The 70,115-nt window shown below is 35.9% G+C and overlaps 9 protein-coding genes and 1 pseudogene across 17 annotated transcripts in view; 7 read left to right on the forward strand and 3 right to left on the reverse strand.

Annotated features, from left to right (window-relative positions):
• Window positions 1–1,963: 1,963 nt before the first annotated feature.
• LOC142542577 (uncharacterized) lies at window positions 1,964–6,390 on the forward strand. 2 transcript variants are annotated; one of them, XM_075649288.1, is made up of 4 exons: window positions 1,966–2,986; window positions 3,079–3,369; window positions 3,867–5,861; window positions 5,934–6,390. In XM_075649288.1, the coding sequence occupies exons 1-4, from the start codon at window positions 2,089–2,091 to the stop codon at window positions 6,278–6,280; spliced, it is 3,531 nt and encodes a 1,176-aa protein (XP_075505403.1). In that variant the 5' UTR covers window positions 1,966–2,088; the 3' UTR covers window positions 6,281–6,390. The 2 variants fall into 2 exon arrangements, with proteins under 2 accessions (XP_075505402.1, XP_075505403.1); XM_075649287.1 differs by having other exon boundaries at window positions 1,964–2,986; window positions 3,867–6,390.
• A 1,122-nt stretch (window positions 6,391–7,512) lies between these two features.
• LOC142542578 (trihelix transcription factor ENAP1-like) lies at window positions 7,513–10,880 on the forward strand. Of its 2 annotated transcripts, XR_012819556.1 has the most exons (3): window positions 7,513–8,632; window positions 10,436–10,769; window positions 10,833–10,880. XR_012819556.1 is itself a non-coding variant. In XM_075649289.1 (2 exons), exons 1-2 carry the CDS (start codon window positions 7,750–7,752, stop codon window positions 10,447–10,449), a joined length of 897 nt encoding a protein of 298 aa, XP_075505404.1. In that variant the 5' UTR covers window positions 7,513–7,749; the 3' UTR covers window positions 10,450–10,880. The 2 variants fall into 2 exon arrangements, 1 of the variants encoding a protein (XP_075505404.1); XM_075649289.1 differs by having other exon boundaries at window positions 10,436–10,880.
• Window positions 10,881–12,154: 1,274 nt separating this feature from the next.
• LOC142541347 (protein SCAR1-like) lies at window positions 12,155–18,798 on the forward strand (annotated as a pseudogene).
• Window positions 18,799–18,937: 139 nt separating this feature from the next.
• On the reverse strand, window positions 18,938–20,108 carry LOC142542579 (heavy metal-associated isoprenylated plant protein 28-like). The gene is made up of 3 exons (XM_075649290.1): window positions 19,996–20,108; window positions 19,699–19,774; window positions 18,938–19,431 (listed from the first exon to the last, which is right to left on the reverse strand). The coding sequence occupies exons 1-3, from the start codon at window positions 19,999–20,001 to the stop codon at window positions 19,016–19,018; spliced, it is 498 nt and encodes a 165-aa protein (XP_075505405.1). The 5' UTR covers window positions 20,002–20,108; the 3' UTR covers window positions 18,938–19,015.
• A 3,756-nt stretch (window positions 20,109–23,864) lies between these two features.
• On the forward strand, window positions 23,865–27,886 carry LOC142542580 (UBP1-associated protein 2C-like). Of its 4 annotated transcripts, XM_075649295.1 has the most exons (3): window positions 23,866–24,909; window positions 24,949–25,166; window positions 25,818–26,095. In XM_075649295.1, the coding sequence occupies exons 1-2, from the start codon at window positions 23,954–23,956 to the stop codon at window positions 25,163–25,165; spliced, it is 1,173 nt and encodes a 390-aa protein (XP_075505410.1). In that variant the 5' UTR covers window positions 23,866–23,953; the 3' UTR covers window position 25,166; window positions 25,818–26,095. The 4 variants fall into 4 exon arrangements, with proteins under 4 accessions (XP_075505409.1, XP_075505408.1, XP_075505410.1 ...); XM_075649294.1 differs by lacking the exon at window positions 25,818–26,095 and adding an exon at window positions 27,227–27,886 and having other exon boundaries at window positions 23,865–25,166; XM_075649293.1 differs by lacking the exon at window positions 25,818–26,095 and adding an exon at window positions 27,232–27,883 and having other exon boundaries at window positions 23,865–25,166.
• A 2,123-nt stretch (window positions 27,887–30,009) lies between these two features.
• On the forward strand, window positions 30,010–32,073 carry LOC142542582 (protein trichome birefringence-like 38). The gene is given in 6 exon segments (XM_075649297.1): window positions 30,010–30,378; window positions 30,559–30,730; window positions 30,987–31,162; window positions 31,321–31,479; window positions 31,682–31,706; window positions 31,708–32,073. Coding segments are annotated over 6 exon segments (1,104 nt in total). The 5' UTR covers window positions 30,010–30,073; the 3' UTR covers window positions 31,975–32,073.
• On the reverse strand, window positions 31,875–36,028 carry LOC142542581 (protein INCREASED PETAL GROWTH ANISOTROPY 1-like). Its single transcript, XM_075649296.1, has 6 exons — window positions 34,499–36,028; window positions 34,011–34,142; window positions 33,727–33,908; window positions 33,529–33,640; window positions 32,757–32,891; window positions 31,875–32,634 (listed from the first exon to the last, which is right to left on the reverse strand). The coding sequence occupies exons 1-6, from the start codon at window positions 35,795–35,797 to the stop codon at window positions 32,503–32,505; spliced, it is 1,992 nt and encodes a 663-aa protein (XP_075505411.1). The 5' UTR covers window positions 35,798–36,028; the 3' UTR covers window positions 31,875–32,502.
• Window positions 36,029–61,301: 25,273 nt separating this feature from the next.
• Window positions 61,302–63,366, forward strand: LOC142542587 (GDSL esterase/lipase At5g45920-like). Its single transcript, XM_075649305.1, has 5 exons — window positions 61,302–61,454; window positions 61,534–61,755; window positions 62,561–62,628; window positions 62,718–62,882; window positions 63,096–63,366. Exons 1-5 carry the CDS (start codon window positions 61,356–61,358, stop codon window positions 63,316–63,318), a joined length of 777 nt encoding a protein of 258 aa, XP_075505420.1. The 5' UTR covers window positions 61,302–61,355; the 3' UTR covers window positions 63,319–63,366.
• Window positions 63,367–64,658: 1,292 nt separating this feature from the next.
• Window positions 64,659–68,112, forward strand: LOC142542584 (protein IQ-DOMAIN 9-like). Of its 2 annotated transcripts, none has more exons than XM_075649300.1 (6): window positions 64,659–65,009; window positions 65,598–65,713; window positions 65,884–66,042; window positions 66,379–66,606; window positions 66,708–66,821; window positions 67,453–68,112. In XM_075649300.1, exons 2-6 carry the CDS (start codon window positions 65,639–65,641, stop codon window positions 67,801–67,803), a joined length of 927 nt encoding a protein of 308 aa, XP_075505415.1. In that variant the 5' UTR covers window positions 64,659–65,009; window positions 65,598–65,638; the 3' UTR covers window positions 67,804–68,112. The 2 variants fall into 2 exon arrangements, with proteins under 2 accessions (XP_075505415.1, XP_075505414.1); XM_075649299.1 differs by having other exon boundaries at window positions 64,661–65,009; window positions 65,608–65,713.
• Window positions 68,113–68,941: 829 nt separating this feature from the next.
• The window catches only part of LOC142542586 (uncharacterized), a 2,100-nt gene continuing 926 nt past the window's right edge, over window positions 68,942–70,115 (reverse strand). For all 3 annotated transcript variants that reach the window (XM_075649302.1, XM_075649301.1, XM_075649303.1), the window contains exons 2-5: window positions 70,100–70,115; window positions 69,870–69,949; window positions 69,733–69,791; window positions 68,942–69,401 (exon numbers count right to left, since the gene is read on the reverse strand). The exon at window positions 70,100–70,115 is cut by the window's right edge. In XM_075649302.1, coding sequence (XP_075505417.1) covers window positions 69,097–69,401; window positions 69,733–69,791; window positions 69,870–69,949; window positions 70,100–70,115 — 460 coding nt within the window. In that variant the 3' untranslated portion in view covers window positions 68,942–69,096. The remainder of the gene's footprint in view (window positions 69,402–69,732; window positions 69,792–69,869; window positions 69,950–70,099) is intronic.

Here is a 70,115-nt window from a genome sequence, read left to right on the forward strand (position 1 = left end):
CTTATTTTAAAAATAATTTTTTTGTTTGACTTTTTTATATCTATGAATTCTATCTTTATTTTTTGGATTTCTCTTTATTTGATTTTGTTTATATTAATTAGTCAATTTAAAATAAATCAAATGAATATGAAATACACATACACTATTATTCAAAATTTTATAGTTCTCCAATTTTTTAAGTCGATCTTCTGTAAGATGGTCTCATATGCACATATATACCTAAGACATGTCGACTTTTTTCTGAGGACATCCCCGAAGAGCGGGGGATTTCGTGACATTTCGGATTGAATATTTGTATCTGAAATCCCTCGAATTGATTTACCATTTTCATAGATAACGGGGAGGGCTTGCGCGCGAGTCGAATGACGTAGGTGCACAAGAGTACTTCGCGCCACAACCATCTCCTCTCAGGGATATATATCCTTGAAATGGGCCAATTCGGTCTATTTTCGGAGTGAAAAATAATTATTTTTATAATTCGGGTCGGGTATAAGACATGTTTCACAAAATTGACACGTGAAACAGCCTCAAAGGAGTTTTTGTGCCAATTTTTATTTTTAACTTGAGTAAATTAACATCCATTAATAACAAAAATAATAAGCGAATAATAAATTTGAAAACTCTAATAAAATTGTTAGAATATATATATATATATATGTGTATATATATATATATATATATCATTGTCTTTATTAAATAATATTAATAAATACATATCTTTTTATTGTTTATTTTCAGGTATTAATGAATTTTACAATAATTGAAGAAAAATGAAATTTGCAGATAATTTTTTTTATATATAAAAAGCTATATCTTTAATGGAATTTAAAATAATCGACACAATGTCAGCAGTTTAACGCACAAGAACTTCACATGAATTCAATCATCCAAGTACTACCCTCACTCATGCATGTTTAACTCAAAAAAATGAATGACATTGAAATATTTATATTTTAATTCGAACTTTTATTGATCTTCAGGTCAAAAGTCATATTTATTACCCAAGATACGATTTTTATTTCTTATAATTGTGATATAGCGTACAAAGCCCTATACTAAGCTAATAATGAATATAATGAGGATTGCACCGACATGGGTGTCAATGTGCCATATTTAAAACTTTATGCATGAAAAGCACATATAATTGTTTGGTGTCATAAGAGAACACTTCAAAAAGAATCAAAATTAGTTTAAATTGATTTTGTGTGTAATAATTACTCTTATATACATCAAATGGATAGAAAAAGAGATAAAAATTAATTCAAATCTTTTTTTATGTTAAACAAATTAATTTTAGATCCACAATTACTTAAAATAAATTATAAGATTTTTAAAATTTTCTTATGTTTTTTAAATATATTTTTTCTCGAAAAATAAATTTTTTAAAAATATTAAATTTGCCTGCCCTGTCAAATTTCAAATTTGTAGAACTTGCGACTACTTTTTTAGGACATGATTTATGTATAGAACTTTATAACTTCAAAATATATCATGATAAATTTAGAAATTATGGTTCTTGTAAAAAAAATATATTTGTTTTTTGTTTTATTATTTTGAATACTCATGGTCTAATTATATTATTTTTACAATTTTAAGGTTGTGATATTAAAATAGGAGGCACAGTAATAATAAGAATATGGTTTTGAATCGATCACATAATAATTTTTTTTATATTTAGAAATAATTTTGCAACATTATATATTTAAATGTATATTAAACCTAAAATAATTCAATTATATTAATATCGAAGAATTCAAACAAAAATAAATTATGAATTTTATCGATGTATCGTAGATTGAATTAATTGTTGAAAAATAAAAGATAATGAGAGTGTAGTGAGGATTGTTCTCTTTATAGCATTTTTGTATGTTCCATACGTGAGTATCTTCTAGTTATTCAAATATAAGATTCATATAAATAATTTTGATCCAATGTCAGCGCTTAAAAACACATTATGAAAGTGGTGGGCTGTTTTACAAGACCTCAACGACAAGCAATTGGCCTTAGGTGGGGAAGCAAAAGCTAAACAAGCAACAATTTAGTTGAAAAAGAAGAACTCGATAGTTTAACTGAGTAGGTCCATTAAAGATGGAAAGTACTTTTCTTGTTTTGCTTTCCATGTCCGCACACTTCTTTATTCTTTGCTCGGCCTTAGACATCAGTACTGATCAATCTGCTCTGCTTGCGCTCAAATCACAAGTTGAGCCCAGCCCTGATAATCTTTTGGCAAGAAATTGGTCCTCTAATACTCCTGTATGCAACTGGGTCGGAGTCACTTGTAACTCGCGTCACCAAAGAGTCGCGGCTTTAAATATTTCGAACATGGATCTTTCAGGCAAAGTCCCCCCACGACTGGGAAATCTTTCCTTTCTTGTTTCTCTGGATATAAGTGGCAATATGTTCAAAGGAGATATACCTGAGGAGATGACTATGCTGAAAAGACTCAGGTTTATTAGCTTTAGCTTTAATAGCTTCAGTGGGGAGATTCCATCATGGTTCGGCGAATTGCATAGTCTTCAACATCTACTTCTTGATAACAACAGTTTTACGGGGTCAATCCCTTCTTCTCTTTCCAACTTATCAAAGCTAGAGACCCTGAATCTGCAGTATAATCTGCTAGAAGGAATGATCCCCGCCAATATTGGCAATCTTTATAAGTTGAAGAGTCTAATTGTAAGAGGGAACCATCTTGCGGGATCCATACCAGCGACCTTCTTCAACATATCATCGCTGGAAAAAGTTGATTTCACGGAGAATAGCCTCTCGGGTAATCTTCCAGCAAACATGTGTCGACATCTCCATAATCTCACGTATTTTTCTGTGTATTCCAACCAGTTCGATGGTCAGATTCCATCAACTATAGACGAATGCTCGCAGCTTCAATATTTGATGCTTCAGTTCAACCAATTCACTGGACCAGTACCAAATCAGATAGGGAACTTAACTAGACTTGTGTACCTATATCTTGGAGACAACAATCTGAAAGGTACGTCCAATTTCAAAGTGAGCAACTGAATTATAGAAGTCTGGAAAAGTACACTTTGAAACATACTGACTAAATTTATGTTGTGTGTGCAGGTGAAATTCCAGAAGACATAGGCAACCTTCTTGAGTTAGAGTACTTGACCTTGGATGCAATTGGCCTCAGTGGTCCAATACCTTCTTTCATTTACAACATGTCTACTCTGCAATGGCTTTATCTTGGACAAAATAACCTAACAGGCAAAACACCGGTTGATGTATGCTCTAACCTTCCGGTATTACAAGGACTTTACCTTGGACAAAATCATTTGACTGGAAGCATTCCAAGGGAACTTGGCAACTGTTCTTCACTTGTGGAGTTATACATGGATGACAATAAATATACAGGTACCAAGAAAATATATGACTACTCTCTGATACATTAGGATTTGTCGTGAAAACTAATTTTAGTTATTTAAGTTTTCGGATTTTTGTATGGTGCTGTTATAGTTGGAAAGTGGAGACACAAATAGAATTGGTAATGAAACAGGCCAATAGTAAATCAGAAAAAAGATACTTAAGCCAATTTTTTGTCACAAAAAAATGCAGTCTAAAAGGTTAAACAAACGATGAAGATGTCAGCAGATGTTACCTAGGAGAATATTAATGGACTTCAAGAAGGTGGCCCTCGTCATTTTGAAAAAACAAACACTAAGGCCATTTTTTTTTTAAAAAAAAAAAACCTATATTAACGAGTGCGATTAATGCAGCAAAAGGACAAATAAAAACTATTGGCCAATTAGAAACACTTCAAATTCTCGTGAAAAATCTTGATTGTGCCTTATTTTGAAGTTCGTTTTTTGGTCAAAGCTCTTCCATAATTAAATGTATGCATTCTGTGGCAGGTGAAATACCATCAGAGATTGGCAAGCTTTGGAATCTGGAAATTCTAGTTCTAGGTACAAACTATTTAACAGGTCGTATTCCAGAGACAATCTTCAATATGTCTGCTTTGAGAACACTTTCATTCCGAGAAAATCATCTATACGGGAGTCTTCCACCAACCATGGGGAATGAGCTACCTAATCTTGGAGCAATTTTTCTTGGACAGAACAATCTCACCGGTTTCATACCAAGTTCAATTTCAAATGCTTCCGCTCTCACACGTTTAAGCTTGGTTGCTAACAAGTTTTCTGGCCCCATTCCTGGGTCGCTTGGGGAGTTGAGGTTTCTTGATTTTTTAAATCTAGGAGAAAATGACTTAACTACCGAGTCTTCAGAATTGAGTTTCATAACTTCTTTAGCAAACTGCCGGCTTCTAAGAATACTTTATATTCAGAATAACTCCTTCCATGGTAAACTTCCAGTTTCAATTGGTAATCTCTCTTCTAATCTTGAGACAATTGATGCGAGTAACTCTGATCTCAAGGGAAGCATTCCACAAGAAATTGGGAATATTAGTAATTTGGAATCTTTATATCTGGATAACAATGATTTAACAGGGTTCATTCCCATCACAATCAAAGGTATACTGAATTTACAAGCATTGAGCCTTATTGGTAATTCATTCAATGGAGTAATACCAGGTGGCATCTGTACTTTAACCCGACTAGGGGAGCTCACATTGAGCAAAAACAAGCTTCATGGTCCACTTCCAACGTGTTTAGGGAATGTTACTTCTTTGAGATATCTTAATCTTGATTCCAATGAACTAAATTCGAGCATATCTCCAAGTATAGGCGGGCTCAAGGATCTCCTGAAATTGAACCTGTTCTCAAATTTATTGAGTGGCCGGCTACCCCAGGAAATTGGTAAGTTGGAGAAAGTAATCTCAATCGACTTGTCATCAAATGAGTTATCAGGTGGTATTCCTAGCATAGTTGGCAAGCTGATAAACTTGATCAATCTGTCCATGGCACATAATCAATTGAATGAATCCATCCCTGGTTCAGTTGGCAAATTGTTGAGTTTGGAAAGATTGGATCTTTCTGGTAACAATCTCACAGGTATGATTCCGAAATCAATGGAGGCACTTCAGCATCTCTTGTATCTCAACCTCTCCTTTAACAGTTTAAGAGGAGAAATTCCTGACGGAGGGCCTTTTGCATATTTCAACTATCAATCCTTCATGTCAAATGATGCATTGTGTGGTGCGCCTCGGTTCCAGGTTCCAGAATGCCATATTAGCGATCGCCATAAACATAGGAAACTAAAGAAGTTCCTTGTTTTAGTCATAACACTGGTGGTTGTTTTAACAATTTCTGCCTTGACACTTTCCTTAATTCTTATAGAACGCCGAAGGAAAAATAAGGTTCCCAATAATATGGAATTGCTTCCTTCTGTAACAATTGACAGGGTCACATACCTTGAGCTTCAAAGAGCAACTAATGGATTTAGTGAAGATAACTTGCTAGGAACTGGTAGTTTCGGTTCTGTTTACAAAGGGGTTTTAACTGATGGCACAACCTTGGCTGTGAAGGTATTCAATTTACAGAAAGAAGGAGCATTCAAGAGTTTTGATACAGAATGTGAAGTGCTACGCAATGTTCGCCATCGTAACCTGACAAAAGTCCTTAGCAGCTGCACCAACACTGATTTTCGAGCTTTAGTACTCGAATTCATGCCTAATGGGAGTCTAGATAACTGTTTGTACTCTGATCATGAACCATTGGATCTTTTACAAAGATTAAACATAATGATAGATGTTGCATCTGCAATGGACTATCTCCACCACGGCTACTCAATTCCTATAATACATTGTGATTTGAAGCCCGGTAATATCCTCCTAGACGAGAACATGGTGGCACGCGTGAGTGACTTTGGGGTAGCAAAATTAATAGATGGAGATGATACCATGACCCACACTAGGACTCTGGCGACATATGGCTATATTGCACCAGGTGAATCTCCCTGCTTTCCAGTTCTTGTTTTTGATTCTTCGTACATTGATTCTTTGTGGTTGGTTTATGCAGAGTACGGATTGGAAGGACTAGTTTCAAGAAAATGTGATGCATACAGTTATGGCATTGTGTTGATGGAAACGTTCACAAGAATGAGGCCAAGTGATGATTTGTTCACAGAAGGATGGAGCCTCAGGGGTTGGATAAAAGACTCGTATCCTGACTCTATACATGAGGTGATAGATGCCAATCTACTCAAAAATGAGGAAGCAAACACCAACAAAATTGTTGAGTGTGTGTCGTTAATCATGAAATTGGCTTTGGACTGCTCTGAGGAATTACCTGGAGAGAGGACCAACATGAGAGAAGCTCAGGCAACTCTGCAGAAAATAAAAAACCACTTCTTTCCAAGGAACTAATTGTGATACCCCATCCATAAGAAAGAAATACGTTTAAAGTGATTTATAAAGGGATATAACGACTCTTGTAGCAACTTTGTACTAGTCATTTTTGTAATCAAATGTAATGAGTTTAGGCTCGGGATCAGGCATAACGGTATCAAATATACGATCATCAGCAAAAATGCAAAGAAATAAATGTTATACGAGATAAATTGCTATGTGCGTGAGAGCAAGCAACCTATTGAACATGTCGAAAAAAATATTACACGACTGGAGTCATCTCATGAACCTATGCAAGTCATCTTTATCTTCCTGACACTTGTGGATCGTGCTACATGATGTGAGTCATGTGCCTGGGGCTAGAGACGGAGTCTATCGTTTTTTAAAACGATAGAAAGTTATAAATTATTATATTTTTATCTCTCTCTAAAATTTGCTTTTGTTCTCTTAAATTTTTAATTTTTTTTCTTCGCCCGCCAATTCTGTTTTTCTGGCTCCGTCCTTGCTCGGGAGGTGACAATAATATTGATTAATGTGTTGTCATCACTTCAATCAGAGGCAGAGGAAATTTTTTATTTTATTTTTTATTCTCGATTATTTTATAACAAATAATTATATAAGATTAACTCACATTATGTTTGGATTGAGATATTTGATTTGTTTTTTAAATTTGTCACAATTATATTTCTGTCACAATTATTATTAAAAATATTTACTTTGATATTTATTAGATTTGAAATTCGCTTAAAATTAAACTTAAAAAAAATATACTTGACAACATAAAAATATAAAAGATTTCAAATTATCAATTCTAATGTTGAGCCAAAGAAATATGGTGAAATTAAATCCCTTAAAATCATTTATTCCGAATCCAACCTTGAATTTGTTTCCTAAAAAAATTGAAAAACTTATTCAGAAGGTTCATTATCAAATAATCACTTATTCACAAACTTCTGTCTACATCGAAATCTCCTGTAAAATAATTTTTTAATAAAAATATGAAATCCATGAATTAAAACACAACTTTAATTCTCTTAATGAAACTGTACCACTAGGATGATAATAGTGTTGAATTATATTCTAGATTATGATAGATAATAAAATCATTTTAATTATGTCAATCAGTGAGGGTAAATTTACAAAATAGGAAGAAATTTAAACCTTTGCTGCGATTTCAATTGGGGGATGTTACCTTACCCAAAACGCCTTCGATATATTTAGAAAATTTTGCAATTACAATATTGTAGAAACAATTCCAAGCTATTATTATTTTAAAAAGAATTATTAACTTTGTTTCCGTTATTATTCAGAATGTTAATCCTTAGACCTGAAGTTGAGTGTGTGCAAAGTCTGACGACCTTGTCGAGATCGCTCCACCGGCGAATCACGCGCCTTTCTCCATACGGCACCCCCTTCGCTGCACTTCCTTTTATTTCACCGACTTGTTCGTTCTTCACGCATAAATCACTACCTCAGGATCTAGATCTATGGGCGATTTGACGGAATCTTCGACTCTTCAAACGCCGCCGACGAGGCAACCACCTGTCCGTGAGGACTGTTGGACGGAAGAGGCTACTTGGACATTGGTTGAATCTTGGGGTCGCCGTTATGTAGAACTCAACCGCGGGAACCTACGTCAGAAGGACTGGCAGGAGGTGGCTGACGTCGTCAACGCGCATCACGGACACACGAAGAAGTCTCGCCGCACAGATGTTCAGTGCAAAAATCGGATCGATACTCTCAAGAAGAAGTACAAGATTGAGAAGACTAAGATCGCCGAATCTGACGGGGCTTTAACGTCGTCATGGCCATTCTTCCCTCGTATGGAGTATTTGATCGGATCTAATTCCAATAAGCATCAGAATAGTAAGTCTCTAGTGGAGATGGCTGAATCTACTCCTCTTTTATCTCTGCCGTCTCCACCCATGGCCGTGCCGTTGTCCTATCGTAGTTCTCCCTCATCCGCGATGATGACCCCAGTGACTTTGCCTCAGAAACGTCCGATGTCGTCGCTTTCGATGGACCAATCGTATTTCAAGAGGAACTTTTCTGCTATCGCGGCTGCTGCTGCGGCACCGGATGATGATGATGTAGAATCTGAAGGGGCTGAAGCTGATGGGAGCGAGAGTAGGGGCGTTGAGGCGGAAGAGGTGGGGGATGAGGGGATAGGAAGATTAGCCAAGGCGATTGAGAGGTTTGGGGAGATATACGAGAAGGTGGAGGGTATGAAGCAGAGGCAGATGGTTGAGTTGGAGAAGCAGAGGATGCAGTTTGCTAAAGATTTGGAGGTTCAGAGGATGCAATTGTTTATGGATACTCAAGTCCAGCTCGAGAAGATGAAACAAGCCAGAAGATCTGTATCTTCTGATGGTATGCCACACCACCTGATTTTCTTTTCATTAAACTAGCTTGTAATATGTATGGTCATGAAACATTAGTACGTTTGATTTGATTGTGTATTTTTTTTTATCATTATTATTTTCTAGTATGATGATAAAGATGAAGCTGATAGCCAAGATTGGTTTGTTTGCAATGAATTCTTTTGCTAATTGAGGTTTCTTGGATTAGAGAGTTGAAGTTCTTAGCATGAATATGTTTCTGAGGTTGGACGTTCTTTTATTTTGAGAACTGGCGATCTGGAATTCTGACAACTTTTGAAATCTTCTATGCTAAAACAATCACTTGGAGTCAAAAAAAAAAAAAAATAACTTGGAGTCTGATGTATATTGAGATTTTAGTGAATCTTTTTTTATTTCAGTTAAATAGTAAACGGTTGCATTGTTTTTTGGCTGGTATTTTCTGAGTTTTAAAAAGTTTGTCTTCGGTGGGATTTGGTTGGAGTGGTGTATGATGGCTGATGATGACAACTTGCCGGTAACTGTAAAATAAACGTCGTGTCATATGGCATCTTTGTGTTGCTACTTGTGTTTGTGCTTTCCAAGCTGAACTACATTACCTGGAAGATAACAATTTAAGGTCATCTACAGTCTTTTGCCTCTTTTATTGTGTTAGTTATTTGTATTTGTGCATTTATTTGTTGGCTAAAGTATATTACCTGGAGTTAACAATTTAAGGTTATTGACAATCTTTTGCTGTGTTAATTTTGTTAATGTTATCATGGCATGAGTGTTGATGCTGATTTATTGCAACTTTGTCTTGAAAATTGAGCGAAATTGTGTTATGTCAGACAAGACCTGGCAAACAAGATCTGTTATGGTCATTGACACACCTCGAGTTCACAAAAACTCTTGTGAGACGGTGTCATGGGTCAATTATGTGGTACAAATATTATATTCAGGTCACCCATGAAAAAATAATTTTTCTGCCAAAAGTATTACTTTTTATTGTAAATACACTAATACAGACATGTTTAACCGATCTCACGAATAAAAATCCGTGAAACCATTTCAAGAGACCTAATCCTTGGAGTTTGAACATGTCCTTCAATCTCTTTATATGATTAAATTTCCGTATTGTCCATTGACTTGGGTTACACCTGATTTTGCTAGTTATTGAAAGAATTGGCTACCTCTGGTATCTATATTTAATTACTCATATCATCCATTTTTTCTCATCATTTTATTTCTTGTTAGCTGCTTCCTTTGAAAGTTTTTATCCTCTTTCTTATTTGCAATGGTATTATAATGATTTAATTTAATATTGAGGGAGCACGTTCACTCTCAGAAAATAAATGTTTAACTGCAATATCCACCATCAGCTTGCAAAAAAATATCAGGTAACAACCTGCCCAAAAAATGGATTCTACGTATAGTTGAAAACGTAGCAGAATTTGGATGAACTAAGGCAGTTAGATGGCGAATTAGTGCTGACTAAGGTTCTTTTTGTATTATTTCTCATGAGCTAAAGATACCTTGCTTTGTTCCCCATTCTCACTTAGATTTTTCTTCTCTTGCTCTTGTAGCTTTTATTATGTTGTGGAGGCAAGCTGTTGTTTACTGTTCTTTTGGTTTAAGGTTGAATTTTTCAGTGTGTGGATGTAGTCTTTCTTCTAGTTTTTTTATGTTATTTAAGGTGTTTTAATCGAACATAGATGGACTGTGCAATCCTAATCCTCAATGAACAATATAGTGGGCATTCTCTGGCACCCATGTTTTTACTCTTGCCATTTTCTATTAATTCCCTTTATGTTTATATTTGCTGTTAATGCTGCAGATGTGTACAGCTAGCCATGAGGAAAGAACTTGATAGACATCCTTTGCGATCGTCGAGGCACCAGAGCTGTTTGCCCCTTTCACTTACTTTAACATAATACCTATTATCGTTAGAAGCCTTCATATTGGCCTCAAATTCATAAGATTTATTTTCTAAATGCAATCCCTTCCCACCTGTACAGCACGTCGTTAGTGTTCAAGAAACTCTTACCACAATAGAAGGATGTGTTTTTACCTTCATTTGAATATTTAGTGCAAACTAATCTCACCATGGTTCGGTGTTACCTCGTAAGGCCTTGTCTGATAATGTGCCGTTTGATTGGCCTTTTGTTGACGTGTTATTCTTTCAAAATTTTTTGCAGCCCCGTCTTATCTTGTTAAAAGAATGTTTTGGTAAGTTGTTAAACTCCCATGGTTGACCAACAATGGGTATTGATTTTATCTTAGTCTTGTATCTTTTAAATCTTAGAATCGTACTAATAATTTCTTGTCTATATCTGCATCCGAGGTTGTCTATTAAAATAAAATAATCAATGCATAATTTACACGCAACAATACTATAGCAGCTTGTGGTACCTAGTAATTTTCTTTCAACAAGCTGTGGAGTAGATGTTTCCTTTCATCTAAAATTGCAACCTACATCTATTAGTTACGCTAGCTGCAACAACCAACTCAAATTCTTTGCATGGCTTCAAAGCAGAATATCATGTTGTTTCTGTTTGATGAGATATTGGAGATGGGATTTAGATGTTAAAATTCATCATTGCATCTAAAGTACTTTCAAAAAAATTAAGATACAAAAATTAAAATTTTGAAGAAATCATAAGTTTTTATTTGATGATTTTGTGCGTGTCTTTTTTAAAATAAAAATTAGAAAATCAGCTCTCTTTTATTTGTTTCAAATGCATATATAGCTTGTGAAGTGACTATCGGTGGAGTAACACTTCATTCACACGAGCCGTCTAAACATGTATAAATCATGTTAGGAAATTCGAAGTTGAGGTAAAAAAGAATTATTTGTCTTTAAGAAAAATTTGTATAGCATATGATGCTCACGTGATATGACAATCATTTTTCAAAATATAATAACTTTCAATTTGTGATAGTAATGATACAAATCACGAGTTTCATAGCCAAAAAAATGAAGCAAACTCTATTTTGAGAAGAAAGAAGAAGACATAGTTCAATATGAATGCAAATACTCTTTTTTTATTTGATTATCTCAAAATTGAAATTATTTTGACATATAGTATGTTAATGCATTCAGACAGATCAATATTCATGTCATAAATCTCAAAAATATAACTAACACATTTTGATGATAAAGATCCACGAGAACGCGAAATTTTTGTCAAACAGCACTGTCAAACGACACTTTACAGATGCCTCTCTCACCACCTGGAAAATTTCAAGGCACAAAGAAGCGCTTAGAAGCCTCTTTTACGCAACAGAAGGCGCTTAAGAGTCTCTCTTGCGGCCTAGATTGTTTCGGGCCATACAACGCCTCTTCTAACACATGAAAAATTCCGTTTTGAGTTTTATATACCTTTTAATTCTTCCAACTTTAAATTTATTCGACGTAAAGCTATTTTCTATCTTTAAAAAATATTGTATATAATAATAATTTAATAATACGGATAATAATACGGATAATAATAATAATAATAATTCCCTCCAAAACGAGATAAAATCTAATTAATTGCGCGGTGACGAATCTACAAGTGGGATTCATATGCTGTCATTTCACAATGGTCCAAGGTTCGCGCCACAGAATCCCAGGCCCATTTATGTCCTTTCAACTTCAACTGTCACCGGACAAACCTCGAGCTCAAGCTGCTCCAATGGCTTCCGGGATTGTCTAGCATTGGCTTTTTCTCTCTCTCACTCACGCATAGATGGTAAAGTGCTTGTACACACTCACACACACATATATCTCTGTGTGTGTGTGTGTGTGTATCACTCTCTCGGCAGTTCAGCTACTGAAATCCTCCCCCTACCTAATTTTCTGGCTACTTATTTGTCGTCGTTAGTTCTTTTCATTATCAGCATTTCGTTCATTTCCAAGACAGTATAGATTTAGTCTATTAGACAGTCACTCGCAAAGATTTAGAGTAGATTGAGGTTGTTTTTGTCGTTTATCGAATGCGCGTGAATTGTACGTAAAACGATGCCGTTGGTGAGAGTTGAGGTGAAGCATTGTTATGAACTCGGAGTACAGGAGCTGTACAGGGAGGCGAACAAGGAAGACCTGAAGGAGATTCTTGATGGCGTCACGGTCGCTGGTCTCTCCGGCGTCTTACGTCAGCTCGGGGATCTCGCCGAGTATGTTATTCCTCAATTCTGTCTGTATGCCTCTTAAATTGCACTCTATTGTTGATGTTTGGAGATTTTAATGGTCGTAGAGTTGGGTTCATGATTTCTATTTCAATACGTTGCCTGGGGTTCGATTCTAGGTATTATAGCTTCTGTATAGTAGTGAGAAACACAACCAAATTGCTAATTTCGTACATTGAGAAATAATATATTGCTCTATAAAGCGGCATATGATTGTGCTGCAAAAATTGTATTCGAAATTGGAAATGAGTGTCGTGGGACTCTGGTAAAAAGACATCATACTTGCACCGCGTAATCTTCACGTATTGGGCTGAAAAGGATAAATTGTGACTCTATTATTTGTAAGTATTTTGGGTGAGGGCATAAGAGAAGATAAAATAAGTCTGTTGTGCTTCTTGATGATGTCACTATAAGGATCACATGTTACAGAGAAAAGGCTTTAATACGAATTGATGGATGTGACACTCGTTGGCTTAAGGTTTTGAGTTAAAGTTGGCTTTTTTTTCTTTTTTTTTCGACGATAGTTAAAGTTGGCTTTAAACATGCGTATTTAACTATTTTTTATGGTTCATACTGTTTTTGATCTTTAATTTTCAATTTTCATTCAATTGCATGAATGAAAGGGTCCTAAAATGTTATTTTTAATATATCTATGATAGTTAATCTGCAGAAGCCCCTGGTTCATTAAAAATAAATGTTCTCGAGTGATGCTGTTGTTTATTATCTTCATTTGTCGAAATTTTCATACCAGATTGTTAATTGAAATACAAACGCTGCATGTGGTAGATTTGCTGCAGAAGTTTTTCTTGGGTTGCAGGAAGAAGTGATGGTTATGTCTTCGAGAAGCCATAATTTGAGAGGCCGCATGAAACAAATTGAATCTGCACTTTCTCCACTGGAGAAGGTTGTTCTTGCACAGAGGAGCCACTTGCACTTTGCTTATATACAACTGGTATAATTGTGATCCTAACTTTATTTTTTTACACCCTTGTTGTTCAGATTGTATCAGTCACATCTCCTTTCACTTTGCCATTACTCACAGCCAGGTGCCTTTTGGTCTGTTTATTGAATTTTGAGGTGGATGGAGTGTTGGTCTTTATGGTATAATTTTTTTCGTATTTTGAGTCTTTATGAGAAAAATGTTTGCAGGTTCTAACTGGCAAGTTCATATCCAGTGTGACCAAAATCATTTTGTATACAGTGATATACCTCAATTTATCATGAACTCTTACGAAGACTGTCGTATCCCTCCCCTACTACAACTGCTTGACAGGTATTGGCAGCGCTTAAGATTATGATGATCTTTCTGCTCCTCCATTTGCATAATGATTTTTCTTTTTATAGGTTTGACCCTGGTGGCCCTGGATCATGCCTGAAAAGGTATTCAGATCCAAATTTATTCAAGAGAGAATCGGTGGCATCTGGCGAAACAAGCCACGATAAGAAACGTCTCAGAATTAAGGTATTATGTTAAAAAAGAGTTGAAGAATTCAACATTAAGACATACCAAAGAACACGCTTAAGCTGTTTGAAGAACACATGTTTCTGCTTCATGCCGCAGAACTGCTACCAAGGACACACTGTTTTAGATTTAGATAAATTTCTATGTATCAGCAAGCCCTACATACCCGTGCGTCTGAAATAACTCTAGTTAGAACTTGCTTTGGCTCACAAAATCTTAAGTATACGAGAAAGGTCTGAAGTTTATGATTCTGATTTCTATGAAATGATTAAAACTGATGTTTGCGTTCTGGCCTTTGGAGTGTGCTCCTTTTTTTCTTGGGTTTTCGGCTCAAGATACGTGCTATGCAATATTTTTTTCCCTTCCAACTTTCTTATCAGCCTATTGGACTGAGGTCGTGAAACTTCAACAGAAAAAAAAGTTGTGGGCCAGGAATGGAGAACTAGCTCAAGGGGCATCGCTTTCCCATCACAATGGCAGGTGCATGTCAACTGACATGTGAATTGGATTGTTTAATGCCAAAATTTACCCATTTTAGGTGGTGAGGACTAAACCTGTGAATTTTGAATTTTGCAGAAAGCAGGTCACTCAACTCAATGTTGGTAATACTACTACTCAAACAATGTCCGATTTGGATGACCAATCAAGTTTAGACCTGAGAAATGGGTCAACTTACAGTGAGAGTGATTTCCATCCAAGTCACTCTGTGCAAACAGAAGAACCAGGGTCACGAGAATCCATTTCTTCTCCCGTGAAGAGGCACTACGTTGATGATGAATTCTTAGACTACATTTTCCTCCAGGAAAAAAATACTGTTGCTTATGATTATATTCAGATCAATCCGTCACAAGACCAAGCAGGCTGTAGTTCACCTTCTATTACTTGGGACGAAAAGATAGAAGCACAAGAGCATGATTGTGACCTGACACAGAAATATTACCATGATAGAAATCAAGAATCGTTTTCCCCAAAGTATGTAGTAGAAACTCTTGGTGACACCTCTTTAAATTTTGAAACAGTTGGAAAAATGGATGGTCAGCCTTCTAGTGAAGCTCTGCCAGCGATGGAACCTGATGAGGTCCACCTTGATGAAGTTGAAAGTGAAACAGACTGTTTAATGGATGCAACAAACACCATTGAATTTGATAATCAAATAGAGTGCATGAAAAGACAAGAAATAGAACATTTTTCCAAGTTGGGGGGAAAAGAAGTAGACAATGAACTGGAGATAGGAAAATATGATTCAGAATGTCATTCATCCTATTCTGAATCCGATGGTCTGGTCAATAGTTCAATATACAATGATAGTAGTGGGCATAACCTCAGTTCAAAGTCTCCAAAATCCATCTCTGCACAATATTATTATAATAATCCAGTGGCTGTCAAAGATGTATTTGATTCCTCTTCTTCAGTGGAGAAGGTTTTATTGCCAGCTCAAAGGGCTGCAGAGTCGTTGAATCTAAGCAGTATGCCGGGTGTTGATTCTTTTGAGACTGTTAAAATTGATGGCATCGCAAATGAAGATTCTGTTGCAAGCACTTCACTTTGCTCTTTCAGGGATGACAACTCTGGTGTTCCAATGATCAATCGAACAGGCAGACCTGCGCGTCAGAAACCTCCAATAAAAATTTCAGATGTTACTTCTGTCATGTTTTGGACTAATGGTCGGTTGTTAGGACTCGAGCCTTCAAAACCGCCAGATCTCAATGTAAAAAATGGTATTCCCCAAGACGAAGAAATTCATATATCTAGTCTGCATTGTGGGGATAAAGATTCACAGGATCCAAATCAAATAGAGACGTTCAAAAATTTTGAAACAGGCCTTGATACTCAAAGCTTTATGTGTCAGGAACTTCGAGAAAGTGGCACACATTTTAGAAAACCATCTTGCAAAATCTCACCTGCTGATTTAGGAATCAAGCTTGGAATAACTAGCTATTCACAAACTCCTAATAATGCTAGTTCTATCAAAGCAATGGCAATGGCACCTGGAAGTTCTCTTCCTGCTAATTCAATGTTCCAAGCTGCCAAAAAGGGCGAAGAAAATAGCAGGAGCTCAGCTCGAATTGCTGACCTCGGCGATAGATTTCAAACTACTGGATCTAACATAATACTGTTTCATGGTAGAGAAGATAACTCCTGCCCTTCCGGCTACCGAAATTCTGGATTTTTGAAGCGGAACCATAATCAAAGTGTTGCATATAAAAAAATTTCTAGTCATGCTAAAAGTTTGTTTGGCTGTGAATCTTCTATATTGTCACCTTCTTCATCTCCTCCGCTTGGGCACCTAAAAATATCATTTCAGCCAATAGACGGTGTTGAGACTTCCAAGCTAAAACTAAAATTTCCCAACAGAAATATTAATCATGAAACCAGCCGAGATATCTTTTCTTCTTTTCAGCTGGTCCCAGAGATATCCATTATACAGCAAAACATTGGTTCAGACTCAGATGACACATTCTGTAGATCTTCTTCTTCTTCGACAGATGATCGTCTTAGTCATCAATCTGAGTCAAATTCCGTGCAGTGGGAGTCTGGCCAATTACATTGTGGCAAAGACCTTGGATTGTATGATGAGCTTCAGAGAATCTCCTTGACACGATCTGCTGCAACAGACCAGGGAAATGGTAGAAGCCATGAAGAGATCCAACATGGACTTCATTTTCCTTGAGTTGAATATGATGGACAAAATTCTGGCTGTTCATTTGATTTTCGAAATTGGGAACGTCAAAATCAATCATTCACGGAGGAACCAAGAAAATATGTCAATTCAAAGGATACTGTGGAGCCACAGGGTACACCTACTGTTACTCCAGCTCCAGCGCAATTGCAGGGTATAGAGTCCCATCTTGATGATAAAGAAGGCAAGAGAGAAGTAGTTATCGAAGGATCCTGTTTTGACTTTGATCTTAACTTTTCGGCATTGACAACTTCTCAACAACCTAAGCCTGCTCCCTTCAATCAATATCAAGATATTGAGAGTGCAAAAATGCAAGAAAGCAAGGTGTTATATCCCGGATACTCCTCCCACCCCCACTCCCACCCACCCGCACACACTTTTGACTACATGCGGGAGATAAATGGAACAGTTGTACAGATACCCATTTAACTGTCTTCATTTGATGATCTATATTCTTCTTAAGCAGCAATTGGAGTTGCCGACATTCAATCGACGAAGAGAAGCTAATCAGCTCAAGGGCATATATGAAAAGAAAGATTTTTTGCATCTAATTCGATCCAAAGTAAGTTCTTAAGTGGACAAATTTCCTATTTAATTTTAATAGATAAATCATGTATTAAATATTTGATTAAACTCATCTGCGTTTGCTATGTAGACACAAGTAGAAATGTTGAACCTGCATGCCTTCTATTCCTTACGATCCAGCTTCAGTAGCTAAGCAGTGTTTACATAAAGCCAAATATCACATGTAAAACTAATAGTACAGAGATAAAAGCTTACATCACGTCACTCTATGAGGGGATAACAGTATCAATATTGCTTGTAAACAAACTGTACTTTATTTGAGATGTAGCTCTGAGTTGTCTAGAGATTTCAGTGTAGTTTATACGATTTTATGTTTCTATTTGTGTCGTATATGAGAAACAATAAAGGAAAGAAAAAATTCTGATTCATTACAATTGCTTTATAGGAATTCAGCCCAACTAAGATAACATAAAGATGCTATCTGATCTAATCTGATCTGAAGTTTAAAATAAATCCTATCTAAAACTAACATTTCAAACAATTATCTAAACGAATAACATCTAATTTTCAGTTATTCAACTTTGTATAGCCTTTAGAGGAGGTCTTAGCTTAGATAGAGAGTGAATACTTTGCGTTTATATTAAGATGGTTTTTTTATTATCTAATAATCAGATATTATGGAGAAAGATAATTCTACTGATTAAGTGTATGAGTTAGGATAGTAAAAAGATCACTCCCCTTCTTCCAAAAAAATACTTATGCAAGTCCATTTGATGAGTAAAGGAACCATTGGATTATGCAATTAAAAAAAAACTCACCGGTCTGTATACCTTTGTTTCGTGGCTCCAGTCATTGAATCTGAGACCAACTGTAATCGGTAAATCAAAATATGGGGAGCCCACCTCTAATGTCCACATGTCAGCCATTCTTCGGAAGGTGAATGCAATTCGCCAGGTATCTATAATCTCTCTGTCTTTGTGGTACACAGAAATAGTTAGATGAATTTGCTATTAACCGTGTTTGTGCATTTCTGTGTGTCTTTGTTGGCAATTAAGGTTGTTGGAAGTGATGACGGGGAAGGTGATAGTAACTGGGGTGACACTTGAGTTTTCATCTGGCATGACATGCTAGTAAAATGGTCTAAGCCATGAAGTTTTGGTTTTCCAGATTAGGCAGATCTGTGATACCTAGTTGTAATTAAGTCCATTTCCTTGTGTAATTGATTTGTAGGTCTCATGTGAATTTCAATGACGCCATCCTCTTCAGTTCAATTTACTGCAAAATTTTCTGCATTGTTTATGTTTCGTTTTCAGATTTTTTTCATCGGTGGTAAAGCATATCCCCACATTCATAGCGGGCTGACCAAAAAGATTGAAATACAATCTTGAAGGCATGAAGTTGCCTCATAACCAGCTGTTTCTGTTTCGTGTCAGTCTCTTAACGATCAAGGTAATAGACGACTGGTTGGGTCTATGTCAAAGGACTCATATATACAACTCAAGTCACAAAATATACATGATATATTCCACAAGTACACTTCAATAAATTACATGCCCTGTTCCAAATGTAAATAAAACAGGTCACATAATAGAGCAACCATGAACATTCTCATCACTGAACATGAATCTAGTCCCCTCATCCACAAGACCAGAGGAGAGTGGCTGCTGGTGGTAACCATGCCCATGCCCATGCCCATGCCCGTTGTAACCGTGCACGTGATAGTTGTATACTGAGGATGGCTTAGGCTCCGTAAAATATTGATGGCCTCCACCTCGTTGTACAGAGTAGAAGTTCTTGGTCGGAGCTGGGCTGTCATAACTATTGTTGCTGAAATAATACTTGTGGGCATAGCCATGGTATTCCGGGTTGTAGGGATATGGCCAGATCTCGGCAACCCGACCTGTATTTCTCACAGTTTTCAGGACTTTTTTCTGATCAGCCCACCCCATCACTGTCACCTTTTGCGTCTTCATGTCTATGTAAATGTTGTCCACTCCTGCAAATCCATCAATTAGTTATAATTGAAGGGTACATAATTTCTAGCATTCTTGTTCCTGTTTGAACAACCGTTAGAGAACGAGAATGGAAGGCTATGCTCTATTGTTTCCCTGTGTCACAGGTGGCCTTGCGTCACCCGGACTGGTCACTGGTGGCCGTGCATATGGTTTCTGAGACCTTTCTTGAAAATAATGTGTACACTGTTGGTACAACACCAAACTCTGTTCCATGAATTGTACATCCATCACGTGTTTCAATAAAATACCTTTTAATTTGGAAAGAGCTTTTTTTATTCCGGCCTCGCATCCTGGACAATCCATGTGCACTCTCATCTCCACAATCTGAAGGGCCAAAAATTCAAAACCCGTCACTTGCCTTTCTCGATTCAGTTAACAAAATAGTGCTAGAAGAGAAATATACTTTGATATTTGGTTATTCGAACTATGTGCTATAACGTAAATTATAACTTGTTAAAGTAACTATGTGCGCGATTAGGTATCCAAAACAAACCTCGCACGCATTGTTGATCATAATCATAAAAATAAGTAGAGCTCGAGCTTACCGGCATATTTATAGTGAACTTGGATGATAGTGAAGAAGATATTGGGTTGTGATGAATTTAAGTAGTGTTCGTGTTCTTTATATACAGAGGGAAAATTAATTGGAGAGCAAGCTGTGTGTTGCTTAAGCATGCAATCAAAGATGAGAAAGACTTTCTTCAAAAAAAAAAAAAAGAAAGAAAGAAAGAAAGACGAGATACAAATAATATATGAGGAATTACCCCGAAGTTGTGTCGATTAATTAATTATTAATTGACCAATGAATCACAGTAATGACGTAACTTTGTGGTCTCGACTCTGTTCTATTTGTGTAAGGAACACACGCTTTCTTGTTTATTTTCTTACATATAAATGGAAGATATGGTAAGATTATTCGGTCAATTTTATAGATGAGTATTTTTCAATGTATTTCAATACATAGTGGAGGCTAGGGTCGGGTTTTCGAGGGGACAGGTTTTTCGGGTTCGGTCTCTCTCTTTTTTTTTTTGCTTAAAATTCTGAAACTTAAAAAAATATTATCAATATATGTTGATGTCCGAGTAGATTGGGTGAACAATCTACCGAACAAAGGTGTTTACTTTTTTCGGTGAAGATTTTTCGTTCAATAGGAAGAGCTCGGATGGCATGACGACCCATACTGTTCTGGTCTTGTCATGGGCACTGATTTCGAGCTAATGATTTCGAAATATGGTGACTCATACTGACGGCCTGTCCCCTTGCGATCCCCCAAGTGAGAAAGAACCCGATCTGGAAAGATATTTGCTGGTGATTAAGTGAGATGAACCATGTTCGAAAGATATGAATCTTGTTCGGTTGACCTGAACCCTGGTCGGGTGACCTAAAGCTTGGTCGGGGAAGATGAAACCTGGTGGATGACATGAACCCTGTCTAACTTCTACCCGGGCTCTAGACAGTTTCCCGAGAACAACTTAGAATCCGGTCCTGCTTTTGTCCTCTTTTCTTGCCCGAACACAAAGATGACTCGGGCCTTTCCAGGACATCATATATTGGTTCCGAACTCGGTTGCATACTAAAACTATACTCAACACCAATTCAAAAATAAAACACGCAGTACGTCCATTCATCATAATTTTCTCTTAATAGGTTCCGAACTCGACGTCAATAGAAATTATTATCCGTTCTTGGATAATCATGATGGTTTATTAGGGCATCCGCAATGGTGGGTGTTACCGACTCATCAAAAATCGTGGGGTTCACTGCTACATACTTATGAGTAGGTCTATTGTGAGACGGTCTCACTAATCTTTATCTGTGAAACGGATCAACCATACTGATATTCAAAATAAAAATTAATATTCTTAGCATAAAAAGTAATACTTTTTCATGGATGACTCAAATAAGAGATCCGTCTCACAAAATACGACACGTGAGACCGTCTCACACAAGTTTTTGTTCATACTTATTATAACAACATATATCTTTCACTCACATTCTTTTTAACATTAAAACTCATTATTTATGGGTCCTACAGTCCACTCAATCATCTTAAATTTTTTTCATATTAAATAAAAATATTTTTCAATATTTAAATCATTTTCTAGATATTCCAACTGCCTTTGACTAGCAATGGAGAGGGGATGTTAAATTGACATTATATTGGGTGCTCTTATATGTATAACTTTTAATACTTGGTAGGCGGATTTAATCTAAGCAGAGTAATTTAATGTCGTTGAGCAGATCGGGGTTTTGTCACAATTAGCAAAGTCCAACTCAAAACGACAATCCATTATATATAAAAATAGAGAATGTAATTTTATTCAGGCTCCTCTCGGATTTAAAAGCTTTTGCTTTTAAACATGCTTTTTAAATTTGATTTTTAAAAGTTTTTTTTTCTGAATAAAAAATGTGTGATTTTTGTGTTTGGATAAATAGATAAAAGATTTTTTAAAATCCATAACTCCAAATTTGAGCTTTTTGAAAAGTTCTAATTTCAACGCTTTTAAAATCACTAAAAAAACATCTGAACACACATCAAATTAAAAAAATCACTTTCGAGCATTAAATAAGTGTAGTATATTTCATATAAAGAAAGACTTGGGGGGATTTCAAATGATTTGTTAATTATATGGTGATCTCACACAAATGAAGTCGTACATTGTCACATGCAATATTTTAAATGAGACTACGCATAAAATCTAAGACAAGCACTATTGCTACGTAATTACTGAAAAATTTGACTCCCACTCCTCGGGCGCACCTCCGGGCTACTTCCCCTAGCCGAAGTTCTTGAAGTAGAGAATTTGTGAGGGCCAAAGGGTACATCCAACATTACCGGATACGTCTCGAATAAGACGATCAAGAAACTCGAAGGAGCTGATGCTGTGGCCACCCGTCAGTTTGATCACCATTGCGCTAGTATCACCAAGACATTCCCGGTCGAGGCTTTTGCCTGCCGGGCAGTGATCAAGCTATGGTGTTATCCTTGAAAAATTCAATTCAGAGTTTTGATGACTTTTAATGATTTTTTCAAATGATAGACTTTTATAGATTTGATAGATTTTTATTAACTTTTACAGAATCTCACATATTCATAAACAGATTTATGTGGACTCATGTAGATTTTTTTGCAAGATTTTTATAGACTTTTGTGCATTTTTTAAAAATAATTTTATACATTTTGTACTTAATATAACATATTTTTTTTATTAATTTCTATGAACTAATAATTAATTGACATATATAATATATTCAGTTTGAAATAATTTTTCAAAATTTATATTAATAAATAAATTTACTTATTTAAAAGTTAAATCATTTAATCATTACATGTGTATATATGTAAGTTTGTATGTTTGTAAATTTTTAAAAATACATCAATTGATTAATCTGTAACCTTGTGAAAAAAATATTATTTATCATTGTGTGGATATATTTTTTTTATAAAAATAGCATAGCTTACATATTAATTGAGAATGCTAAAAATAAATTAGAAAATCATGGTTATTGCAAGGCTATTTAATTATTTAGAATTAAGCGGCATTTTTTTGGATCATCTTTTATTATTATTGAATATTACATTAATTTGCATAAATTATAATTTAAAAATTACAAAATCAATTCTAGAATTCAAAATTTTTTATGATATTAAAATAAAAAAATTATTAAATAAACAATGAGCCAAAAAGTAAAATTTGAAAGGAAAGATGAAAATATATATAGAGACGCATTTCGAAAATTTGAGGGAGTGATAGTGATAGATGAGAGGAGAGAAGATAGGAAGAGATGTGATGTGAATCGACAGAGAGAGAAATAAATACATTGTATATGAGTTAGAAGTTTTAAAAATCCATCCAAATCTTTGGGTTGAATCTAATACAATTTTTGACAATTTATAATTGTACCTTAAGCTTTAATGTTTGTATGTTAATGAATTCCATGAAGTTATTAAAAGTCTATTGAAAATTTGAATACCTCTAGACTTTTATAGAATTTTTAAAAGTCAATGTTGAATACAACTTGACTTTTTAAAACTCTATGAAAGTCTATTTTGAATATCATTAGACTTCTATAGAATATGCAAAAGTATTAATTGAATATCTCTAGACTTTTAAAATCTACAAAAATCATTAAAAATCAATAAATCTCCTACATTAAATACATCCTCATAAGATTTATTGTCTATTTTTTTACAAGTGTATTTTCAAGGAAGGAAGAGTTTTTTTTTTTTTTTTTTTTAAATGTCCTAAATTCGAAATAATAATATCCCAAGTACAACTTTTCTTGCAGCCCATCCCGGAAAATATAGATTAACCCAATAAGAAAGATAACATAGGCCCAAACAATAAAGCGGCCCCCATGGAGGCAGATAAGTCGGTGAGGGTGAGATATTACTCTTCATAAATATGGGTCCGCGTTAGGGTTTTCTAGAAATTGATTTTTGGAGGTTTCTTCTTCCTTCTATCTGTTTTAGGTAAAATTGTGAGGAATCAATTCTGACCCATGGATCTTGCCAAGAAACGTAAGGCCGACGAGAACGGCGGAGCGTATTTCGCACCCATCGACCTTAACTGCGACACTTTTTCTGCGCAACTGTCTCCCAGTATGTCCCCGGAGGACGCGGAGAAAATAATCGAACCCTTCACGAAGGAGCAGATCCTCCCTATCCTTCGCGCCGCAATAGTCCGTCACCCTGACGTGTTGGAGGCCGTGCGCGCAGTGGCTGATGCGGACCCCGTACAGCGGAAGCTCTTTGTTCGCGGACTCGGTTGGGAGACCTCCACCGAAAAGCTTCGGGAGGTTTTCTCTGCCTACGGAGAAATTGACGAGGGTAACAGTATTGTTATTACTGATAAGAACACTGGAAAGTCCAAGGGTTATGGGTTTGTGACATTTAAGCACATTGATGCTGCTGTATTAGCCCTGAAGGATCCGAACAAGAAGATTGATGGCCGCATCACGGTGACACAGCTTGCGTCTACGGGCAGTTCAGGTAACTCCCACTCGGTAGATGTGTCGACGAGGAAGATTTATGTTGGTAATATTCCGTTTGAGATTACTTCGGAGAGATTGTTGGCTCACTTTTCAATGTATGGTGAGATTGAGGAAGGGCCATTAGGTTTTGACAAGCAGAATGGTAAGCCTAAGGGTTTCGCCTTTTTTGTCTATAAGACTGAAGAGGGAGCGAGGGCTTCGTTGGTTGATCCTATGAAAACTATTGACGGTCATCAATTGGTTTGTAAGTTGGCCACTGACAATAGGAAGCAGAAGCCTAACATGGGAGGAATGGTCACTGGAATGCCAAATGCAGGTCCCATGGGCTTTCCTGGTGAAGGGATGCCTGCTTCGAACTATGGAACAGGAGGTTACATGGGCTATGGTCAGGGCCCAAACATGTCTCAGCAGCCACAGCAGATGCATCAAAATACGGGGTTTAATGCTGCTATGGGTGGGCAAGGGTATGGTGGTGGGTATGGAGCTGGTTCATCACAGTACAGCGGTGGTGTTAATGGGGCTGCTCCAGGGGAGTTTGGCGGAGGACTGAGCAACAATGGAGGATACAGAATGCCTCCTAGTACTCATGGGCTGCAGAGCTCAGGAAGCTATCCAGACGGTGGGAATTATGGGTTTCAACCTGCATATCCATCTTATCAGAACCAGCCTGGAACTGGGCCCAGGTTTCCCTCATATCATGGTGCACCACCATATTATTGAGGTAATTCCTTGTTGAATTTTTTTAATGAGCTACTTAAAGTAACCATTTGCATAATTTTGCATGTCACGGGGTCAATAAGCGCTCTTGAAACCTCGTTTGCATATTTTCTGCTATGATGCTTGGTAATGATGGTATTTCCAGCTTGTGACATTCTTTTAGATGTTTCTGCTTGATTATATGTCCTGTTTCTGTACTTGAACCTTTTGTTTGGCCACCTTGTGCAAAACTAAAAGTCAAAGCCAGTCAATAATTAGAAAGATGTGCTTTGGAGGTTGCATGGCATGACAAAGTTATGAATAGGTTACGTGAAGGTTTTGTAGATTCAGGAGAGAATCTTCTCCTTATGAGCATAGTAACCCGGAATTCTGTTTCCCTTGCTTCCTTGAATTCAGCTGATTGTACGTTAAGAAACAATTGCTACTTCTTTCTAGCTGTACATCATAGCAACTGAAGTCTTCTTTTTCTTCACTTACTCACAAGAGGTTATGAAGAAGCAAAAAGGAAAGATTTATTTAGTAAAGTGCATTTTCATGCTCAAATGTTGATATATATGTTTGTAATCTGCGAGTCAGTGGAATAATGCATTCACATATTGCATGTTTATGTTTTGATTTGAATAATGGATTAAGTTACATGTGGGTGTATGTTCAGGTATTTTGACAGCTTCTTGGACGCAAATGCTTTAAATGGTTGTGGTGATTACGTGATTGCAAGACTATGAAATCTTTGGCTGATTAATGGACTGCTGTAGATCTTTGGCTGCTTTAATCTCTATGTGCTCCAATAAAGTTGTGGATTAAATGTCTATTTCGCTAGGATGAGCTCGAAGTTTTTACTTGAAATGTTGCTTTGTAATTTCAAATTTGATAAGTGACTGAATTTTTCTTAAATTGTTTGGTTTTGCCTTGTTATTTTAGCTGTTACATACACTTTATTTATCTTCTATATTTTTATCTAGCTTTCCATGATTGTACTTTAGTTGGTGGCTTTATTTTTTCTGCATAATTATGGCCTTAGAGATGGTGCTGGGATATCTGAATTAGCCTATGCCTCTTGCGATTGGTGAAAGTCGGTGATTCCAAATTTTGATGCTGACATGGGTGATAGTCTTTTCATTATATGGTTACTCTGTAATCTTTTGAGTGGCTAGATAAATTATGTGGTCTAAATGATTTCCACTCTCTCGATCATATAGTGGCAGGTTGTAGTTCTCCTTGGAAAACTTTCTTTACTCTTCTTGTCTTGGTTTTAGGGCACTTCTTGAAATTCTGAAACTGTAGGAACCTCAAACTATATATCATTATTTTGTGTTGAAAATGGTTGCGAAGTGCTTGATGTAGTTGAGGGAGAAAGATTCTGGCACTTGTTGACTCTGTAGTTGATTCAGAACAATATGTGAATACTTTTGAGCTTTTTATTCTAAGAAATAAAGTGGTTTGGCCTAAAAAGAATGTTGATCTACATGTACAACATATGGTTTTAGAATACTATAGTTGCTCTTCCTTTCAAATAGTTGTGTATTCATAAGTTCTAATTTTTTCATTGGTGTCAAAAGCATATTTTTGTACTTTGCATAAATTAAAAGCATTCCTGGTCCCAAAGTTATTAAGATTTACCCATTTTTAAAATTTATCTTTCTATCTTGTCTTGAGTTTTATCAAGTATAATGATATCTGGCTTTCTGTAAAGACATTCAATTGTTTTTGGGGTTAGGGGTTCACTTTAATCTTGCGTTGCTTCGTATTTAATATTGAGGCTACTGTTTAAACACGTTTCTACTACTAATATTTTGTGTAATTATTTTTGTCAAGTTAGTAAATTGTCTCGCTTTACTAATATAATTTGTATGTATCTGATAATATCGAGCAAGATTCTAAAATGACATAAATGGTAGTGTATGCATATCTTGTCTCTACTGGTTACTCATTGTTAACTTGAAAATTTTCGAGGTGTTGGAAGTTGATTCCTTGCGTGTCTTTTTTTTTTTTTGGCATTCCTTGACACCATGAGATTATGTTTTAACTTATCATTTCTCAAAGACAACATACTTGATTTATAAGTATAGGGAAGGCTGCAAGGTTGGTTTTTTCTCTGTGAAATCCCCTAAAGATATAGCTGAAAAGAAGCCCTGGCCTGATTTGGCAGCATTGCAGCAATGTCTGCCGTATGGTTCTGAGGTAAGATTGTTGCTCTTCACTCGACTTTGCATGCATTTCCCCCCTTCTGCATATTGATGGTCGAGGTGATTCATTGCTCATATCCAAGGAGACTGGGATTGAATGGAGTAATTAATGCTAATCCCTGCGCGCCGTGTATCATGAAAGTGATAGGCGCCTGAATGGAAGATAAGGAGAGATGTTTTGATCAACAGGTGGGTCGTGTTCATTCGTTCATCCACAACTGTTTGCACCCTTTAAGATATGGTTATCTTTTGGGCTATAGTACGGTGGCAAAGCTCCTGTATAAGAATTGAAGTATAAGGTTATTTACTATCGGATGTCATTTATACGGTTTTAAAGACCATATTGAGTCGGGCTGTGTATTACGTTGTGTCCTAACGGGTACGAATATGTCTCATGGGACCTGACCCATATCCAGTACAGCGTACCCGACGCTTTAGGGGGTTCTAATTAATACTAGTGTGTGTGTGTGTGTGTGTGTGTGTGTGTGTCTATATATATACATAGGCAAATGTATCTGCATGGTTTTATAATTGTAAAATCTGGAACGATGCAAATAAATATATTTTAATTCTATTCTCATAATAATATAGCATGCTATATCATTTAACAAATTTTGTTTTATTATTTTTTGTTTATTTTATATAAAGACTCAAATCTAAAAAATATATCAATAGTGCTACATTATTTGATGACGAGAAGGAACTTTACTAGGAATATGTGACCTAAAATAATTAGCTGAAGTCAATTTTGTAACAGAAGTTTTTAGATTGAACTATTTTGTATTTTTTTTATGATTATGTTGAGAATTAGATATATCAAAATAGAGTATAAATTTAGTTGTTTCTTGGATTTAATATAGATGTAGGCATTGGGATCCGGGTTTCCGGTACCCAATCTGAACTCGGTCGGGATTTTTTTTTTGTAAATTGGATATTTTCTCTAATTCAAGTATATTTAGTCAGATTGGATTCAAATAGAAAATGTGACGAATCAAATGAGCATGGAAACATGAATGTCTTTGGAGGGTGCTAGGAGCACATGCGAATTGATTAAAGTTTAGATTGACGTGATGACGTGAGTTTACAAGATGAATTGTCTTTGGATGGTTTAGTTGTTGTGGAAATGACTTAATCAATTGATTACTTGATAATTTGAAATTGTTTCTTATCCTTTTCGAATGATAGACAGCTAGCGCTCATGTGGTCCGAGTTTGCCTTTATTTGTTTTTTTTCCCCTAATAGAACGTTCTTGCATACTACATTTATGAATGGATTACGAAGCTCCATTAAAAAAATATGTAATACTTGCCCACACCTTTAAAGAAAAAGGAACCCATCCTACTTAAATGTAATAGACACACGCTGTGATGTATTGGGCCGTAACTATTTATTTACACGCACAAATTCAATTCATATTTTAAGTAAAAGTGATATTTTAGTATAAAAAATAATTTTTTTTTATTAATAGGATAATTTTAAATATTCGTTTTACAAAATTGATATAAAAATAAAAATAGGATTGTGACCCTCCTGTACAAACAAACATCCAACGAAGAGAGTGTGGCCCATAGTTAAAGAATTCAATGTTGGGCCATAGTCTGACATTTTAAACCTTTAATTAACTGTCAGCTATCACTTTTACATAATTGTTGTGTTAGTTGGATAATGATGGTTACGTGCGCTTTTGTCAATACAATATGTGATGATGTAATGAAATCAATACAAAGTGTTCAGAAAGTGCAAAACAACAGTTTGGACCATTTTTATGTACCACAGCCTATGAATTTAGGGTAACAACCAAATAATTAGGTGTAATATCTCAAATTGTAGATTTGTTGTTTTTAAAGGCACTTGAAAATGTAATTATTTTCAACATTCTCTAGAGTTAACCGATAGAAAACATAATTAATGCAAGGTACATTTCAATGCTAGACCCTTGTCAAATATTCAATTTTTACATACTCGTAAATCTTTTACTAGCTAGAATGCTTGTACTTGGGTTATATTATAGCAAATAATTATGATTTTATGTATATTTTAAATTTAATGTCTGATTATCACTATTAGAGATGTAAACGATCCAAACTAAGTCAAACAGTATCAGGCTCGAACTTGATTCGTTTAAGATTGATAGAGGCTCGAGCTCGATTTGTCTTGAAATTACTAAGTTCGCGAAAAGCTCAAGTTCGGCTCTTTAACAGCTCGTTTATGATGTTAATCAAGACATGCTCGACTTCGGTTTATTAATAACTCGTTTATCTACTTAACAAGCCTAACTTGAGCTCGAACTCGGTTTCGAGCTCCGTAAAACATACAATTGAGCTCGAATTTGAGCTTGATTCGAACTTGTTAAAAATTAAATATATCTATGAACTAATTTTAAATCAAACATAAGAGTGTAAATTTATTCATAAATAATCAAAACGACAAATATAACAACTAAAAATACATAAACAAGCCGAGCTAGAGGTCGAGCTTACAAGCCACCTAAACAAGCTGAGCCCGAGCTCGTGAGCCTATTAACAAACATGTTTGCGTGTCTACGAATCGAATATTCTCAGGCTTGAGTTTGATTTGATTAAATTGTCGAGCTCGATCTTGACTTAATATAATTAACAAACAATCTCAAATGATTTTTTTATCATTACTATATAATGCCGAGGTGTGGACGGATTTCAATGTAACATTTCTTGATAATTGCTTAGTTATAACCAAGCCTGCCATCATGGCGAATACCGGGTACCAACTCTGGCTTGTTGAAGTCCTGGTTTTTGTCTTTATGCCGCTGCTGCTACAAGCGCCAGGTGCTAGCTCAGAGCTGCAAAATAATTTCACCACTCCCGAAGAAAGACGGCTAGCGAGCGGCTGCAATTTCTTTCAGGGAAAATGGGTTGTCGATGATTCGAATCCCTTCTACGAATCCTCATCATGCCCGTTTATAGACCCAGATTTCAACTGCATAAAATATGGTCGCCCAGATAAAGAATTCCTCAAGTTTTCTTGGGTACCAGATGCCTGCACCTTGCCCAGGTAACGCACAGTAGAGTGCTTGTTCTTCATTGTTACACCTTCATTTATAGCTTTGTTAGTAACAATCCCCGTTCTTTTCACAGAAACGGCTAGTTCTATCTGATACAAGAACTGAAAATATAGTATTAATATGAAATCTCAACCTTTTTTAATGTAATCTTGATGCTTGATTCTCTGCAGATTTGATGGGGTGGGATTGTTGGAGAGTTGGAGGGGGAAAAAGATTATGTTTGTGGGCGATTCATTGAGTTTGAATCAGTGGGAATCTCTAGCCTGTATGCTCCATGCATCCGTCCCCAATACTAAGATCTCCTTCCTTAGACGTGATTCGCTTTCTTCTGCTACGTTTCAGGTATCAAAGTTGCATTCTGTTTCGAAGTCAACTAATTTCCAGTCGAACGGAACGGGTACCCATTCAAAAATTTAATGGGTCATGATCCGTTATGCTTCTTGATCTAGGCCTTTATTTGAAAATTCTTAGTTAACACTGATAATACTGAAATATCATCCATCGGTATGCTCATTTTTCGTTGCTTAAATTATGTATAATCCTTTAAGCCAATCAAGTAAACGAACATTTATACTTATTCCTTTTTCTTTAATTGTAGGACTACGGGGTTACGTTATTATTATACCATTCCACATATTTAGTAGACATAACTCGAGAAAGCATTGGGAGAGTATTGAAATTGGACTCCATTCAACAAGGAAATGCATGGAAAGGAATGGATGTGCTTTTATTCAATACATGGCATTGGTGGACACACAAAGGCAAAAAACAACCGTATGCATCACTTTTATTCTTTTCTAACTTTAATTTCTACTGACAAAACACCGAAAGTAATGGAAAGTATGTTATTGGGAGATAAATCATCTGTTGTATCGGTTGAATGCTTGTTATATATTCCTATGCAACATGTGAATGTTGCTATTTGCTTGCAGATGGGATTATATACAAGATGGTTCCACCATAAGTAAAGACATGGATCGTTTGACGGCGTTTTACAAAGGTTTGACGACTTGGGCTCGTTGGGTTGATCTTAACGTTGATCCTACAAAGACCCAAGTTTTTTTCCAAGGAATTTCTCCAACTCACTATCGGTAATCAAGTAATGTAGAGACGAGCAAAACTAGTCGTCTTTCTTTGGAATAAAAACATTCGCTTTTTTTTAAAAAAATCTCTTAACCGGAGATTTTGTCGTTCTGAAATATATTAAAGCCGCTTCCTTTGATAAATTCATGAATCTCGCCATTTCCTACAATCATATTCACTTCTTGAATCTGCATAAAAATTTACTTATAGGGGTAAGGACTGGAAGTCAGGATCAAAAAACTGCTACGGCCGAACGACAACCATTGACAGGGTCATCATACCCAGGAGGTACACCCCCGCAGGTAGATGTTGTCAAGAAAGTACTGGCCGGAATCTCAAAACCGGTGTATTTACTAGACATTACAACATTATCACAGTTGAGAAAAGATGCTCATCCTTCAGCCTACGGTGGTACTCATTCGGGGGTCGATTGCAGCCATTGGTGCCTCCCTGGATTGCCAGATACTTGGAACCAGTTACTATATGCAGCTCTCACTGCGTGACTATTAAGATTGTTTTATTTTAAAAAATTGGGGTGTTATTGGATCAAGTCTATACATTATGTAATTTACATCAAATCTCAAAATGCTCAAATTTGAACACCTTACAAGCTTTGTGAAAAATAATCAGAGCAGTTTTGGATGTCCAGGAACAAGGCCTTTTCAGACAACTCTTATATCCAACATGCTCATATATTCAAGATTGATTTTGAATATTCGGTCGGATATGTACTGGAAAAAGAGTTTGAAGGTACTTCAAATCGTTAAGTTTCATAATGCATTCAACAAGTGAAGGGGCCCGAGACAAATTTGTAGTTTCATTTCCATCTTTGATCTAACATAGAGAACAAAGATTAACAATGCGGGAACAGTAACTGTATTACGGATTAGATTCTAACGGATCACATTCAATCTTCTCAGAGAAAATTTCCGAAATTCCCGCAAGTGTATTCACAGATGGTCGTTTATATCCAATTTTTTACAAGAAGAAGTGTGGTAGGGGTATCAGTTCTGAAGCTGATTTTCTGCAGATCAGTAAGAAACAGAGGACCTGTAAACAAGCTTCTGTTGATGCTGATTATGGTATTGCACGTTGCAGGATCGAGCTTTATCCCTCAGTTCTTGAAATGCTTTCATTGTCTCCACATCAAAACCACCCGCAAACTAAGAAACCCAAAAACAGCTATAAGAGATTACAAAAAGCATTTTAAAGTTTTCTTTGATCAATGAAAAACATTAAGTTTTTTTTATAAAAGATGTATGTAAAGACGCAAGAATTTATGTACCTGATGAACCCGGAACGCAAATTTTACACCTTGAAGAATAAGCTCTTCTTCTTCTGGACTGCCCCAAATCATTTCGAGCTCAGCCGATATCCTTTTCATGTACTTCATGGCCAGTTTCACTGATGCCAGCTTGATCTGCAGTTATAGGAGACCGTGAGTAAGTGACCGAAAGTGGAGGGACGAATTCAATAAAGTAATAAATAGAGAAAAGGAAAACAAGAGTGGGCAAAAAAAAAAAGGAAAAATCTCTCCATCCCTTTTGTCACATAACTTCAATTTATTTTAATAAAATTGAGTTTATTTTAATAAAGACTTGGCAGGTTGTGCCCTCTCCATGCAGTTGCCTTTGCTTCCACAACTTTATGGTCGTAAAGATAACCTAAAAGGGACCACCACACAGACTTTATATCTAATCAGCTTATATCTAATCAGCTAATAAATTGATTAGCCCAGAGAAAAAAAAATAAAAACCAAACTTTTCATGTTCTTGCGGTGAAAAATTACCCCGCTGTGTTTCTTCTTAGTCGATCCTGAATTTGACATGATTGTGTTACCAGAGGATTCAAGTGAGCTAGAATCATCCAATAATTCAAATGACTTGAGAGCACTAGACAAAGTTAGAATTCAAAAGGCAGATAAATCACAGATTCATCCAATCACTGTGGATTAGCATTTATATAAAACCTGGTGGATTCAAAACCAGAAAATATCTCTTGGTAGAAAGTTTGCAGCTAGTTTCATATGTTTTAATTCAAGAAAAGATGAATTTTACCTGGCTGACATAACCGGTGTCTAGCATCCAGTTCATAGGAATTTGAAAGGCTTTGTATCGTTTCATAGCTGATTCTCTCATTCTTGACAAGTTATATACTCCATGCTCAAATCTGTTACAATATTTCAACCATTTGAATCTAAAAACAAAATAATCCAGACGAATTAAATGAAAAAGGTAGTACTCATTAAGGTTTACTTCTCAAACAAAGACTGCATTTTCTTGAGAGCATGAGAACAAGGTTGTCTGGGATCATCTCGAAATGTCGAGGCTTCGGATTCGAGCTTTTTCAAATCACAGTACCCGAATGCTGCTTCTCTTAAAACATCTGCCTTCTGCTCAGGCCATTCAAAGTGCTTCAAAACCGCCCTTTCATCAACCTGATCAAAGACAATCTAGATCACAAAGCATACCAAAAATAACCCAAAAATAGAATATAAAGAAATGCCACAGATTACAATAAAAATATTGAAAATATGTACCAAGAAAGAGAGCTCGTCATCAAGCCATTTAACAAAAGGCACTACATCTTCAATATCTGTGAAGGCCGCGCCTTCAACTTCTTTAATCAAAAAGCTGATGAAATCCCCTTGAGTTTCCACATCTGTCTTAATCTGTTATTTAAAATAATTTAAAACAATCGTCATAAGATAAAGATTTAGTCTTTCTTGATCAGTAATATGTCCTTTAAAACTATTAAAGGTAATATTTGAATTCATTGGCACAATGAAAACAACATTAAATTTTCATAAATGTCCTCGTGGTTTCATTCAATTTTTAAATTTTTTGTATTACCAATTAGGATTTAGAATCTAAGTAGTCCCTGTCATATTTTGGAAGTAATCCAGCAAAATTCCAAGTAAAAGCGCACCAGGGCCGGTCATTGTCAGCGCCAGCTTGGTATAATTCAGTGGCAGGAGTAAATAAACTATCACACAATGAAGAATATGGTAAATATTGTAAAGCTTACTGCCAGTAAATGGGAAGAACGGTTCGCAATCTCCCCTATCATATCCTTGGCGGCAGCTCCAGCCGCCTGGGTATCGACGCAGCCACCACCTCCGCCCCCGGGATCCCGCCTCGAATAAGTGTCCCTCCTCATAAGGGAATGGTAAAATTCGACAACCTCCGGGACCCTTCTAACTTTAGCCTGGACAGGCCTTGTTTCCCCTTTCGGAGGAGGCGGCGGAGGAGGTGGCGCAGCTTTCGAACGTGGTGGAGGAGGAGGTGGTGGTGGACCTCTCAGTGAAGAAACTTTCACCGGAGGAGGAGGCGGCGGTGGCGGAGGAGGGATGTTGGAAATCTCCGCCAACGCGCGGTCAGCTGATTCGGATAAAGAACCATACGAAGGCGAAGACATAGAAGAAGATAATAGATAGGAAGAAGAAGATGATGATGACGAGATTGAGGCGGATGGCCTCGGTGGCGGCTTAGGAACACGAGGAACGCGGGGTCTCAGCCCCATTAACCCATCGGAAACGTCTGGAATTTCTTCAGAATTACTCCGAGAATGCCTCGGTCTTTCAGAAATCTCCATGGCACCAATATTTACCTCTTTCTTTATCTCAATTTCTGGCTTCGAAGTAATCGTACCAGTTTCGAAACCACCCAAGTTAATACTATTTTGAGTCATGCATTTTCTCAAGAATTTTGTTGTGGCACTAGATTTATGATTATACGCCGCATCGTTAAACCTCGTAGTGGTTGATGAAGATGACGCCTTTTCTTGCTCCCGCTCTCTTTCTTCAACTGCTTTCTTGATATCGGATAAATCAGCCTGCATGGATTTGATTTTTGCCTCATACTTCTGGTTTTGTTTGGTGAGTTGCATGTGTAGATACTCATTCTCATCCCTGAGTCGTTCATTTTCCGTTGCCAAGCAATCGATTTTCTTACCGGATCGTTCGAGTTCTGAATTCTTGCTCAAAATCTCGCTCTCAAGCACAGGAACAATGGCAACGGACTCTTTAAGCAGTTTGTGCTCCAAAATTTCTGTTTTCAAGCGGGACTCTCGTTCTCGTAGTTCTTCCACGAGACGGAGGAGATCGGCGACGTCTGGAGGCCGAGGCTGCACCTGGGCGGAGGCGCGTGGGAAGTAAACACCGAAAGAACGTGAGTTGGAGACGTTGGATCCCTTCTGCGCTTGCTGCTGCTTAGCTGAGCTTGGTGTGGATATCGATGGTGTCTTAGGGGAGACATCAGGATTTATCTTCGTATTCGCCGGCGATTTCTGCAAGCCCATCGCAACTTTTACTTTCCCAGCCACCATTATCGCTTCTTCTCAAAGAAAACTCACCTTATCGCTCTTACATTGAAATTTTTACAGCGCCATTATTCGAAATCTGTATAGAGAAGGACCAGACTTCATTGGGTCACTTTCTCGTTATCTGTATATATGTGTACTGGGCATGTAGAAAAACTGGAGTCGTTCTTATTTCTTCGAACGTGTCCACTGCGGGTGATGTTCACGCGCTCACTCCGAAGTTGAACTTTGCTTTTGTCTCTTTTCATGCTTGGACTGTAGTTGTAAGAATTGAATTTGTTAAAAACTTAAACGTACTCGAATCTTGAAAACGTTAAATAATTTAGAAAATCGAAAGGTCCTTCTAACGGTCGAATTGTAGAATCTCGATAACTTGATTCGACCCAACCCGAGATCTTGGTATATAATATCGTGGGCTTTTTTTAATTTAAAGTGGGTAATTCGAATTGAATTATGATTATGTCCCGAGTTTGACTTTGACCCCTTGATAATGAGATTTATAATATATACACATAAAAAAGTGAGATTAGACGGTCTCATGAATCAATTTCGTGAGACTGATATTCTATGTTTTATTGTAAATATAAGCATAGTTGACGCATCACATGAATAAAGATTAGTAAGATTGTCTTACAAAATTTCTATATATAATGTAATATAATATGCCGAATGATTTTTAAAGCGTTTTATATATGAGTAGGTCTCCTGTGAAACGGTCCCACGAATCTTTATTTGTGAGACAGATCAACCCTACCGATATTCACAATAAAAAGTAATATTTTTAGCATAAAAAATAATATTATTTCATGGATGACCCAAATAAAATATCCGTCTCACACAAATTTTTTCCTTTACATGTATATCTTTTGCTATTTTTAGTCACACGAAACAGTGCGTGAATATCTAGCATTTTATAAAGGGTGAGTTTCACCTTAGCAAAGTTCTTGAATTCGGTAGGTATCCCTCCCACATGTACTATAATTTGTATTGTAATACAAGGTAACAACTCTTGGACTCACTTACCATACTTGAATCGACTAATTGATTAATTGGGGAAAAAAGAAGAATAGAGTTATAAATTTTTTAATAGAGTGGAAATTTCTTATTACATCAAAATAATGTTAAGCAATTTATAGCTAAAACTAAAAAATGAGAACCGAAAATAAATAAAGGGGTTAATACAGTTTAAATTATATATTTTTTAAAATTATTACTTTTCGTGCTAATAGTATTATTTTTATTGTGAATATCGGTAGAATTGACCCAAATAAGATATCCGTCTCACAAAATACGACATGTGAGAGACCGTCTCACACAAGTTTTTGACTTTTTTTAAAACTCGAACATAAAATTTGTTTAACATGTTTATTATGAAATCGTTTGAATCTTGGGATAAGAGGATGAATTATGTATGATATATGATAACTATAATTTTTGTCATGTTTTCTCTTCCACTTATAATTTGGCAAATTCGTGTTATAGTAATGAAACTTTGGTTTTTAGACATTTCTAGTCATAAACGTTGACATGATGATTGATAGATCATCATTTTCGATATCACACCAATATTTCTAGTGTCACGTCAGCGCTACGATGAAATAGGACTATAACAAACAAATGCAACTACACTAAAACACAACTTTAATAAATTAGATGACTAAAATATAAAACATGACGATTTAGATAACTAGATTTTCTGTTTTTCCTAATGATTTATAAATATAATCTTTTTTAAAATTTAAATCAAACGTTTACATTTCCAAAATAAAGTGCAATTAGATCATTTCATAAAAGATACATGGGATATGATGATTTCATATATATTGATATACTTGACTCGTACGAGAAAAAAAGCGAAATATATATTAAACTTATCAGTGTGTGACCATTAGATCTAATTTAGGAATACAGGTGGAGAATGGCAAATAATTTCGAAGGCTGATGATAAATCACCATCAATACAAAGGGATGAGCAAAATGAATGTGACCATTACCCAACTCTGCTCCTCCTTTTTCATATATTTTTTTGTCTTTTGTTCATTTCGTTCTTGTCCTTTGACCCAATGAGATAAATCAACCATATACCAATTTTAAATTCTTTGGTAAGCTGAACTAATCCAAAACAAAAAGATGAAACCCTCATTTCTCTTCGTCTAAAAGTAAGTAATGTATTAATTCTTGAGATAGAAAGACCTAAATTATGGGGGGGAAATAAGATGAACAAGAAGTATACAGAAAGCAATTAATTTATCAAGAACGTGGCAATGTGTGACAGGAGTTGGGGGAATAAATGAATCAATGCAAGTGATCCCATTGGGTTCGTCAACCTCTTGCACCACCTGTTGGAACGTCCCCTACCCTTTTTATTTATGTACTATTTTTTAAAAATTTGAATATATTTTTTTAAAAAGGAAAAAGAAGAAGAAGAAAATCCAGTGCTTAGATCATCGGCCACTTTGATCGGTTTCCGTTTCCGACAACGCATATTTATATAGAGGCGCCTAATAGTTAGTAAGTCCATGGGTATGAAAAGAGACGAATGAAGTGAAAAGATGTTGAAGTACAACTATTCCGCCGTTATCTCGCATGTTGTGGTAACGACATCAATTTATTGTCCCATCACCGTCTTCTGCCCAACATTTGCTGGCCTGGGCTTAGTTTGATATTGGGTTTGTTGGGCTTATTTATCCGTTGATATTATAGTTATCGTCACATGCATATTTAGAACATCGATATCAAATGAGCTATAACTCATCAGTAATTAAGCTCATTGTATCGACAACGCAAACTATTTTAATTATCAACTCTCAAAATTGCTATGCGACGTTGAATGTACCCTAGACTCCAAGGCTAATGAATTTTGCATTGGGGTATTATCCTTGTGATAGCATGAAAACTCAGTAAACAAAATACCCATGTGTGTGTATATATAAACACACGCATGGGTTTATGGCTTAACTTTTGTTGCCTGGCCCAATTCAAATTTGATCAACCCATTTTGTTAGTATTGAGAAAGGCCCAAATCCACAAGCTCTTATTCAAATTTTACGAATAAGTGATTCATTCAAATTAACAAATTTTTTCCCCATCGTTGCCTCCCCAACCATTAATCAATACTACAACTGATACCTCAGAGATAGGTTCGACACACTCTCGATAATCCAAGTGAATTTGGGCCCAGTATTCAGAAAGTCTTGGAAGGTCATCTTCATGACATAACTCGTCAGGAAGTCATCTCATTCACACGAATCTGGTGGGAGGTCATCTAGGCCGACCTCCCAAACATCCGTAATATCGTCAATCCAAAAGAGGTGGCCGACCTCCCATCACGAACCGAGTCGACCTCCCAGATTATGGTAACATGTTGATTGGAAATGTCTCGGTCGAGCTCCCACAGGGTCCGGACTATAGACGGGTTCATGCCTAGTAGAGCTTCTATTCAGATATTAACAGGTAGTTCATAGAAATAAAGCTCAAAAAGGTAAAGCCCACGAAAGTTTAATATAATATTGTCCGTGATTCTGAGAATCTAGACCTGTCAAATCAAAACTTTATTCTTCTAGTATAAATATCAGGTTCTATTCATTGTTTATTCGTTCATATATTCACTCACTTTACACATACAGTATTCTTCTGTTTTGCTATTATCCGACTTGAGCGTTGGAGGGGTTACGCCTCTTGTTTGTGCATCCAGATTTCGAAGATCCGATCCGAGCTCTCCAAGTGAAGATCCGACCTCCCAACTACCATCCTGAATTTCAGCAACCTCAACTGAAAGGGGGCACTTGTGATACTCCATGGGATAGGCTCAGCCCACTCTCAATAGCCCAGTGTTCAGAAAGTCTCGGAAGGTCATCTTCATGACAGAGCCCGTCAGGAAGTCATTTCATTTACACGAAGCTGGTGGGAGGTCATCTTGAAGCTCTGCCTGTTATACTCCAGGGGACAGGCTCGGCCCACTCTCGATAGCCCAGGTGGATTTGGGCCCAGTATTAAGAAAGTTCCGGAAGGTTATCTTCATGACAGCGCTCATCAGGAGGTCACCTCATTCACACGATAGGTGACCTCCTGACGGGCTCTATCATAAAGATGACTTTTCAAAACTTTTTGAATACTGAGCCCAAATCTACCTGAGCTATCGAGAATGGGCCGAGCCTGTCTCCTAGAATATCAACAACATTGTAAACTAATATGCACTAATATGCACATCTTCTTTCTTTACAGACATATGTTTCTTTTTCTTTTTTAAAAAAATTTAAATTTATTTTTAAATGATGAACTGATTACTAATTTATGTAATCTAATATTCTATTAAAAAATGTGAGTTGAATTGCGTATTGCCCAAATTGTCTTTCTGTTTGATTTATTGTATTAAATTAGTGTTTAATTTGTGTTTGATTTATTTTGTGTGTTAAATTTGTGTTTAAGTGTTTAATTTATTGTGTTTTGATTTATTGGCATGTTGCGTTCATTTTTTTTAATATTATTATTATTTTTAAGTTTGGTTTATCGTGTTTATTTTTTAGGTTATTATTATTGTAAATTTATTGTGTTCATTTTGTGTTTTTTTATTGTCTTAATATTATCTTTAAAATTATGCTTTATTTATGAGTTCCAATTGTGATTTTATAAAATTATTTTTCAAGCCTGTACAAATAAATATAATTATTAATGTGGATGTGTAAATGCATGCATATAAATTTGAGTTGAATCATGTATTGTCCAAATTGTAGTTGTGTTTAATTTATTGTCTTAAATTTGTGTTTAATTTATTGTCTTAAATTTGTGTTTAATTTGTGTTTGATTTATTGTGGATTTGTGTTTAGGTGTTTAATTTATTGTGTTTATTTTTTAGATCATTATTAATTATAATTTATTGTGTTTTATTTAGTGTTCTAGTATTACCATTAAAATGGTGATTTATTTTTTATTTATATAATGTCCAAATTGTTATTGTGTATAATTTGTTTATCTTAAATCGATGTATAATTTGTGTTTGATTTATTTTGTTTGTTAAATTTATGTTTGGTTTGTTGTGTGTGATTTATAAGTAAATTTTTTTAAAATCTCTAAATCCAAACTTTACTTTACGAATACATTTATTGTCAGGAAAAATATATGTTTGATATCCTTGATCGACGAAAAAATATTTTTGTACTCCCTGGGCCCACGTATTTTTTCTCGGATGACTGTCGTTACAAAATATTGAAAATGTGACACTAATACATTATATTTGAGCATAAATTGTTTCAAATATGAAATTAATATATGATTTTTTAGTACTCAATATGTATGCAAGTATTGATATTAATGACAAATTTGTCTTTTTTTAATGAAAATCGATACAAAATGTTGAAAATATGATACTAATATATGATATTTGAGTACCAAATATTTTAGATCAGGTACTAATATATGATATTTGAGCACTAAATGATTTAGATATGATACAAAAGATATAATTTTGAGTATAAAATTTAAACAAATTTATTATTATCAACACTTGCAATATGTTCAAACACATATTTTTTTCTCGCATAGACTGAATGCAAATTTGAGTTTTATTCATGGATAAAAGAAACTTTACCCTCAATTTATTATGTTTATTTTTTTCCGCTTATTATTAGTTTTAAGTTTGATTTATTGTATATGTTATACACAATGCTTATACTTTTTTATTTTAATGTTGTGTTTGTAAGAGATTATTTTAAGTGCTTCTACGCTTTAAACTAATGAAATGTTTGAAAATTATACATAGAAGATAGAAAGGCAAACACTACTAAATACTTTATTCCAACAAAAAATTAGTTTTATATTTCAAAATTCACGAGTTTAAATTTTTTGCATCTATATTTGACACTAAAAATGATCATTTTTATATTTGAGTAGCACGTGTATTTAAAACATTATGCATGTGCCAAATCTTCTTACGTTTTCATTATTTCACAGATAGGTTTTCGATCATTTATATTGTAGTATTAAACAGAAGTACTCTAAAGCTCTTTTGGTCATCGAGATATAAAGACGTACAAGTATTCATCTAAAACGTTAAACGATATAAAAAATACGAAAACCAACTACATCGACTTAAAAATGTCGAGGCACGCCATATTTACTAGTTACTTGAAAAGTATACACACCACAAGAGAAGCAGAGTCATGGGCAATAAGATTCACACTAATGCATTCAAATTTTTTTTTAATACTGGATCATATATTTCAAATAAAAGGACTATGCTAACAGAGACAAATTTTGGACGAGGTTTTAAATAATCAATTCTCTCTTTTGCTTGTAAATTCTCTGGTCAAGCAATTCATTTTCCTTTGCTATGCCTTTGCGAACTTTAACATTGTTACCAAAATTGAGTCTGTCCCTGTAAGAATTATTCATTTAAAGGGAGTCATAAAATTGATTTCAATTATTTACTTCAATTTGTCTCTTGCATCCTAAATCTTAAATCACTGCATTCTCATATCTGAACATTTAATCTATTATTATTATTATTATTATTATTTGTTTTTTCTTCATGGGTAGATTGTCAGAAACAATACATAGTAGAGAAGATGAACATGACTTAACATATAATTTATAGAGGAATATTTTGGAAACAAATTTTTTTTTTTTTGACAAAAGGGAATAATTAAATATTGTTAATCAAAGGATAAGACAGAAAATAGTTGAAGGAGGAAACAAATTAGGATTTTGTATGAGGTTAAATGGGTTGTAGAAGGCCAGGGCAAATTTGGAAATTATTGGAATAGAATTCTAAAAAGAAGTTTAAGGTAAAGAAGGTCAAAAATCAAAAGAAAGTGAGAAAGGAAGTAATGTAATAATAATATAATAAAAAAGCCATTGCCAGTTGATTGAACATAGGTTAAATTGGTGCACATTCCCCAAACCAAACTATGTTTGGTCCTAGCTCCTTGGAGAGAAAAAATCAATTTTAAAATCCAAATGTACCCTTATCCCTATTTAAATTTTAATTGATCCTCGCGCTTCACAAAATGGTATTAGAGCCAAATGTTGATTTATTTCAAACACAAATTTTATTATTAATAGTAACTAATTGTATGAGAAGGAGAATTTCGAAAAAATTATGAATCCGAACTTAGGTTCGAGAAAAATAATTTACAAGATATATTCCAATACTTTGGAATATACACAAGTTTATCTAACTATTGTTAGATATCAGAAGCAGAAAGGGATGCTACGGTACCCTCAGGTAAAATTTCAGGTAAACTTATGATTCAAGCAAATAAGTTTCTGGAGATAGTACCAAACTCCTCTAAGCTCTCTTTAGATCTTAGAGAAATTCAGAAGACAGTACAAAATTATGGCAATATGCTATACTTTGTACCGCAACGAGTTGAAGAAATCCTTAAAACCCAGAAAGAAATTCTTGGAATATTAAAAGATATTCAAACAAAAATTCAGAAACTAGATCAACAACCAGGTTCTAGTAAAAGAACTTCAGGAGGATGGTTACCACCATCATTTGGCACCGAACTTTTGTTACATCAACAAGGAAAGGCCAGAGTGGTGTCAAAACCATTGACTGAAGAAGAAAAGATGATCAATCTAATTAAATCTATCTCAGAAAAGAAATTTATCTGATGACAACTTTAGAAAGGATTGGTCTGGAGGATCTACAAGAGCTTGCGGAATCTTTTGCAAATCTCAAAGTTGTAGATCTAAAGATGAACACAGCAGGAGGTGAAATACCTGCTATAACCTGGTCATCTACTCATGAACCACCAAGGAAAAGTGTGGGATCTCAGAATGTTAACATGAGAGAATCCCAATCTGATTTCCATACTGGTGGAGGATCACACCCAGCAGGTATAAGGACAAGGACAAGTCAAATTCCCTTGCACCAAACACCCTACGGGAAGACTGTTTTAGATCTGATACATCCTTATGGGGTTATGCTTAAACTTGATGTATTAGATTTTAAAAACAGAGAAGATCTCATAGATGACTGGACATCTGCTATGAGAATCGCAGCAGGAACACTTGATCTCAACAAAGAAGGATTCATTAAACTTTTAGAAATGAGTCTTATGGGATCAGTAAAGATTGCTTGGGACATGACTTCATTAGAAATGAAAGAGTCAGTCCTTGCCGGAGAATCTCTAAGCGAGATAGCCGGAAAAATGGCTACCCTATTTAAAGCACAATTTATAGGGGTAGACTATTTTAATAGTCAAGATACAGAGAAGAGGAAGAAATATACTCAGGCTCTGTATAGTCTTGAATTACACGATATATGTTTAGTGGATGAATACATTATGTTATTCACTAAATATCGATGGAATTAAGGAGTCGAAGAAGATATAGCTATGCAGCTTTTCTTCGCAAAAATGCCAAGCCCTTGGAGAGAAATGCTCATAAGGGAATACGTACCTGGTAATCCAGATACGTTGGCAAGAAGAGCCTCTTTCCTTAAAGGAAAGTTAGCAGAATGATGTCATATGGCAGCATTACAAAAGAATTACAAACGCTTAAGGGTTATCAACAAAAGAACTCCTTTGTGTTTTAAAGAGAATGATCTTCCAACAATTATTGGAAGTAAACCACAGAAGCATAAGAGAAAAGGTTTTAGGACTCATCCTTATGCTCAAAGTGGAAGAAGTTCCTGGAAACCAAGAACTGTTTGGTCTAGACAGAAAGCCATATCTTATAAATCTGGACAAAGAAGTGGACCATCAAGAAGTAGGATATCATCCCAAGCATCGAATACATCTCGAAGCACATGAAGAACACCTACGAAGAAAACTTTCAGAAGAGCTCATACTCGGGCTAATGAAAGTTTCAAGGATTGGAATTGCTGGACATGTGGAGCAAGAGGTCATATCTCGACCAATTGTCCAGAAAATGAAAAAAGAGGTATTAAACGCTTCGATCCTACCCCGGATATTGAAAAAGCAGTTTATTACCAAGATCTTATTCAAGTATACCGATTTGAGGACATTGCCTCAGATGAGAGTATATATGAAGAAGAAGAAGTTCTGAGTCAAGAAGAATATGATGGAACTGAATCGGAATCTGACTGAGGACGAAGTGTTTCGATATGAAACACATGAAGATTTGTCTGGATTCTTCCGCCAGACAACAATATCTCATAACATGGTCCAAAGGATTATGAGAGAAAATCCTAGCCAACAGAGATATCAAGGATTCTCTGCAGGATAGGTAGAAAAGTTCTTAGGAAGTCTTGGCCTAAGAAACAGAAAACATCATCTAATCTATAAAGTTTCTAGAAGGGAAATGGCAATCCCTATGGAACTTACAGGCAATAGAATGGAGATGCATTTAATTCCTACCGAAGAAATTAAGGAGGAATTACAAAAACTCAAGATAGAAGTAGCAAGGACTATGTCTTGGATTCATATTGGAGCAATTCAGATTATGATAAAGGCTACTTTCAAAGAAGGGATAGATTCACCTATTGATATTGCTATATGCGATAAAAGAATGGGGAATCTACAAGATTCAGTACTGGGAACAATCTCAGGAAATCTCTGTGCAGGAAAGATTGTAGGAGTAATCTATCCAAGGATAGCCTACAACTTGGCAGATCGAGATTTCAGCCGAGCCTTGACATTACATCAGAATTTCAAGGAAAAGAGGCTGATGAAAGAAAGTAATAGACCATATTCTATTACCTATTAGATTTCATATGCTCTATCTAATACACATCACTCAGAGCTGTTTATTAGAAACGAGTTTATCGAAATTCCTAAGATATTCGGAAAAGTTGCTCAAGCAATTTATCCAGAAAGAGTTGAGTTTTCTTTAATATAGGAAACAGATATCCAAATACAAGACAAACCGATTCTACAAAAGAATCAAAGTCTTAGATTGGAATCAAGAAGACTATCTTTTCAGGGAGATAGAATTACAAGTTATAGATGAGATAAAAAGCCTGTCATAGAAACCCAACAGGAGCTAAAAAGTTTTTCTACGATAGGAAAACTTAGATGCCCAGAAGGGTGGAAGGAAGTAGAAATAGTATTTGATATTACAAAGCAAAGGAATCAATTTCCTTGTAATACCATATACTATTTGGAACAACCTACGATAGGAACTTACCAAGGACTGATTAATATCGAAGAATTGGAAGTCTATATCCAAGGGATTCCAGGGAAAGAATCAGATCGACTGATTCTTGGACTAGAGTTTCTCGAGGAACATAAACCTTGGAAACGTCTAGAGTATGGAATGGAGTTTATGGCAGAGGAGAAAATGTGAAAAATCCAATGACCACAAGTCCATTCTCCATATACATTCCCATAGGAATGTTGTATGAACAATATAAGGCAAAATATTTTGCTGCTTATATTGATTCAGGTGCTGGAATCTGTACAGCAAAACGAGGAATTTTTCCAAATAATTTGGAAGAAGAATTACCCAAGATTGTGGAAGAGATTTTTCCAGAAGAATCTTAATCTTATGTAAAGAGATTAAGATGACTGAAATCATGATTGACGGTGCTGGGCAAACACCTTGGTACAAGGTAAAAACACCACCAATTTATTTTCATGATACATGAGCTGATATTTTACTAGGAAATAATTTCCTACAAATGTTCAAGTCCTATACTCAAGAAAATGAGACTAGACGATTAGTGTTCACAACACCCTGTGATCACAAAATCATAGTCCAGAGACTACGAGAGGCATTTTACAGAAAATTGCCAATCCAGTTTCGCATCAAGCATGGTGATTCAGGACAACTTCTGAACCTAAAAATGAAGGATTCTAGACGGTTTGGAGAAACAATGCTCCAGTTAAGAGCAGATCAAGTACTCCAACCAGAAGATATAGAATGCCTTAAGATAACTCTACAAACAAATGAAGTAGAGTTCGAATCTAAGGTATCATTGGAAGATGTCAAGAAGAGGATCAAAGAAAATTACAATGAAGATCCCTTGGCGTGGTGGGACATAAATCAACTCAAAGCTTGCCTCAAGATTAAGGAAGGCAAAGAGTATGAATTTGTCCGTTGCAAGCCTATCCCAATGAATATCATTGATCAAAGGGATATGCAGATTATAATCAAGGAACATTTGGACCTTGGTTTAATCAAAGCAGGTATGTCACCATATAGCAGTCCAAGTTTCCTGGTAAGAACACATGGTGAGATAAAACGAGGAAAACCCAGATTGGTTATTAATTATCAATAAATTAATAAAATTCTGAAGTTTGATGGGTATTTTATACCTAGTAGAGAACACTTGATTAGTTACATACGCAACGCCAAGATATTCTCTAAGTTTGATTGCAAGTCCGGATTCTATCAAATTCGGATGCAGGAAGAAAGCAAGAAATTCACAGCTTTCTCCACACCTCAAGGACATTATATTTGGGAGGTATTACCAATGGGATTGGCTAATTCACCCCATATATTTCAAAGAAAGATGGATAATCTTTTTAAAGATTATTTTAAGTTTATGTTTGTTTACATTGACGATGTTTTAATAGCATCTAAAGATATGAATGAACATGTTAAGCATTTGGAGATTTTCTCTAATGTTTGTAAGAAAGAAAGACTTGTTTTATCTGAAAAGAAAGCAGTCATTGCACTAAGAAAGATTGAATTCCTCGGAATTGAAATTGATGAGTCAGGAATAATTCTGCAAGACCACATAGTCGAAAAGGTGCAGAATTTTTCAGAAAGTCTCAAAGACAAGAAACAACTCAAAAGTTTTCTAGGAGTTGTTAATTTTGCTGGGATGTTTATTAAAAACCTAGCAAAACACATGAAAGTGTTCAGTCCATTATTGAAAAAAGATGCAAGATTTATACGGACAAGAGAACACACAGAAGGACTTGCCCAGTTAAAGAAGATTTGTAAGGATCTTCCAAAAATGACAATTCCTCAAGATGAAGATGATCTGGTATTGTATACCGATGCCAGTGATCATTGGTGGGCTGCTGTAAGGCCCTGGCCCTGTCCTCAGACCCTGCAATCACAGTTCCTGGACTCAGACCAGCTTGCACTTACTCATCAGACTTCTCCACGCCAGGAAAGTGGAGTTTGTGCCTTCCCAGGATTCGGCCCCTCAACCTCCTGGCATATAGGTATATTGGCTACAATCCTGGTAACCACTTGAGCTGCTCAATTGGTTACCAGGATTGTAGTCAATATACATATATGCCAGGAGGTTGAGGGGTCGAATCCTGGGAAGGCACAAACTCCACTTTCCTGGCGTGGAGAAGTCCAATGAGTTAGTGCAAGCTGGTCTGAACTCAAGTGGCTACCAGGATTGTAGCCAATATACCTATATGCCAGGAGGTTGAGGAGTCAAATCCTGGGAAGGCACAAACTCCACTTTCCTGGCGTGGAGAAGTCCGATGAGTAAGTGCAAGCTGGTCTGAGTCCAGGAACTGTGATTGCAGGGTCTGAGGACAGGGCCATGGCCTTACAATAAAAGGTGCAGGGCCAGTGCCTTACAATAAAAGGCACATTTTATTGTAAGGCCATGGCCCTGTCCTCAGACCCTGCAATCACAGTTCCTGGACTCATACCAGCTTGCACTTACTCATCGGAGAACTGTGATTGCAGGGTCTGAGGACAGGGCCAGGGCCTTACAGCTGCAGTGTTAACAAAGCTCACACCAGATGGAGAACAACCATGCAGATATTGTAGCGGTTTATTCTCCGATGCAGAAGCCATAAGATGGCATATCAACGAGAAGAAATTTTATGCAGTAAAAATGGCTTTAGAAAAATTGCCATTATTTTTACTTGCAAAAAAATTTACTTTGAAAGTTGATAACACACAGGTAAAAGCTTTCTTAAGGAATAGAATTGAGTCTAAACCTGAGAAAGCCAGATTATTAAGATGGCAAGCACTATGTCAGAATTATATTTTTGATATTGTGGTAATAAAATCTCATGAAAATATTCTTGCAGATTTTTTAACAAGAGATGGACAACATTGACATTGATGCTATTATCAAGATGTAGAGGCATTTGAGGGAACACCTTGAAATGCTTCAAAATGAGTTTAACAAGCTAGTCGTAAACGCAGAAGTTGCGGGAAGACTACAACAAGCCGATAAGAGAGTTGTTTCTGATCGAATTACAGGATGTTTACAGGCGTATACTCAGCTATGGTCTGTAATGCAAAGGCCTATCCTCCAAGGCATTGAGAAGCCATTGGTTTCCCAAATGGAGAGTTTTTGAGTACAGAACTCTATACCTGTAGCGGGGGATTCAAATACCCCTTGCACAAGTGTTAAGTCGGGATCATCACCAGATGAGTCAGCTGAAACAAAAATTGAGACTCCTGATCCTTATCTTGAGTCTTCAAGTCAACCCTTCACCTCGGGGATTGAAGAGGGAGAAATCAACCTTAGGCCTCGTATTGACAAAGGCAAATCTAAGGTTGGTACTAACAAAGAAACAATTTCTCCATTTCAGGTTTATCAGCAGAATTGGGAGAAATTGAAAACAAGAATTGGAATTAACCCAGCTACCAACAGGGTTGATGTTTCAGGAAAATATCCCAGGGTATGGATGAAACCAAATTCATATCCAAATGAGGTCAAGGCATGGTATGAATTCGGGGCTCTTGCCTCAGTTTATACTACATCACCAAGCTTTCCGGAAATTTCAGGACTACCAAAATGGATCCAGGAAGTTGTTCATGAAACTTGGGCGAATAATAATTATTTGTCCAGAGGAGATGTTTTAGAGCTATACTTTTTCAGTGCAGCACCAGAACCAGCAGGGAAAGGTACACATGAAGCCTTTCATTTCATCAAGCTAAGGAGGCCAGATATAAACATTCAGAAATTTATCAAAGACCCTCCGACAGAAGAAACACCCCTAGTTGCTTCAATTACTGAAGATGACATTTCTACCACAAAAGCTTGGGGTCTATTGGTCTGTCTCACTGAGATGAACAAAGTCGAGTTTCCGTTCAAATTTTATAATCATTCAGTGAACGGATCATTCTTGTTAAACACCATGACAGGAAAAACAACAAGTTTTGCAGAAGATTTATTCGAGAAAAAGAGAAATGTTTTGTGGAACAGCAAGCTGCCGGCAAGTAAAGAAACTCGTTGGAAATTCTGTAACATGGCACATGTAGGAAGATGGTCTGAAAACATCTGTCCAGAATGCCAAAACCAGAAGGAACCTTAATTCGGTAAAGGATTCAAACCGAGATCTGATCGGAAACACTTTACCGACACAAACACAAGTGGGGATGGACCACATTCACGTTTTCCTCGATGACACCGAAAGCCAAAGATTCCTCGACAAAGTTAAATGTGGACATGTGACTAGCCCACTAGCAAAAAGAAGAACCCACCATGTGAGTGGAAGGACAAGGACCACCAATAATAGGTGGTAAATGACACTAAAACCACTAATAATGAGTGGTAAAAGACAAAAGGACATTGGATACTATATGTTTAAAAATCCAATGAATAAAAGCAAGACAACTAATCCCGAAATTTTCATCTATAAATAATGACAGATTGGAACCAGTGAAACACACCAAGAAAGAAAATCTACAGAAAATGTATTTTACATATCTGAAGGTTTTAAAAAGAAAACTTAAGTATGAAAGGAAGGAGCTAAAAGCTCTCAGATCATTAGCTCAAATGTTCCAAGAAAAAGGGGACGAAATTACAGCTGATCTTTTTCAAACGCATTCCTACTGGCAGTGCGGTGAAATAAAAGAATGGGAAAAGTTGATGTCTAGATTAATAATTTAGAAAAAGACATTGAAGGAAAGGACCACTCAACCACTATATGGTCCCCAAGCAAGCTGTAAATGCTTATGAAGATTTGAAGTCCGAGTTTCAAATCCGAAGGAGCCTTCTATAAATAAAGAAGCAGAAGGAAGATGAAGGCATCGATCAACCTCTTCGTTTTTCTTCTAAATCATTTGTAATAATTTTCTTTCAAGTGTATGTGTGTAGTGAGTTCAGCTACTGTTAGTAGCTAACAAGTTTCTCCTCCTCTACAGGAGGTTACTATGTATTAATAAAATGTTGGTGTTTGAATAAAGAGATCTTTGCTCTTAGCCCCTCTCATGTATTATTTTCAAAATTCTATCTTTTACTGTACATTCTAAGGTAGGAAACGAATTAGAGTTGTGCCGAGTGCTGTTGAAGGAATCTGCATCAGTAACCATCGGTTGCGATCAGTGTGGTTGGATTGTGAGGAGCAATTCGTAAAATACGGTGGATATAACCCGGTGGCACTTTGGTCAAAGAGGTATAAGATTTAATTTATTTTACGGAAGCATGATGGGCCGTTATTTAAAAAAGAAAATCAATTATTTAAATATAAGGTTGATGGGTAATTTAGGGAATTGATATAAAAAAGGGAGTGGAAAGAAAGAAAGGGGTCAAATGGGTACTGAACACCAACTTCCCCTTGAACATACCTCCCGACGAAGGAAGAAACGGTGGTTGGACTGCTTCTCAAATTTCAACGGCCATTCTGCGTTGGAAAGCTCCTAACAAAGAATCCATTTTAATTAAACATGTATAGCACAATATCAATTGAGCAAAAACTTGTGTGAGACGGTCTCACGGGTCACATTTTGTGAGACATATCTATTATTTGAGTCATCCATGAAAAAATATTACTTTTTTATGCTAAAATTATTACTTTTTATTGTGTATGTCGATAGGATTGACCCATCTTACAAATAAAGATTCGTGAGACCGTCTCATAAGAGACCTACTCTATCAATTGTTTTTTGTTTTTTTTGCTTTTTCAATTTCAACACACAATCTTCCAATTTTACCCTTATATGATACTAATATTAAATTTTTTTTGTTTTTTTTTTCAATTTAAAAACACACTTTTATTTTTATTTTTTTATTTCAACAATTCAAATATCAATTTAGTCCCTCCATAATTTGTCAAATTTCACTTTAGTCCATCGATAACGATAAAAAAAAATTGTACACACACGCATCGCGTGTGCAGAGTAACTAATATATATATAATACATGAATATAATTGATTTAATAAAATATACATGATTAAAACTATCATTAACCAATACATAAAAGATTAAAATTACAATTTGTCAATATACTAATAATAATAATAACACCGCCCATGCGGTGGATTTCCTGATGCAACTAAAATTTACATCATGCAATGTATATTAAATTTGGGTCTAATAAAAATAAATTAATGTCATACAATTTTTTCAATCCCCAGTACACTTTTTTTCAAATGACAAATTAAATTTATGTAAAATATTTTATAACTTATTAATATTTTACAAATTTAATTTTTTTTTCAACAAGAGTGATTGTAAAAAAATCAACTTTACATGCAATTTGCGTAAAAGAAAGTTCACGTATCGATTAGAAAATTATCAGAACATATTGAAATTGAAAGAAATATTGTTGTTTTCGAGTTACTATCCGAAACCACACTGCAGCTTTAAATTCTTGGAATGAATTCATAGCGCCAATTATAATTATAAAAATATTATTTTATGATAATGTTTGCGCCACTGCTCAAAACATCTGTTGTGGGGACCCGGACGCTAATTCATTCCTTAATCGTCTTTAGGAATAATTCAAACAATTATAATAAACAGGGTCTAAATTTTTATTTTTTTAAAAAAAATACAAAGCGGAAACGTAATGTAATTCAATTCAAATTACATATTAAATATAACATACAATTCTTGTATTATCTACAAGAATTCAACTAGGTTCAACTATATATCAGTGCTGAATCCTAGGTTGCTTCGAAGCCCGGATCTCCACGCTATCTAGTCCAGCCTCTTTCTCTTCTTGACCCTGATCCTATCCCACCTGTTGCCATGCACACATACAAACAAGACAACAGCCGGATAACTCCGGTGAGAATTACATTCTCAGTATAAATCATGTATACATGCAATCATAAAAACAATATAAAAGCATATAACAGATATGTCTAACATGTATTCAGATCAGAATATAAATCCATATCAAGAATAAATCCTATTCTAAACATGTATCATCATCAGGAACATAAATCAATATGAATCAATATAACTGTCAATTAGACTCATGACTTCACATTTAAGACTAGACTCAATCCTAGTCTAGGGATCCCGGTTTCCAGAAGTTAGCATTCTCATATCGACCAACAGTAATAGAAAAGACTCCAGTGCTATCCACGTCGATAGGGTATCGATCACCAGTAATAGAATAAATATCAATTCTATCCACATCGATATGGTATCGATCACCAGTAATAGAAGAAGCTCGTATTCTATCCACATCGGTATAGTATCGATCACCAGTAATAGAAAGAACTCCGATTCTATCCACATCGATATGATATCGACCATCAGTAATAGAAGAAGTTATGATTCTATCCACATCGATACGGTACCGATCACCAGTAATAGAAGAAGCTCCGATTCTATCCACATCGATATAATATCGATCATCAGTAATAGAAGAAGTTATAATTCTATCCACATCGATAGCCAAACATCCGGTGACAGACTTTGGCACAATCGCCAATACACTATCTTGTGACATTGTGCAATGTGCCCGTGGCGATCCCACCACTATCAGGCACTTCTGTCACAAGATTACTCGTCTAATACCTGCTGTCTATCAATCAAGAGAACAAGTATATCAATCAAATCAATACAATAAGGTAAAGTATGTGATTAAGGGAAACTCGAGCCAAACCTCACTCGAGTTGTGCAATCCCAACTCAACATTAATTTATACCTTTATCTTCTCGGTCCGACGAAGACGAAGTATTGAAGTCAACTCTGTCCATACCCAATCTGATAATGACAATCGAATAGATACAATATCAGTACATGACTCAGTTCAAAACCTGTTCTGATTAATACTCAAATCAAAACATAATCGGATCAATGCCAATCGACATATGATACCACAATACCATCTCAACCAATACCGAGTCTGATCAATATCAATCAACTGATGTTTCGACGGCATACCAATACAGTCTCGATAACCCCGTCAGTCCCAACATCACAGATATAATACCAGAACTCATAATCACTATCGATATAACTCATAATTTCAACGATAATATAAATCTGATATCGATTCTCAATAAAATCGACTCCAAAATTCATAACAATTCCATAATCAGTCCGTTTCTTAATCTGACTTCGATTCTATGATGTCTAACATGTCAAGAACATCATATATGAATTCCATTCAATTCTGGCAATATCATAATTTCAAGACATATCAAAATGTAGTAAAACTTACGTCCAGTTGTAGCCTACGTCGTTAGGAACTCGGTGCCGTACTCAGATTATGAATCGGACGGACGGATTTTTGCGTAACCCTCAAATTTCACACGAAAGGAACTTGGAGTTTTCTTCCCTCGGTTCTTTCTCGTTTTTCTCCTTTTTATCCTAAGAATTGTAAGGATTGATATATATATATCATCCACGTTGCACATAGAGACCAAATGTCGATTTTTCATGACGCATGCCTGGCGCATATGCGCGCCCATGTCCCGCGCATATGCGCCGAACGTTCTGTCCGAACTTACAGCAAGTCGCGCATATGCGCGACGTCCTTCCGCGCATGTGCGCGACATTCTCTGGACTCGAGTCTTACCGACACATCTCCTCGCGCATATGCGCGAGGTCCTCTGCCTTCGCCATGAGCTGCTCGCGCATATGCGCGTCTTTCTTCGCGCATGTGCGCGCAAGGTTCTGTCTATCTTGCGCATGTGCGCCCATCACGTCGCGCATGTGCGCGAGGACTCTTTCTTGCTCCTCATTTTGATTTTCTTTCGTCTTTCCCGGTCTGATCCGTTCCGTCTATAATCATATCAATTATCACCAATAGATTATAATAATTATTGCCAAATCCTTTTAGATTAACCGGATAAATTTCTCGGGCCTTACATTTCTCCCCCTCTAAGATATGATTTCGTCCTCGAAATCACAGGCAATCAAATCAGATAAAGAAGAAATGTATACTAGAGGTTACTTCAGAAAATTCATTCTATCAAACCATTCTGATAAAATTACTTGCAAATACTGGCTATACAACATCTGTATATATCAATCAACAGCTCATACAAAATCCATATTATCAGCTGTTATCAAATCTGTTTATCCCAGTCAAGGATTTACTCAATCTTCGGCTTCAAATACCAATCGTCACCATCCGACGTCGGCATATTAAGTCGGTTCATTCGAAGCTGGTGTTCATCCTTTTCTGAATCAGCTTCATTTTCTTTATAAGATTTCTGCTTTTATCAACTTCAATCTCAGACATCACCGTAATATCATTCCCATTCAGAGGAAATCCGCAGTACTCACTGTACAATACCTCGACTAGAGCTATCTCGATACTCATCTAATAGCTATTATTGTACAATAATTCATAAAGTGACAAGACATCAGGTCACTAGTGCTAAAATCCAGCACTACAGTTCCTGGATATCCTCCAGTATCTAGATAGTTCACTCCAACTATCCGTCAATCTATAAACCATAGATATAACATCATGTTATACATTCTGCCAAAAGTACAAAATTAACCAAAATCACGGTATGATATAATTAACTCTGGCATTTAATACGATTTGACCCCTTTTCTGACATACCTCTCAGTCGTCTTGTCATATCTGTACGTCATCCGGTACGATATACATATGCCCATTTGAACAATCGTTCAATCATAACCACATCCTGGTACGTTCTTGGCACGATTTCGGTAAGTCTATCACCAGATCCATAGAAATGTACTCCTATTTCTATTCAGGAATCGATAATCTGTATAACCAATCTCCTGGTTTCTATCTTCCTGTCTTCATCTGTCAGCGATTTAGACATTTCAACACAAATTCTGACAAAACTGATTTCATTTGTTTACATCAACTGTCCGTTCGTATTATCACACATTTCTTTTTACTAGAATAATACGGAATCTACTACTGTGTGCCTCTGACAATACCTGTCATTTCAAATTCGAAATATCTGGCACAAACAAATCAGCTAATTATATAAAATAAAACATTACATACCTGGTATTCTGATTGACACACTGTTATGACTATCGAAATCAAGTTCTGAACAATCTGATCACTGTCTCAACTGTTCTACAATCAATCAGTATACTATCTTCAGATATCACAGACTCTGAATGTAATCTGTTGCAATCTGGATTCCTAGCCGAACAATTCTGTATACAACAATCTCAGTTCCCAGAATATTCAATACAAATTTCAACTGTTCGATTCAATCAATCATACGCTGCGAATATATCAAAACATCATAGATAAAACGAGCATAAAATCATCAGAACACTTCGGAACACAGGATTTATCAACCCATACACAGAACTGAAGTATTTCCCAGAGAAACACATAATCAGATGTAACTCTAATTCTCAGGCAGTAAATCTTCTAACTGACATTTCAATTCTTTCAATTCAATCAATATCATTTTGTACAGAAGTCTAAAATAAAATTCATACCTGATATCAAATCAAGGCTGAAGTCGCTCTCCCTGATATAAGACAAACCCGGAATTTCATCTGGAACGACTATAGCAACTCTCCTGCTACTGACAAATCATTCCCAGATAGGCTCAACTTCAGTAATCAACTGAATACATAAGGAATTACTCCATTCTTTTCGATAATCATCGAATCATTCATAACACGGATATCAAGGAATTCAAAATCGAGAATCCTTACCGTATATCATTCGTTCATCGACCATTTCAGGTCCGAATCTTACCATCTCCTGGCAAGAATCTACAATAGTTCTGTACTTGTTAGCATATTAATATCAATAATGTAATCAGAATCAGATAACACAAGTACAATACAATCTAATTCAATCTCATTCTCTTTTTACTGCAGTACACAATATATTACAGAATTCACTGATATCAATTCCTCTCCCAAAAGGGACAAAGATCCATACTACAGTAATACAGACCCAGCAGGTACAACATATATCAATACAATTCAGTCAAAGATAATCGTAGGGAATGCATTAGTTATATCAATACATACGCAACATAATCATAAAAGATTATTACCTGCCACTATATCATCACGTATGTCCTGGTTCTATTCCTCGATCACTACCACCAGATGATTCTGCTCCCTGAAATCTTCGGGAACCTTTCTGTTGACAGACTCTAGCAAAGTGTCCCTGCTGTTTACAGATATTGCACCTACCAGTCACTCCCTGGCACTGCTCCATGGGATGTCTCCCTCCGCAAGTCCTGCAATAAACTCCAGTATAACTCGGACTAGAACCACTGGAGCTAGATAAACCGCTCCCTAACTTCTTGAACTGCTTCTTTCGAGCTTTCAGGAAATCTTGCTTCCCACTCGTACTGCCACTATCCAATCGGAGAGGGAATTGTTGTGTCTGGGGTTGCATTGCACACAACCTTTCTTGTTGTCTAATCAGACTCGCCTCAGCTCTTTTTGCTCTATTCAAAGCATCAACAAACTGATGGGGTCGTTCTACCTTTATCAAGGCAATTATCTCAGAATTTAATCCATTGATGAACTGATCAGCTACAACTTCATCATTCCCAGCTATCTGAGGAACAAAACGCAGTAGAGTAGAGAATTTAGCAACATATTCTTCAATATTCAGTTGGCCTTGTCTCAAATTCTCAAATTCTGCTCTTTTGTCCTCTCGGTACGATCCTGAGAAGAATCTTCGATAAAATTCAGCTTTAAAGACTTCCCACGTAATCACCGTACCCCGCTGTTCTAATACTCTTTTGGTTGTAATCCACCAACTCTTAGCGACCTCGTGTAGCTGATTGGGCACCAGTTTGATTCTCTGTTCATCTGAATACTTAAGCAAATCAAACAACAGTTCTATGTCATCTAATCAATTCTGACACTCTTCAGACATCTCAGTACCCTTCAAAATCGGCGGTTGAAACGATTGAAACCTCTTCATCTGTGTTTTCATCAAAGTTTCTGTCTTATCCATCTGATCAATCGAAGTACTACCCAATTCTCTAATTCTTCTTGGAGGGATATCTGATTACCACAAGGGTTAGTACCACATGAGATAAATCAATCTCAGTCCCTTCCTGATCAGCTTACCTTCTGATCAAGAATTGGTTCTGATTCATTTTCAAATCAGACATATTACCAAATCAATTCAGGTATTCAGGTAACATGTATTTAAAAGTAGTAAACATAATAGCATGCTAGCATACACAATGTAATTCCACATTATAAGTAATTCACATGCTAGCAATCACATGCAGGAAGGAAAACTCAATCTACCCTGCTCACTCTCGTCTATCTCAATCTCAAGAACCTACAGTTCTAGAACCTACTGTTCTGGAACCTAATGCTATGATACCACCTGTTGTGGGGACCCGGACGCTAATTCATTCCTTAATCGTCTTTAGGAATAATTCAAACAATTATAATAAACAGGGTCTAAATTTTTATTTTTTTAAAAAAAATACAAAGCGGAAACGTAATGTAATTCAATTCAAATTACATATTAAATATAACATACAATTCTTGTATTATCTACAATAATTCAACTAGGTTCAATTATATATCAGTGCTGAATCCTAGGTTGCTTTGAAGCCCGGATCTCCACGCTATCTAGTCCAGCCTCTTTCTCTTCTTGACCCTGATCCTATCCCACCTGTTGCCATGCACACATACAAACAAGACAACAGCCGGATAACTCCGGTGAGAATTACATTCTCAGTATAAATCATGTATACATGCAATCATAAAAACAATATAAAAGCATATAACAGATATGTCTAACATGTATTCAGATCAGAATATAAATCCATATCAAGAATAAATCCTATTCTAAACATGTATCATCATCAGGAACATAAATCAATATGAATCAATATAACTGTCAATTAGACTCATGACTTCACATTTAAGACTAGACTCAATCCTAGTCTAGGGATCCCGGTTTCCAGAAGTTAGCATTCTCATATCGACCAACAGTAATAGAAAAGACTCCAGTGCTATCCACGTCGATAGGGTATCGATCACCAGTAATAGAAGAAATATCAATTCTATCCACATCGATATGGTATCGATCACCAGTAATAGAAGAAGCTCGTATTCTATCCACATCGGTATAGTATCGATCACCAGTAATAGAAAGAACTCCGATTCTATCCACATCGATATGATATCGACCATCAGTAATAGAAGAAGTTATGATTCTATCCACATCGATACGGTACCGATCACCAGTAATAGAAGAAGCTCTGATTCTATCCACATCGATATAATATCGATCATCAGTAATAGAAGAAGTTATAATTCTATCCACATCGATAGCCAAACATCCGGTGACAGACTTTGGCACAATCGCCAATACACTATCTTGTGACATTGTGCAATGTGCCCGTGGCGATCCCACCACTATCAGGCACTTCTGTCACAAGATTACTCGTCTAATATCTGCTGTCTATCAATCAAGAGAACAAGTATATCAATTAAATCAATACAATAAGGTAAAGTATGTGATTAAGGGAAACTCGAGCCAAACCTCACTCGAGTTGTGCAATCCCAACTCAACATTAATTTATACCTTTATCTTCTCGGTCCGACGAAGACGAAGTATTGAAGTCAACTCTGTCCATACCCAATCTGATAATGACAATCGAATAGATACAATATCAGTACATGACTCAGTTCAAAACTTGTTCTGATTAATACTCAAATCAAAACATAATCGGATCAATGCCAATCGACATATGATACCACAATACCATCTCAACCAATACCGAGTCTGATCAATATCAATCAACTGATGTTTCGACGGCATACCAATACAGTCTCGATAACCCCGTCAGTCCCAACATCACAGATATAATACCAGAACTCATAATCACTATCGATATAACTCATAATTTCAACGATAATATAAATCTGATATCGATTCTCAATAAAATCGACTCCAAAATTCATAACAATTCCATAATCAGTCTGTTTCTTAATCTGACTTCGATTCTATGATGTCTAACATGTCAAGAACATCATATATGAATTCCATTCAATTCTGGCAATATCATAATTTCAAGACATATCAAAACGTAGTAAAACTTACGTCCAGTTGTAGCCTACGTCGTTAGAAACTCGGTACCGTACTCAGATTATGAATCGGACGGATTTTTGCGTAACCCTCAAATTTCACACGAAAGGAACTTGGAGTTTTCTTCCCTCGGTTCTTTCTCGTTTTTCTCCTTTTTATCCTAAGAATTGTAAGGATTGATATATATATATATATCATCCACGTTGCATATAGAGACCAAATGTCGATTTTTCGTGATGCATGCCTGGCGCATATGCGCGCCCATGTCCCGCGCATATGCGCGAACGTTCTGTCCGAACTTAAAGCAAGTCGCGCATATGCGCGACGTCCTTCCGCGCATGTGCGCGACATTCTCTGGACTTGAGTCTTACCGACACACCTCCTCGCGCATATGCGCGAGGTCCTCTGCCTTCGCCATGAGCTGCTCGCGCATATGCGCGTCTTTCTTCGCGCATGTGCGCGCAAGGTTCTGTCTACCTCGCGCATGTGCGCCCATCACGTCGCGCATGTGCGCGAGGACTCTTTCTTGCTCCTCATTTTGATTTTCTTTCGTCTTTCCCGGTCTGATCCGTTCCGTCTATAATCATATCAATTATCACCAATAGATTATAATAATTATCGCCAAATCCTTTTAGATTAACCAAATAAATTTCTCGGGCCTTACATCTGTCATCTGATCGAACCTCACTACAACAATAAATGGCTATTATGACATTTTTTTGTAGACATTTTTAATTAAATGTTGTTACAAATACTTAATAATGACACTTGTAAAAAATTAATAATGTTTAAAATAAAAAAAACATATTAGATTAGTTATACTGACATTTTTAATTGATGTCATTTTATATAGAGGGGAACAATTTTTTTTCCCATATCGTAAAAAATCATTAAAAAACAAAAAATTATCACTATAAATAAATATGAGAATATTTGGGTTGGATAAATATTGGAATATGGAAAATAATTATTTCCCTCTATATAAAAAATGACATAAATTAAAAATGTCAAGATAACTACTCTAATATGTTTTTGTATTCCCACATTTATTTTATCTATTTTTCCCTCCTCCAATATTTATCCAACCCAAATATTCTCACATTTGTTATTATCACTATAAATAACATGCACGACACTTTTAGTTGTCATTATAAATGATTTTAACTGACATATAAATTTATCATTATTACTATAATAACAAAACATGTATAAATGTCTTTAAAACATGAATTTTTCTGACATTTAAAATCGTCATTATATGAATAATTGGTAATATGTATGAAGTTATCATTAACATCTTATAATGACATTAAAAAATGTCAAAAAATTTAAGACGACATTAAAATAGAAGACATTTGTTAAAATGTCATTAAAACTTAAATATCGTTAAAAATTGAATATGATTACCCTTTATAAACATTTATTCTTGTAATGCCTATTGATATTATATATATATATCGCACATGGCAATTCTTGTTCTTGAGAATCTGCAAGAAGAAAATGAGACCAAAGATTTATCTGTTTGGAGACTCCATTACGGAAGGAGCGTTCGCAAATGAAGGGTGGGGTTCTTCTCTGGCGAATCACTTCTCTCGCACGGTGAGATTCAGACTTGTTTTTGTTTGATTTGGGTGGTTTTTTCTTTAGCTTTGATTTGATAGAGACATTTTGCTATTAGGCGGATGTGGTGTTGAGAGGGTACAGTGGGTACAACACGAGATGGGCTTTGAAGGTGAAAGAGAAGGTGCTGCATCCGTCTGATAGCAGCCGTTCTCCGGCGGCGGTGGTGGTTTTCTTCGGCGCAAACGACGCGTGTCTCCCCGACAGATCTAGTGCTTTCCAACACGTGCCGCTTGAGGAGTACAAGCAGAATCTCCACGCTATTGTCGCCTTCCTTAAGGTAAAATTGAAAAGTGTGCGCGGCCCCACCAACACACTAGTTCTAAGAGATTGATTCCAGAAATTTGACAAAGATGGGAAAATCTACTTGAATATTGACAAATGTACTTTTTCAACCACATTATTTAGAATAACAATTAAGTTTGGCTGTTAAATTCGTCTAATTTATTACAGTGGGTGCTTGTGTTGTAATATCTCTTTACCTAAAGACATGATGCCAAACCACCTCCCCGTTGAAGAAAGGGAGGGTCGTTTTCATATGTTTGTAGGTGTCCTCTTCAAATTTGTTTGTTTCTCCACTTAAAAATGTAATGAAGCGGAGCATGTCCAAGAATCGGGGTAGGCAGCTGCGTGAAACATTTCAGGGGTAAAGTTTGAGTCTTTTTATTAGTTTTTTGTAATGTAAAAAGTCTTGTATGAAAGTCATGAAGCCACACAATTTTAGCGATCTGGGTACCATTCATGCCTGTAAGTTGTGGCTGCTCATGCATGGACCCAAATGATAGGCAGGGGATGTAGTATAGCAGTTCTTCCCCTCGTTTGATCTTTTTAATTGTTTCGTGCCAGTTGCTTTTAGATTTTTGACAAAAATTGATATCGGTGCATTAATCTTGTTAACTTACTTACAGTTTTTTCATGTTAATTATTTAACTATCATAGTGGTTCTCGTTATTCAAAACGTAGACGCAACTGTTATCTCTCGGTCAGGCGTCTGCTTTTACTTTCTAGTCTGAACAAAATAACCTTGTTTGTGCTTTTGTCGTAATGCTCTGTCTAACATTACAACCTCTTTTCCATGGCTTCAGAAGCAATGGCCTTCATCTTTTATTCTCCTCATCACTCCTCCTCCTATCGATGAAGCTGCGCGTCTCCTGTAAAACTTACAATATTTCTACTACTTTCAAACTTCTAAGTTTGACGTTCTTAAAGTCACCGTGCTTTTAACGTGTAAAAATAATTCAGGCATCTGTTTAGCGACAACCCTTCCGACCTACCTGAGAGGACAAATGAAGCTGCCGGAAACTATGCCAAAGCATGCCTTGCTGTTGCATCTGAATGTGGAGTTGCAGCTATAGACCTCTGGACGAAAATGCAGCAGTTTCCTGGATGGAAAAAGGCTTATTTAGTGTACATGTGCTTCTTGTTTTTATCAAACTCAAAATGGGGTGACAGAATATTTTGGGGCAGATGAAAAAAGATTAAAAAAAAATTAGTTTTTTTTTTTGCCTGATTTGGTCGTTTGCCCCCCTCGCCCTTTTATTGGATCACTCTCTTTCTTCAGTGATATATAATCAGAATCATTATCTCATGTAATATTCGATCCTGTTCTTTGAAATGCAGAGATGGTTTGCATCTAACCGAGAATGGGAACGATGTTGTGTTTGAGGAAGTGGTCGCCCGGCTCAGGGAAGAAGGCATGAGCCTGGAAAGTCTGCCTGTGGATCAACCTCTCCTTTCTGATATCAATCCTAAAGATCCTCTCAAATCTTTTGAGAATGACTCGTCTAGGATGAAGGAGGAGGGTCGCTTTGGCAAGTGTTCTGTGGCTGAAGTAGATACATAGATTGTATGGGATTTAAGGTACAATAGAATGACACCCCAAGTTAAATTTTCATATATACCTTTTATATGATAAGATAGTTGATTTGTTAATATATGGATTTTTATGAATAAACTAATTAATTGCAGTCTAAATTGTAATTTATATAGGAACATATTTACTCTACGAATTGCTTGTTAGCCGTTTCTTATTGAAAAGTACGAGAACACCAAACTCATTGGAAATATCAAAATGAGCTAACAAATTTTTTTTTTTCAAAAGAAAATTCCTCCTCCCTTTAATTCAAAGTGGGTCAAATTTGAAATTCTATTTCACCGATGGGTGTCTTCTAAAAAAATATACGTTGTGAGACGATCTTTATTTATGTCCGTGATATGAGTCCATTATGCTCATATTTATAATAAAATGTTATATTTTTTTTATAGATGATCCAAATAAAATATCTATTTTACAAAATTCAATTTTGTCGATATTTATAATAATAAATAATATTTTTATTATAAAAAAATTATAATTGATTCAAATAAAATATTTATGTTATAAAATTCATTTGTGATGTCATATATTTTTGTGTTTCTTAAATACATATACTCATAGGATTAAAGCAGAATCAGAATTTTTTTGGGTTTCCCTGTTTAAAATAAACCTCCGCACATTTTGTCATATCTATTCTATTATATTAAGGTTGAGCACATGATAGTAACTATTAGGAGGACACCAATTTTTTCTTCCAATTTTATCCTTATATGATACTAATATTACACTTTTGTTTTTTGTTTTTTTGTTTATTTTTTAAAATTTCAACACACACTTTTATTTTTATTTTTTTTATTTCAACAATTCAAATATCAATTTAATCACTCCATAGATTGTCAAATTATACTTTAGTCCATCGATAACGATGAAGAAAATTTTCGCACGCGAGTAACTAATTGCCAAAGAAAGTAAAATGAAATTGTCCTACCACCTTCACAGTTTTTCCCAAAAATTAACAACCGAAATAAATTCTCATTACATTCCAAAAAAAATAAAGAAATTAAATTGCCATTAAATTCAGAATTCCAGTTGGCCCGAGAGTGGTAGTTGCCTGCATGACACGCATTTAGTAGACTGCAGACCAAACATGATTAAATTTTTGCAGTGAAATTGATGCTGATATGTAGTAAATGATATAGGAACCCGTCAAAAAAATCATTGTCAAGAGGTTGTCGCGTTTGGTGCTGTTGTCACAATAGCCACATATATTTTCTATTTTCTTGGATAATGATACTTTACAATTCTTAAATTTAATTGGATGCGTCGGTTTGAATTTGATTTTGTGAAGTTTTTAAATTATTTCTTGAAGAATTAAGGGTGGCTCCGATTCTTTGTTTCTTGATTATACTTGCCTTTAATGACGATGACAATAATGGATCATCTGTTTTTGGGAAGTCAACAGTCGTGGGCCATTGCAAGAGTAGACAAGCCACCCACCCACTTTTTGTTCTTTACTTTTCCTTTTACCTTACCATTTAAGTCAATATGTTCGTGTTTCTTCGATTTTACTCACAACATAATTAATACTGCCTGCCTCGATCGCATTTCTCTACGTCGCTGCATTTGCACCTATTTTCTTGGTGTTTCTTCAAGTTTTGGAGATAACCTTCTGCTCAAAAGGGGAAGGTCACTGACTTTATGTGGGGTTCTTTTACCTGGTATGTGATTCTTGGATTACCCTTTGCTCTTATTGTGTTTCTTCATATTGTTTCGCCGATTCAAGTAATGGATGTGAATAATGTTTTTTTTTTTTGGTGTATAATCTTGAGAAACAGAATGGGCCTTTGTGTAATCTTGAATTAGTTCTTGACAATAGTTTTACATTGTTAGATTTTGATTTGAGATAGTGAGAGGTTGTGGTAAAGATTGTCAAATTGTGATGCTTGATCTTGGTTCATATGGTGTGGAATATTCGAATAAAGGGTAGCAATGAGAGCATAAATAGTTAACTACCAAATTGACTCCATCTTGTTCCAAGATAAAACACAAATTTTTCCATTAAATTTTCTGATATTTTGTTTTTACATGCTCATTTTCGATGTTCTACTACATGATAGCACAAATTCTTGCCTCTTTGGCTAATCTCAAAACATTTTCAATAATTGACTACAATAGCATGGAATGGAATAAATTTACAGCATTGCACGGTTGATATGTAGGCTTGTTTAGTTATATGCAGGCTTGTTTAGTTATTTTTAATCCTGTGAATGCTAGATATCTCCTTCAACGATATTCATGGGATACAGCCATCTGCAGGTACTTTTGTTGTCTACAGTAAGTATCAGGAATGGGTTCAGGGGTTTGGTTCAAGAATATAATCACTAGAAAGAAAGCCAAGGGTGGTAAATCACAAAAATTGCAGGTTAGAAGTTCTGGATCTGTGTTCTTTTACTTATTTGCAATTATAAGTGGGCATGTAGAACTCAAAGATTATTCAATCATTTTCCTTTATTTGACTTTGGACATGTAGCTGTCTGGAATCTGGATATCAGAATTTATGCATTTTGAGTTATTGTTTTCACTATTGAGCAGAAACATTCGGCATCTGATAAGTCAAATGGCCATAATGAGAAAGTCTTGGGGACAAATTGTCCTGTATTGGCCAATGGGGATTCTGAGGGAGACCATATACGGATCTGTGTTGAGAACATGGCAGCAGCTCGAATTCAGACTGCGTATCGAGCATACAGGGTATGAGATACTTCAATGTTCTGAGCAACCTACTTGTTAATCTTACTCTTGTTTATTCACAGATGTGTGTTTTTATCATATTGTAAAAAATCGAATAATAAAATGGAGATGTAATTGTTAATATGATTTTATTGTGATTTCGCTATAAGAAAAGCTTCCATATGTATTTCTTCCAATGTATTTTCATCTATATAAAGAGGTGGTTATATTCTGAAGTGGCGGGACAAAAACGGACTTCGGCCTCGTGGTTATTTTGTCATGGATGAAGGTCTTTATGGTCGAACAACGTAATTGTCAATATATATCTCTCTATTTTAAACACAACATTTGTTTTAGGCTCGGAAAAAGTATCGCCAAATGAAAGAAATGACAAGGTTCAAGGATCTGGTGCAACGTGATTCTGTCAAGAAGCAAGCATCAACTACACTACATCATCTCCACTCATGGAGCAGAATTCAAGCCCAGGTTAGAGCTCGAAGAGTTTATATGGTTGCTGAAGGTCGTCTCAGACAGAAGAACCTCGAGAATAAGATGAAGCTAGAAGCAAAGCTTCATGACCTCGAGGTAAGACTGCGCGCTTCCTCTACGTGGCCTGCATTTAAATATTTCAAAATTGTATATTGAACTTGACTCTGCTATATCTTCGCGGATGGATTACCTGACAGGTGGACTGGAGTGGAGGTTCTGAGACAATGGATGAAGCTCTTGCAAGAATACATCAAAGAGAAGAAGCAGCAGTTAGGCGAGAGCGAGCAATGGCATATGCCTTTTCTCATCAGGTGTGAAAAACGAAAAATAACATACTGAATCAGATTAGATGTCATTCTGATTACAATATATCTTTTTATATATGGTTCTTTTATTCTATTTTTTAATTTAGTTTTATGAAATATTTCCAACCATATTCATCCCATGAAAATGGTGGGTGATTATTTTATTCTAAATTAATAAAAGTTTTAGTCATTTGGGCATTGTGTCATGGATGTGGGCCTTTGTAGCCGAATCTAGTCGTGCAAGCAAGTCAAGTTACTCGAAAGTAGCTCGTGAGCGGCTCGGTCAAAACTCAACTCGATCTTGATTTGATCGAGCTCAAGTCGAGTTCGGGTAGCTCGACTGTTCACTCGAGTGAAGTTCAAGTTTTAATATTTTTTTACTCGAGTAGTAAATACAAAATTTAAATCTTAAAATTATGCTACAAACTCTATCGAGCTTTTCGAGCTCGAGTAAATCTATATTTTCACGAGTTGAGCTTGAGTTTAAAAAATTAATATTCGAACGAGTTCAAGTCGAGCTCGAGCTTATAAAATTTTAATCAAGTCGAGCTCGAATAGTAAACGCATAAATCCTGTGTCGTGTTGCATGCTGTCTTTGCTATCCAAGAGTGATGACTGAAACCATTTTTTTTTTCAGTGGAGGGCCAACTCCAATCCGAATTTTGGATCAGGAAACTATGAACTTGGCAAAGAAAATTGGGGCTGGAGCTGGATGGACCAGTGGATTGCTGCTCGACCTTGGGAGAGCCGAGTTCCAACATCAGCAAGTCCAAAGAAAGCACCGAGTAGCCAGGCAAGCAAGAATCCTAGAAGCAATACTCCTCCCATGATCAAAGCATCAGTTAAAGTCAAGTTAGTTTCTTCTAATGGAAAGGCTGCTAGAAGATCCCGAAAACTGTCTTATGAAGATTCCGAGAAAACAACTATTCTGAAAGTGAATGCCAAAGCGGAAAATGATGAGGCCAAGAATGAACAGGATGGATCCTAAAGTCAATTTTTCAGATTAAAGAAGAGTGTGCAGCATCAAAGTGCTGAAGAAAATTTGCCATTTGGCCTTGGCATTCTTTGCCCGTTGAGCTTGAGCAACTGTGCTTATCAGCAGCAAAGAACATTTGGATTTGGGTGTGATTCTGGATTTACTGTACATTTCTAAGAGTGTAATTTATCATCGGAGTATTCTGTAAAGTATATGGTGGACCTGATCTTCTGCTATTTCTGGTTTGTATAAAGTCACCGTTCTGTACTCCTACTTTCCAAAATTTTAGTCAAGTTAAAAGGAGAGTTGCATTGATTTATTTCAATGGAGTAACAGGTAAAGCAAATACAAGTTGAAAACACAGAAAATGGGTCATTCCATCTCCAAAAAAATTGCATAAAAAATAATTCTATTTCTAAGAAGAAATGGAGTAAACAAACATGTCAAGAAGTGTCTTTAAAGATAAATAAGCCAAAATGCCAATTATAAACACAAATAGCCTACGCCACTATTCAAGATTATTCATGAGAATGGAAATGGAAGTTGAGTAAGTGAAGAACAAACATGGAGGAAAGTTATCAAGTACCAAACTACCTGCAAATAATGGGGGAGGCAGACGAGCAGTTGAAGAACGTAGAGTGGGGAGGATGTACCAGGTAATATGGAAATCATCTATAAATAAAGGAATCATTCAACGTAGAAGCTCTCTACACAATTTTCACAAAAAATCAACAGCTCGAAGTTATCAAACCTGCAAAAAATTGTCTTCTCGCATTCAATTCTAGTTTTTAGTTCTACTCATAGTTAGATATCGTCTCTTTCTAAACAAAAATCTTGTGTTAACCCCGAAAGTTTCGCAAAATTTGAATACCTAAAACCATGATAATTTATAAAAATGTTGGCTGTCTATGAGAAAGTCAGGGTCATGGAGCAAAATTCTGTCCGCTGAAAATGGCAGCACTAGCGTGTAGATAGGCTTAACAATTGTGACAATCGCTTAACATTCATCCATAAATTCCGACAAGAGAACGAAAAAAGAGTTAATTTGCTTATATTAGTTATTTGTCCAACCCAACCGAACGCAAAAGCTAGTTGGAGGGGCCGACATTTATTGATCCTATTGAAATATGAAACTAAACTCACCCATGCATAACAAACGAAGAAAATATTGTTACGAAACCAAACCAATGTATGTATACAAAAGATTAACAACACAATGGAAGATCATCCGTTTGAACTGATCACGCACTTCATTCATCTTCGGCATCTATATATAGCTTCAAGAACCCAATTACGTTTATTTAGCTACATGATGGGCATATCTAATGCTTTCAAAACATCTTTGAACTCGAATTCACGAGTTTCTTTGTTGAATCGCTCCACCAGTTTATACCTTTGATCGTTAAGGTAAAAAGAATGAGCAGTTTCCAAAAGCCACTTTGCCTCTGAGTCACTCAGCTTGCTGGGAAGCACTACATTGCCACGAGTAAGCACCAGGTCTTTGCTGTCTGCAAATTCTGTGTAGCATGAAACCGTAAAGTACGGAGCGGCTTGGGTTCCTCTCGCTTTATAATCTTCAAGACCAGTGAAAAGCATGTGTGGCATTTGAACTGCACGACAAGTTTGATACACAATCAAGCAACATGAGATATATATTCTTGTAATAGTAATAATCAGCCCTTTTCGAATAATCGTGCATTTTTAAAAGTAGCCTAGCTAAGTCCCTTCACGTACTCTTCAAAAGTTAACATTATTAAAGGCTTCCACTTATATTAAGCAATCCAATCCTTCATTATCTTTTGTGTAAGTAAAGATATGCTTCCACCAATTTGTATGGAGATTATATCAGGTTAAATAGTTCACAGTTCTATGAAATCCTCCTCTGTCTTTATTCACGCCCATGTTATACATGATAAAAAAATTGGAAAATTCAGAAATGACCTTGCACAAACATTGTTGTATAGCCGCTTCCTTTCCACAAGGGAATTACAAAATAACGGCTGCAAAAAAGTGAAAAATTACAATCATCAATTTGAAGAATAAATGTTTTATGAACAAAAATAAAGTAGATTACTTACCAATCTACTGCTCTGTGCTCCACCAAATGGTACACTTTTGCTTTCATTGATGCACCAATATGGCCCCTTCCCAAGTGATACTTGTACAACAAAAAATCAACGTTGGCAAACTATTAACAACATTTGGATATTCCACACAGAAAGGTGTTTTTCATAATCTGACCGATGCAGAAAAAAAGTGACTAAATTTATTGAGTGGAAGCAAAATACCAACGGTTTAAGGAAATTACATCGTCCCAAATATCG

This window comes from Primulina tabacum, chromosome 4 (assembly GCF_025594145.1).
Source record: "Primulina tabacum isolate GXHZ01 chromosome 4, ASM2559414v2, whole genome shotgun sequence".
NCBI lineage: Eukaryota > Viridiplantae > Streptophyta > Magnoliopsida > Lamiales > Gesneriaceae > Primulina > Primulina tabacum.

Coding starts and splice junctions, on each gene's coding strand:
- LOC142542577 (XM_075649287.1), top strand. CDS start 2,089: ATGGAAAGTACTTTTCTTGTTTTGCTTTCCATGTCCGCACACTTCTTT. Junction 2,987..3,078: donor TGGAGACAACAATCTGAAAG/GTACGTCCAATT, acceptor TTGTGTGTGCAG/GTGAAATTCCAGAAGACATA. Junction 3,370..3,866: donor GGATGACAATAAATATACAG/GTACCAAGAAAA, acceptor ATTCTGTGGCAG/GTGAAATACCATCAGAGATT.
- LOC142542578 (XM_075649289.1), top strand. CDS start 7,750: ATGGGCGATTTGACGGAATCTTCGACTCTTCAAACGCCGCCGACGAGG.
- LOC142542579 (XM_075649290.1), bottom strand. Junction 19,432..19,698: donor AGCTCTTTCCAAATTAAAAG/GTATTTTATTGA, acceptor ATGGATTTGCAG/GAGTGGACAACATTTACATA.
- LOC142542580 (XM_075649294.1), top strand. CDS start 23,954: ATGGATCTTGCCAAGAAACGTAAGGCCGACGAGAACGGCGGAGCGTAT.
- LOC142542581 (XM_075649296.1), bottom strand. CDS start 35,797: ATGGTGGCTGGGAAAGTAAAAGTTGCGATGGGCTTGCAGAAATCGCCG. Junction 33,641..33,726: donor ATGCAGTCTTTGTTTGAGAA/GTAAACCTTAAT, acceptor ATATTGTAACAG/ATTTGAGCATGGAGTATATA. Junction 32,892..33,528: donor ACACCGGTTATGTCAGCCAG/GTAAAATTCATC, acceptor CTATAACTGCAG/ATCAAGCTGGCATCAGTGAA.
- LOC142542587 (XM_075649305.1), top strand. CDS start 61,356: ATGAGACCAAAGATTTATCTGTTTGGAGACTCCATTACGGAAGGAGCG. Junction 61,455..61,533: donor CGAATCACTTCTCTCGCACG/GTGAGATTCAGA, acceptor TTTTGCTATTAG/GCGGATGTGGTGTTGAGAGG. Junction 62,883..63,095: donor TGGAAAAAGGCTTATTTAGT/GTACATGTGCTT, acceptor TTTGAAATGCAG/AGATGGTTTGCATCTAACCG.
- LOC142542584 (XM_075649300.1), top strand. CDS start 65,639: ATGGGTTCAGGGGTTTGGTTCAAGAATATAATCACTAGAAAGAAAGCC. Junction 65,714..65,883: donor GTAAATCACAAAAATTGCAG/GTTAGAAGTTCT, acceptor ACTATTGAGCAG/AAACATTCGGCATCTGATAA. Junction 66,607..66,707: donor CAAAGCTTCATGACCTCGAG/GTAAGACTGCGC, acceptor ATTACCTGACAG/GTGGACTGGAGTGGAGGTTC.